The sequence below is a fragment of the Aquila chrysaetos genome, chromosome 22 (assembly GCF_900496995.4).
Source record: "Aquila chrysaetos chrysaetos chromosome 22, bAquChr1.4, whole genome shotgun sequence".
NCBI classification, from domain to species: domain Eukaryota; kingdom Metazoa; phylum Chordata; class Aves; order Accipitriformes; family Accipitridae; genus Aquila; species Aquila chrysaetos.
In genome coordinates, this window is record NC_044025.1 from 18,033,476 (window position 1) to 18,104,224 (window position 70,749).

The 70,749-nt window shown below is 46.1% G+C and overlaps 3 protein-coding genes across 3 annotated transcripts in view; 2 read left to right on the top strand and 1 right to left on the bottom strand.

Annotated features, from left to right (window-relative positions):
- Positions 1-6,532: 6,532 nt before the first annotated feature.
- On the bottom strand, positions 6,533-29,222 carry TGFBI (transforming growth factor beta induced). Its single transcript, XM_029998383.2, has 17 exons — positions 28,985-29,222; positions 24,654-24,752; positions 17,774-17,838; positions 16,729-16,886; positions 15,498-15,662; positions 14,855-15,001; positions 14,012-14,153; positions 13,200-13,412; positions 12,913-13,050; positions 12,533-12,678; positions 12,230-12,366; positions 11,574-11,704; positions 9,534-9,658; positions 8,469-8,571; positions 8,192-8,271; positions 7,779-7,803; positions 6,533-7,611 (listed from the first exon to the last, which is right to left on the bottom strand). Exons 1-17 carry the CDS (start codon positions 29,098-29,100, stop codon positions 7,556-7,558), a joined length of 2,046 nt encoding a protein of 681 aa, XP_029854243.1. The 5' UTR covers positions 29,101-29,222; the 3' UTR covers positions 6,533-7,555.
- Positions 29,223-59,171: 29,949 nt separating this feature from the next.
- Positions 59,172-62,249, top strand: LECT2 (leukocyte cell derived chemotaxin 2). The gene is made up of 4 exons (XM_029998517.2): positions 59,172-59,297; positions 60,717-60,813; positions 60,956-61,101; positions 61,630-62,249. The coding sequence occupies exons 1-4, from the start codon at positions 59,246-59,248 to the stop codon at positions 61,794-61,796; spliced, it is 462 nt and encodes a 153-aa protein (XP_029854377.1). The 5' UTR covers positions 59,172-59,245; the 3' UTR covers positions 61,797-62,249.
- Positions 62,250-68,078: 5,829 nt separating this feature from the next.
- The window catches only part of LOC115334360 (myeloid protein 1), a 4,766-nt gene continuing 2,095 nt past the window's right edge, over positions 68,079-70,749 (top strand). The window contains exons 1-4 of the mRNA XM_029998471.2: positions 68,079-68,195; positions 68,690-68,822; positions 69,712-69,863; positions 70,391-70,570. Of these exons, the coding sequence (XP_029854331.1) occupies positions 68,150-68,195; positions 68,690-68,822; positions 69,712-69,863; positions 70,391-70,570 (511 nt within the window). The 5' untranslated portion in view covers positions 68,079-68,149. The remainder of the gene's footprint in view (positions 68,196-68,689; positions 68,823-69,711; positions 69,864-70,390; positions 70,571-70,749) is intronic.

Consider the following 70,749-nt stretch of genomic DNA (forward strand, 5'->3'; position numbering starts at 1 on the left):
GCAGAAGCATGCTCCACGCCGAGCATCCCATCAGCCCATGCACCCCAGCATTTTGTGCTCTCCCTGGTACACCGAGCCTCAGTTTCCCTTGATTCTTGTTAATATGACCTAAAGCTAAGCAAGTTGGAATGAAGGGCAGGAGGAAGAGCCCAGATAAAGACAACAATTTGATTTCCCAGGCACATCTGCCCACAGCTTTCTGCAGCATTCACCTCTGCTGAACCAAAGGCAAGTTATTTCTCCCCAGGCAGCCACCACCTCACTTCAGGGTTTCCCCGGGGCCAATTTCTTCCCATCTTTTTTAAAATAGCCTCCTATATAAACTGGACTGCTGCAGTCCTTAAAAAAAAAAAAAGCCTTCAAACATGTCAGCATCTCGGACTCAGCGAGAGTTTTACACAGTTGGCACACAGCGTCCTGTGCGGACGTGCTTTCGACCCTCAGTGCCATCACCCGGCGACAGGCGGAGGAGGAAGAGGAGAACACGGCTTCCCAATGAGCCAGCTCACCCCGAGGAGTCAGGAAACCTGATAAACAATGAGGCAATGGTATTCCTCAGAAACCACTAACCTGAAACAGCAGCTGCCCTTTTTACTGTAAAGGTACTTAGCAGCGGAGAGATTACTCAGAGGAATGGCAGGTGGAGAGGACACGTGTGCCAGTGAGTTGCTTTCCCCCAAACTGTCTGGTTTTTACCTCCTTAACACTACATCTTGCCTCCTCACTGTGTAAAGCCAGGGCAGCCCCAGAACCCACTGTGCCCCAGTGACACCAGCCTCACAGCTGGGACCTCTTGGCAAGCACAGTTCCCGTGCCCAAGCCCAGGCGGTCAGGAATGGATGAGCATCTTTCCTGCCCTGTCTGCACACCCAATGGAAAGAATCTCCCAAATCTCCAGCAGGAACTCTTTGGGCACAGCACAGGACCATGTCTGAGCCCGCACAGCTCAACCAGTACTACTGCGGCTCATGGTTCAGCGCTGACCCAGGTCACAGTGTCCCATCTTTTAGGGCCTCAACTCAGAGGCCTCTGTAGCTTCACAGGCATTTCACAGCAGCTTGGAGCACAGGTCATTTTATTACTGTTTCCCTAGATTTCAGGGTAACAGCAGCAAGAATGTAAGGTAGAAGCAGCCCCAAAGAAGAAAGCCGATAAACAATTCTGCAGTCAAAAGCTTTTATGGGAAAAGCGACTTCAAGTTCCTCATTTGCTGGTTTTACGTAAAAAGAGGCAAAATATGCTGAGCAAATAAAAGGCATAATTGTAGAGCCTCACCCCCAGTCTGTTTCCGGCCGTATGCAACAGCACCATGAACTTCTTAAAGAGCAGCATTTCCTGAACCTCAAGTGCTCGCAGATGGTGTTGTCCTGGAGCACTTTCTGCTGATGTTCCTCGGTTCCCTTTGCCTTGCGTGACTACTCTGCAGCTTTGGTTTATTTATTCCACTTTTTCCTGCTCTTTAGTTACGAGCTAAGGAAGGGAACCAGCCACTTTTGCTAGTTTAATCACTTGCTGGTGCCAGTGAGTGTCCACGGGGATGATTAATGGGGTGTGTCACTACTATTCATGTGAGCAAAGATTGCAAAATCGGGTCCCTTCAGCTTGAGCGCAGGGATGGATGTACCTTTGTCAGGGATGAGTCTGTAAATCTTTGAGTGCTTTGGGTTCTGCATGATGAGAAGGGTGAGGATCTGTTAGCTGCCTAGGAGTAGGACCAGGCATAGCCAGACTTGGTAGGACACCCTGTCCAGCCAGACCCACAGCCTGAACCCTGAGGTTGCAGCTCCAAGCTGGAAGCCGCATCACCACTCGAGCCTATCCGATGTCCAAAGCCACGAACACCACTGACAGCATTGCTAGGACACACACCATGTTGGGTACAGGGATTAGGATGCCTACAGCTTACAGCAAAAGGATGTGTCTTCAGACCAGTATTATAAAATCAGCCTTAATTATAAAGCCACAAATGCTGTCACAGTTGTCATGATACTTCACCTTTCTTCAGAACCATCCTCCAGCTCTTCATGGAGGTTGGTAACTCCAGAAGTGCTGCATGTACAAAGGTAGTGTTGTAATACTTGGGGGTTATGTGGGATTTCCACCTAACGGTGGCTGAAAAAGGTCACTTATCCCAATTGTAAACTTTGAAACAAAGGCAGAGAGCTAGACAAGCTACACAGAAGTGCTGGTGGAAATCCTGAAATTCATTAAGTCATCCTCCTGCCTTCACAAAACCAGAAATTCAACAAATGCCCTCAGAATGCCTCCAGCTTCTGCACAATTCTTTTCGAAACAGGAGATCTTGGTTATTCTCCCAGAAGTAGCAGTTAAAATATAACTTTGCATTTGTGCGATGCACAAGCTGCACATGAAAAAAATGAAGGTGTGACTTCAGAAGTCAGGTGAAGTCCCACTGGAAAGATAGACTGAACAGAGAAAGAAGAGACAGGTGGCAAGTCAAAAGGCTAAAAGGCAGTCAAGCTCTCTGAAAAGCTGCAGAAAAGTCAAGGGTAATTGCACCAGGACAGAGACGTGCCTGAGCCAACTCACAACAATTCTGTAAAGAATTTTTCAGTATTGTGAATGGCGGCATCCAACAAACAGACCCTTCTTGTCACCTTCCTTTCCAGGAGGTAATAACTGATCCTTAGGAAAGTTATTCTACCTTAGCAAGAGGATGCCTTCATGCGGCACAGTGTGCTGCATGACTCACTGGACACGATACCCGTCTGCTCTCGCACCAAACGACTTCTCCTAGGAAAAGTGCTGAGCTTTTGCAAAGTATTTAATCATAAAAAAAAATTAAGAAACAGTAAGGCATCATTCATTGTTGGAAAGAAAGTCCCCCTAAATATTTTTCTTTGGGGAATTTACAGATTTCTGCAAAATCTCTCAAATGTGTCTCTGAAAAGGACTTGGAAGAAAAAAAAAAAAAATGCAAGAGTTGCCTGATCCACAGCTGGATGCCTCCAATGCAGATTGCTCCTTTGAGCCTATCTTTCACCAGCACTAATATTACCCTTAGTTTTTCTTTCTGCTCCTCCTGAGACAACAGCTAACAGGTGCAATGACTTCCAATAAATCACATGCAGAAGCAAGAATGTGTGTACAGCAGAAAAGCAGGGAGTACAATTTCTTCCAGTGATGGCACGTGGGTGGCTTCACCCCTGCCTTCGGGTTTGACTTTCAGGGGTCACCCTTCTGCAGCACATCTGGCTGCGATGCCTTGGCTTCATTCAAGCCTCTGCCTGGCCTCTGACACACACGAAGGCTTTTGCCTTTCCACTTTTCACGTAACGAGGCACAGGGAGCTGCCATCACCCACCTCGCAGCCCTCCCAGCCTGACTCCCCTCCCAAGCCCCAGCACTTGGGGCAGGTCAACTCCCAATCTCCTTCATAAGCCAAGCAAAGAGTGCTCCGAGATTTCCATGATGCTGGAAGAGCACGTGTTTTCCACTACGGCGCTGCATGTGAGATCTCTCCTGGGACAAAGCACAGCCCTGCTTTTTCTCTTGCTTTAAATATATTTGCAGAAGGCCACTGGAAAGTAAAAGAATTTTCTAGAAAAGCATCTCTGGCTCTTGTCTTAAGATGTAAATGAGAAAAACCACCACATTAAGCTTCCCAAAATGCAGTATTTCACATTTGAGATTTGCTTTTCCAGGCCTTCAGAGGTGCTGCTTTCTTTTTACTGCTCCAACCCAGGAGAGCACTGGTGCTCAGCCGGCACAGGAGCTACCCACCAGCATCAACCCAACCATGGTCACTAGGCGTCGGTGGGATTTCAGGACTTAGAGCATACACTTAGAAGCTGTATTTTTCCTAAATGGATTTCTGCATACATTTAATTATTTTGTTGAACTGCAGCCACTGCAAGTGAAGGAATCGTTATTCTAAAAGAGTAAACAAGGGCGGCTGCACATTCCTGCAAATTTTCAATAGAAAAACACTCTTGACTCCAAAGGAGGAAAAAAGCAATATTCTCCTCCAAAAGGCTTTGCTCTCAGTTTGGCTCTTTTTGCCCCAGCCCTGAAGACATTTCCTGCAGAGGACAGGAGCTCGTGGTGGCATGCACCCACACACTCTTGGTTTCAGGTGGAAATCCTCTGACAACGTGAAAAACCAAAAACCACTGGTGCAATATGGTTATGTGCTGAACACCTCGGTGGTATTTGCCACAAGAAGGCTAATCCTAAACGCTGCTTGTCCCAAGGCTGCCCCAGGTTCTCCGCAGCCGCAGCAGCCCAGACCCTCACGCAGCAGCACCTTAATCAGGTTTTGCTCCTTCCTCAACCCCAGCGTGTTGCTGTCTGGAGACTCCTGGAGCTGCGGGGTGGGATGGGATGGGTACCCAGGGGAGCCCCAGCTTCTCCATCCCACCACAGCCCTCGGCTGGGACATCCCTCAGGTTCCCACATCCAGCCGGGCTCGCGGGAGCTCTCAGCCCCTCGGCCAGCACTTCCCCACGGGAGTTATGTTTCTCCTCAGCAACAGCAACTTCCTTCTTCCTTTCACTTCCACCTTCTGTCACATAAAAAAACCCTTAAAAAATATTTCTTTAGAAAGTGACAGACAACTTTTATATTCCCATCATCTCAGCACTCCTCATTTCCCCATCTTTCAGCTGCTCTCCTCTTGCTTCCTCTGTTTGCTCCCCTTGAAAGCTGAAGCATAACATCTCGCTCCCCTCGGTGGGATGACTGCCAGCACCCACGCTCGCTCACTTCACAGGAGTAAGGTCCAGAAATGAATATCCAGGGGGGGAAAACATCCCCAAAGTGTCACTGAATCAAAGCGAGAGATGCAGTCCCTGCTGATCAACTAAAGCAGCTCAACCATTGCCGTTAATCTAAGCCATCTGGGTAACCCTCCCTGAGCACGGTATGGTGAGAAACCAACTTGGAGCAGGGAAAGGGAGGGAATTAAGTCATCTCAAGAGCTTCCACCAACATGAACTGTCATCTGGAGACACCAAAGCCCTGGGGAACTTCCAAGCAGAGAGCCCATGGGAAGGCGCTCTGGGATGGCTTCCTCGGATGTGGGATCCTGGGGAAATTAGAGAGGCAACAGAACAGGGACACCAGCCCTGCATCCGCAGCACTGCGGGGAGCTGCTGCTGGCACCCCACAGCACCTCGGAGGATGGAGCAGGCAGCAGGAGGAGCGAGGGAGGGAGCACTGCCAGAAAGCCAGGGAGGATAAGCAATGGGATAAAGCAAAAAGGGAATTGGATTGAGAGGCTAACACTCCTCTATCTGCTGGGACTCGTAAACCTGGCGTCCCCATCAAAGCAAGCCTGGCAAAGTCAGGCCATATGCAAAACGCAAAGGAGATCATCGCTGCGTCACCACCAGCACCTGCCCATAAACCACACAGTGGAAAGCCAGGCTGTATTCCCAGGGGATGAAACCGGCTCTGTCAACAGATGGGACTTCTTGTAGTTACTAAGCACATCTAAGCAAAGTTTCCCCTACTCCCATCTAAAACTGTTTCATTTTGCAAAGAAACAGTCACCTGGACAGACACCAAGAAGGTACCAGCAAGGGGCACTCACCTAGATGAGGATCAGATCTACTGTCCACCTTCCCAAGTTGTGAAGGACTTTCTATCACTTAGTCATGAAGCATCAAGGAGGACAAAAAAAAAAAAAAAAAAAGCAAAGCAAAACAAAAAAGGCAGGCCTCTGCCCTTGCAATTACATGTGCTACTACTGAGCAAGATGCAAGGGGGTTCTTCCTCTCTCTCAGGCTTTTGTAGGAGGTACTAATTAATTATTCTAATTACAAAAAGCTGAGCCCCCCCCCAGGAGCCAGTCCCCTGAGACAACTCCTCTTCCTTGGGCTGCTGGCAGTAGGTGGCTCAAAGGGCTCCCCATCACCACTCCAGCCTTAAATAACAGGACTGCATCATGCCAGAAAAATAAAAAGATGAGATGGGAGGTTGGGGAATGGAAATAAAAGAAGAGCTTGATTATTTTTCGCACATTTCTGTTATGCAGATGGCTCAGAGCATACGGGATTTCAATTTGGGCTTTCAACAGAAGAAAAACTACCAGCATATTTCTCAGCCAGAGCAACCAAAACAACTGGGGTTTTTTGTATTCTGCACTTGAGACACTTTTTTTTTTTTTTTTTGCCTCATAATTCTGGGTGCCACCAAGGTAATAACTGCCCAGGGAGTGAGTATAAAGCCCTGATGGGGTGCATAAGTGCTGTCAGCATCATGGCATGGAGCGCTGAGCTCCAGCTGTCGGCGAAGGTGGCGGAGCATCCAGCTGGAAGGATGCGCATGGCTGCCCTGTGCTCCCTGAAGTGCCTGACAGTGACTGCTCAGGAAAGCACCGCCGAAAAATTATGACAGGCCAGGCTCAGAGAGGAGAAATGCTTTGCCATTCCACTCTAGTAACTATTAGACCTCTTAATACTGATCCGGCCAAATCTGACCTCCCTCCATCCCAGTGCTCAGGTGGTTAAACTGTGCCATCAGGCAATTCAAACCAAACAAAAACCCAAACAAGCATTATCATCACTTGTCATATTTATATTTTTGATTTTATTTTTAATTTTTATTAAAAAAAACAACCATTATTAAAAATGAATCATGTACTGGAAGGCTTCAGCCAGGGAGAACTCTCATTTCAATCTCGTGAACAAAACGCAGCACAGTTAAAACCCAAAGGCATAAACAAAACCCAATAAAAAAAAAAAAAAAAAAAAGAGAACAGTTCAAACCATAGCTTATAATTATGCAGTTTCTTCAATGTCAATAGAGAGGCTTTTGTTAAAAGCCTTCAATTCAGAATTTCATGGAAGACTTTTAAAACACAGGGGAAGAAGGAAGCACATGCTTGTTTAAAAAAAAAAGCAGGAAAAACAATTGCTTGGGTGATAGTTAATTAATTCAACAAATTTACTTCCTCCAAAGTAATCGCTGTTCGCCCAGCCATACAGTTGGCCCTGGGTGATGTATTTGCTCAGAAAGCTGAACATATCCAATTCCTGCCAAGTCTTTCTGGCCAAAATTTCCCAATTCTGGCACTGGTTTTGAGGGGGTTTTCAGTGAGATCATACCTGCCTCCCTGCTTTGGGAGCCTGGAGTTTGCAGTGCCAGTAGGTACCACTGGGAGCCTGGAAAAGAGGTTTTAATTCAGCCCCTTTCAGTGTCCCCCAGTGAGACAGCACCAAGGCGAGCTCTAAGCATCTCTCTGAGCTCCTGAACCAGGGCGGAATACAGCACCTGCCCTGGTACATACGTATCAAGCCCAAAACTGGCTATGTTAAAAATTGCAAATTAGTGACTACTTTGTAAAAAAACAAAACAAACCAAAACCAAAACCTATCCTCAGCGTGGGAACTTTAAGGTCAAAACCAAATAAAAATGGTATTAAAATATATACATATATCTATGGCTTTTCCTTTTTCCTATCCATTTCATTGGAAACAAAAATAAATTTAAGGGTGATATTTGGTTTTTAAAAACAATTCTGTCCTTCTCTTTAGCTGTCAGCCGGAGCGGATGGGATGGAGGCGCTGACTGCGGTTGCTCACGATGCAGCTCAGAATCCACCCGAGTTCTCCTTCAACCTTGCTAGTAACCGGGAGTAGACGGGTGCTGCGAGGAGAAGACCGAGTTGGGTGGGACAGACACACAGCAACTCCCTGTCCCTTCCCCTCCCAGTTATGCTACATCTTGCTTGCAGCAAGACAACAGAATAAACCTCTCCTTAAGGGACAGGGACATACAATGGAAATTAGAAACAAGCTAGAGAAGTTATTTACCTAGTCGAGGATTTCTCTGAGAAACCTGCATGGAAAGAAAATATAAGGTTTGCATAAATGCAACGAATCTCCAACAGCTATGAGAACAGTTTGCATGCCAATATATTTATCCTAGTCTCCAAAAAACTATGGATGAATGACTCCTCAGTACCATATACATTATTGGAGGTTGACATATATCGTACCGTGCCAAGGGTACATTCACAGTGTGCTGCAAACTGTAGGCTTCATGTTGCAAAATCTATTACTTCTTATACAATTAAATCATGTAAGAAGAGAGGATTGGTTGTTCCATGAAACACATACACTCACTCTCTTTGGAAGTAAAAATCTGAATGTGACATTTTCTTCCAGTCATTATTACCAAAATATAATTTCAGTAGTTCTACAGCGAGAGATTTTTTGTCTTTTACCTTGGATAACGCAGATGCCTGTTTGAAGATTTCTAATGCGGGATCTGCAGGCTCGTCACCTCTTTCTTGCGGCCTTGAAGCTAAGGGTGGGACATAGATAGCATTGAAATACTCTTCAAAGCACACAGGCTGCTTCCTTCCATTATTTTGTGTAGAAAATCCCATAACAGACTAATCCTCCTCAATAAACTGAAGCAATTGCCATGTGTCACCACTCCCTCCCAAAGCAGCTCTGCTGTAATGGTGTGGCTCTAGGTATTTCTAACCACAGACCTACCCTGCGGCTGTAAGACAGAGTTCACGGCATAAATCACGCCATTCGTGGCCATGATATCGCTTTCAGCAACAGGCTCCTTGTTGACGTGTATTACGTTGTTTTTCTGTTCAGGAAAAGAAAAAAATTAAAAAAGTAGGAAATGAGAAACTTTTGTCATCAGTGGTTTCTAATTTTATTTAAAAAGCCCTCACTCTGCATTCATTCATTCATTTACTGGATGGCTGTAGGTGTTTTCATCCCTCTTGCCAATTAAGGAGAACATAAAAACAAATTATAGCCTGAGCAGTTTGTCCTGGAGCGGCTGGCAGGCTTTGGAGCACGGACTTTCTCTCTGCGCTGGCTGGGAACGCCGTCCCGCGGCAGCAGAGCACGTCCACCAGCTCGCTGGAGGCAGCGGGCGCTGCTGCTTGCGCCAAGAGGGACGGCTGCGGAGGTGGCATCAGGAGAGGGCAGGTCAGGACTGGACACGGGAAGAGTCTAGCACACAAGTTGGCCAACTCAATGCCCTTGGAAACGCTGGCCTTTCCATTTTTGTCCTGCATTTTCGTCCTTATGCACAGAGTGGGTCTTGAGTTATTTATTTTCTGAAATATATTTTTTTCATCAATAGAAGATCCTACATTTTCTTAATGTAGCGCAGAATTTTTTAAATGAAATTATACATCTAAATAAATCCTGCTGTGTTAAGGGAGCCCATGCAGAGATCATTTTCGTTACACTAAAAAAGATGTGTTAGCTGAACAAGCTATTAATTTAATTTATTTATGCTTTTTCTCCCATGACTCAGGGTTAAATTTATAACAGCTCCTGGAATTCGTTCACAATTGGTGTGGGGAGAAAGCTGAAGAAAACCACATTTCAAGACTGCCAGCTTGTTGAATTGAACACATGGCAACAGTCCCTCCGCTACAGCCCAGGAAACACTGTTTGGTGGGTCTGTGGGCACATTTAGAAGAGGTTCCCACACCATCCAAATGAGCGAAGACATCCTTTGGTCCTCGACATGGACAGCTAAACACAGCCCACGGCCCTGATGACCGCGAAACCCCATCCAAGGTGACTCACCGTGCTGACTTCCAGTTTATCTCCCTGCATGGACTTCAGCCTCACAAGGGCACTGACTGCGCCGCTCACCAGGATCTCATCAGCCACATGGAACTTGAGGATGTTGGCAAGCTCCTTGGCATTACCTGGGGGAACAAAACATTTGCATTTGCAAAACAGCAGCAGCGCTTGCTTCCCGTATTTCATGCGCTGGAATGAAATTACATGGAAAATACCATAATTTCCTGAAAGTGCAAGGAAACAATGTAAAATTGAAAAGACCCAGCAGAAGGAACTTGGTTGGAGCTGGTTAGGACATTGAGGCCATTCCTGCCCAGGCTGGTCAGGGTCCCAGCAAGTCCAGAAGGACACTCTCCCAGTGTCCCACCTTGGTACATACCAAGAAATCCCTATCTCTCGGTTTTTCAGTCCCTCATTCTCTCACTGTGCACAGCATGAACCTGCTTCTGTTGCTGCTTTCACTTCCCAAGGAAGTCTGGTGTGGGGGGGGGAAGACCTAAGTGAAATAAGGAAGCAGACAGAGCACTCCGATATCTGCAAATGTCAAAACTTTCGCCAACACCAGTGTCACTTGGCAATAATCTTCACGGCTGAAACTGCAGGATTCCTGGGCGGGAAGGGGAAAAGTGCAGGAGAAATGTCACTAATGGCTCACAGGTTGCTGGCCTGATCCCTACCCCACTGAGTCTCTACTCATCTAGCCATGCTTTGAAACAGATTTTAGGAGGGTAAGAAGTTTCCCCTTCACCATCTATTTTCCAGAAGAGGCAGTGACATGCACAGCACGGGCCAGCAGCCCCTCTCCATCTTCTCCTTTAGAGGATGCAGTGTCACTGCCAAAACCCACAGAGAACCGATGGGGAACTGCTAGTGCAAAAGATGGCCTCCATCTACAAAACCAGAGCAGCTCCTTCAGCAAGGGGGACTTTTTCTTTCAATGCTCGTATCTGAATACACTGTGAGCTTTTTTTCCATTACAGTTTTTCTAGGGTAGCCACAGTTCACACTGCATGTCCTCACCAGCATGATTCACTTCTTCATCAGGAGCGTAAGCTAAATATTTGCGTGAAAAAAGAACGTCTGAAGTGTCCGCATCTGGGATACTTCATTCCTGCAGCCGTTTACAATAGCTGCAAAACAGTTCTGAAATATTTATATATTAAGCACTAGACTGGATATGCACTCTGATATTACCAGTTCCTCATCCCTGCACTTAAAAGGATAACCAGCTACCATGGGCAGTTGCTTCCCAAATTATGATGTCAATGTTTGGTTGGACTTTAATGACGAGAAGACATTACACTCAAATACCTGACATTGTTTCCAACCACAGCCGGTTTTCGACATGAACAAAATAAAAGATCGTGCTGCTTATCCAGAAGAGCGTTATTAAACATTCCCATGCTTTTTTCCACACCCAGCCTGCACGCCTGTGCTTTTCAGGATATTGGTCTCCGACTGTGGTAGACTGGAATATTTGTCGTCTTCTCAGAATCAGGCTGGACTTCCTGCTTTGTTCATGTACACATAGATGGAGCAACAGCTCCATCCTTTTACTTCTTAAATTTCATACAGTGTAACTTGAGGCTGAATGTGGACCATGTTTTCTATTTGCAGAACTTACTTTAGACACCCTGATCCTATGTGATTGACAGCCACATTCTCATTTCTTTCATCCCTGAGAAAGGCAGAGACCTCATTGGTTTCTCTAGAAACACCTTGGAGTTATCTTGCTTACACCAGCCAGCGCAGCCAAATTAAAGCCATAGTTAAGTTTGTAGCACATACTACAAACAAGTCTTCCAAGCACAAGGAAAGTATAAAACCATGCCCACGCTTTGCGTGAGAGTTCAGCGCCACACTCTGCATCCTCAGCTTTCTGCTGGATAGGACTTAATCCAAATCAGTTGTGTAGGAAGCTTGTGCTTCCAACAGACAGGGTCAAGGAATGAGATATGGCAGAGAAACTTAGCCATTCCTTCCTGTATTATACCAATAATACACAGCAGCGGTTCATCTAAATGCTCTAAAAATGCTCACCCATTAGTTTGTTCAGTTCCCCTTGGGGCATGGCTCGGAAAGCTTCGTTTGTTGGAGCAAACACTGTGAAGGTACCTGGCCTGTTCAAGTTCTCCGTGAGACCTGCAGACTGGATTGCAGCTACCAATGTACTGCCAAACAAACATACATAAAATGCTTCATTATAAACTACTTCTGCTGGCCTTTGAGCAACTGCATGTTGCGTTCAAAAGACAGCTGTGGAGTTACAATTGCAAAATCCTGCTGGGGTCCAGCAAATCAGTTAACCAAAAAGTTGATTAGGTAGGAAATGAGCTTGTGAGGTCCAACCAGAACATCTGAGAAATGGCAAAGCAACCTGGGAATGCTGACTCCTTGGGTACCAAACAGTAGTGAGGAGAAAGAGAGGTCTGGCCACAGCAGCTCTGCTGGGCAGAGATGGCTTCAGAGCCAGCTTCTTACTATGTTAAAGGGGACCACACACTCTTGGCTCACAATTCATTGAAGGGTTTTTTGAAGTCTCACTCCCTATAATTTAGGGATGAGACCATGGTTTTGGATGCTCTTTCTATGTTAAAAAAATTATATATAGTCATGACTACAACCCATAACAAATAGAAACTGCTTTGGCAGCTCTTCTGCTCCTAACTAGCACTTAGGAAGAGCAGAAAGGTCACCTGAAGCGATGGTCTGCCTTGAGAACATCCATCACTGAGCCAGACGGTGGAGTCAACATTTTGTCCACGCTAAACAGGGTCCCAAACCTTCCTCTCTTGTCATGGGCAGCAATGCAGGCATTTTCAATGCAAAGGTTCTGCAAACAAAATTGCAGAAAAAAAGACTTTATTAGCATGTGCTTCAAAAAAGAGATTTTTATACTTTCCACAATGTTCAGTTACACTTTTTACATGATAGCCATAACATTACAGACATCGAGCATCATTCAGCCATATAGAGCACTGCACACTGCAAGAACTTACATTGCGGTACACAAAAACTCTCAGTTCCTTGTCACCCAGAGTCTGTAGTTTCTGTCCATGGTAAAGATATTTAGAGGAGAGCTGGTCTCTAACAATGTGGTTCAGAAGCAAGTTTTTCATGTTGCTGTCGACCACGGGGAGTCCATCTGCAGCAAAAAGTATGGAAAGAACCAGTGATTCACTTAAAATGACCACTGAGACACTAAAGAGTCCAAATACAGTGTTACCCACTCCGGTTTTTAATTGTAAAGCTAGATGCCACTGCCCATAGCTGAGGCATTTGGGGGAGGATACTTGTGCACTGAAACTTGGCTGAAGACTGTTTGAAGGAGATCTGTGGCCCAAACTGATGGAAGAAAGGGATTTACTCCCCAGTTTACCTTTGAAGACATCATTCACTGGGGCAAGGAGGGTCACTCGCTCACTGCCAGTTAGATGAGAACTGAGACCAGCTTGTCTGAAAAAGTCCATAGACTTGGAAACTTCAGATTCTTGTGCCAACTCAAACAGAGTCTTAGCTGAAAAGAAAAGCAACACATAGTAACCTTGCGTTAAAGGCAATCCACCCATCACCACAAAATACCTACACCCTCTAAATTCAGTATTTCCTTGGCAAAACAGACAAAAGAAAGGCAACAGAAAGAAAGATGCAGAGAGGCATCAGTACCTGAGTCTGGGATCAGCAGCTCATTAACAAAATGTACAACGCCGTTGGTCGCCAGGACATCCTTGTTGGCAATGATGGGCTTTCCGTTGAGGGTCAGCTCTTCCCCACTGCAGCCCACGTCCAGGGTGGTTCCTTCCAGAGTCTCCATCGTCAGGCCAGCGATGATGGCCTCGGCACACATGGCTGACTTCAGGATGTGGTGGTTCAGCAGGTCTGTAAGAGAGGCAAGCGTCTTAGTGAGCTGCAAAAATCAGCTACGAAATTATTGCAGCTTTTAGGGATCCTGGTCACTGGCAAGGGGCTCCTGTACTGTACTGTATGGAGCTCCGCTCTAAAAGATGCGCGGTCATTTTAAACCGTGCTGATTTTAATTCAGCAGCCTGTGAAATGAAGTGCCTAAAAAGAGTTATTTTTATACACCTTTGCCAACTTCAAAAGGTTTCGAGTGGTTATTTGACGCATTTGTCAGGGGAAGTTATATTGATTAGATACTAGTTTTCTTGCATCTTGCTGGACTGATAGAAATCACCATCACATACAGGAGTGCTAAAGGAAAACTCGGAAAAGGGACTGCTTCAGCTCCCTCCTCCATATCTGGACACCGCTGTCTCTGCCATGTCTACACGTCTACCATATCTACATCCAAAGAAGTCTGGGCTGTCCAGTTTAAAAAGCTGGAGTTTGTCAAATCTGTTTACTGCAGCTGTTGTCAGAGTGTATCAAGGAGCCATTCAGACGTCCTTGAGAAGGAATTTAGATGAACTGAAAAATACCCTTCAGTCTCTCAATGGGCTCAGTAAACAAGCACTTACCCCTCAGGGCTTCTGGATCCCCCAGGATCCTGTTCAGTGTTTCTCGTGGGATCTTCTCAAAGGCTTCGTTGGTTGGAGCCAAGAGCGTGTACTGGCCTTCGCTTTCCAGCAAGCTGTTGAGGTCAGAAGCAGCCACAGCAGCCTTCAGAGAAATGAGGAGAGAGGGTAAAACACATCCAGCCAGAATACAAAGGTCAGCAACTTTGTCCAGGCACACACTAAGGGCCAGATTTATTAAGGCTTTTATAATTTCAGAGGACTTACAAAAAATCCTGAATAGCTTCTTTCAGCACTTTGGTCCCTTTATAAATTTGACCCGGCCCGATGGTTCTCTTGTGCTCCAGAAATTTGAGTACAAGAGCCCTTTTTTGGCAAGACTGGGAGCTAGTTTGAATACCCTGATGTGCCTGGAAAGGGCCACAGTAGTTCCAGTGAATAATTCAGATCAGAACCCGCAGCTGGCTAACTGCAAAACCCCTGTGCTTTTTAAGTTATTCCTTAACTTGGCAAATACCAAGGCAAATAAATTGGTACTCATCAAATCTGAACAGTTAATATCTCCTAAGGCTAAGACTCCCACAGAAGAGCGAGGAGACAGACTCAGTCTACATCTCTTTACCGACAGCAAGAGCAGCGTGACAATTATTCTCGTAAAACCCTACTTGTGCTGATATCAAACACTTCTCTTCCTAAAGCAAAATAAGCTATATCAGTAGAAGGATTTTATCAGCAGCTTTAGAGTCACAGCACCTCGGCACTGGCAAGCTCTTCAAGACAATTCACTGGGAGTGGGATGACTGAACACCTTTAAGGAGCCCTGGAGCACACGTGGGGTGGACTCACCCGAAGCGTTTCCAGGCTTTCCTCAGTCTCAATGATGTGCTGAATGCTGTTTGTAGTGGTGGCGATGACTTTGTCGATGACATGAACCACTCCGTTGGTGGCATGGTGGTCAGCTTTCAATAGCCTGGCACAGTTCACAGTCACAATCTGCAGAGGGAAAGAGCCACGGGGCGTTACGGGCACTAAAACAAGAAGGTAAAGCAGCCTCTGCCGGTTTTCTATTTCAAACGCAGTGAGTGCTGTAATATTGAATCAGCAGGAACAGAAAAGCGGTTTCCTAAAAAAACACCCAAAGAATGAGAATGCTCTATCAAGAATGTTTGAAACATTCCATGTTTAAAGAACTTTGAAAATAATCAGTGGTTTTGTCTACCCTGCATCATCATGACTAAGAAAACACGCAAGAGCCAATACTTAGGCAAGCGTACTGTTATACAGCAATGTGGGCAACTTCTCTGCAACAGCATCAATGAAACTATCTGCTTAGAAATATTCTTTTCAAGCTCCTTCTAAATACATATCCTAAATCAATAGTTGCCAACCTAAGCATTTACGGAGTCCTGGAGGTCCAAGGACAGTGTAGGAGGTGCAAGGCAGCAGAAAAGCAAGCCCGCTGTGGGTAGGTTTAATACAAATGTCTTACCCCATTGGGATAGTGGTGAATCTGGATAGGCAGGTCCTGGTACATTGAGTTAAGTGTTGTCCCATGTTTCAGATCATCCGTGAGGACCCGTTTGTTCACCATGTGGTAGCGAAGGGCATTGAGCAGCTCAATGTTAACATTACTGACTAAGGAATCCAGAGTTTCCTGAAAATCAGAAAAATTCATTTTTCAGTGCTGAGTGCAATTAAGCCGGTTGTTAGCGAGAGGCAGGAGGTCTGGCTGCATCCAAGGTGCTTCCAAAGCGTGTGTACGTGTGTATTAAGTGATGTATTCAGCCTTAAGCCATCTGTGCAAATTAAGAGCTCTAACTTTCATAAATCTTTAGCTCTTGCCTTACAACAGCAGCTAGCAGCTCTGGCACCCCCGTCCTTGGCAGACGAAGGGACGACGGCAGCAAGCTCCAGTGTGGGATCACTGAATCGAAATGAGCAGTAAGGCAACAAAAGGCATCACTCAGGGCCAAGGACAAATACATCAGGAGACCTTCCCCAACAGCATCATCCCTGCAAGGGGCTCTGCTGGTGCAGGTTTGGGGTAGAGGCTTCATAGTGGGGATGGCCAAAAAGATGCCTCCTCCCTGCCCCAATAGTTGTTCTTACATATTTATTGACAAGTGATTTAAATGTGGGATGTAACTGGATAGGAGTTGTACTGGCGGGACTCTCCCCTCTTCACAGAGATGCTCCACGAGGATGGGAGCACCAGCAGGACAGCAGTGACAATTTCAGGAGTGGAAATGCCACAAGACACAGAGTGAGAAAATCAAAACCAATGTAAAGGAAATTTATATGTAATTGAGCATAGGAACACACTGATGCAGGAAGGCTGAAGGTTTACCGAGGCTCCAGTTGGGACTGGCTACTTGTAAAACTTACTGAGAATAACCAGAGCAGTAAAGTAATGGTCGACAAGAAAAACCGAAAGGGATGGAAAGCCTCTTGCTGTGGGTCTTAACGCAATCTCAAGTGGTAAGGGGCAGGGAAAACTGAATGAGGTGATTTCTACATCCACCTGCTGGAGAGCATCCACATCTCTCTAGTGTTGGGCTGTTTCAGAAACAAAGCTCTGGAGCTGATGGACCAGTACAGTGATTCCCATCTTGGAAATTCAGTCCTTCCTGTATCAGGACTGTGCCTATTCTGCCAGAAGAGCTGGATCTCCACTAAAGAAATCCAGAGGAAGAGGAGAAAGAAGAAGAATTATATCTTACAGCAGGCAAGGACGCCCAGGCCTCATTACTTGGGGCAAAAATTGTAAAACTTCCAGGTCCTTCGATTTCTGGCCTTAGGTTAGACCGGTCGGAGTAGAGCTGCGTGGTGGCAGACCCAACAACTCCCAGGGTTTCATAGATGTTTGAAAGTGGCAGCGCTGAAAGAAGAGACGGTTATGTTCCCAACACATCATTCATCCTTCCCGCACTGCACTGAATTAAAGGAGAGCTGCTGGTGAGAACGCTTGGGGAAATGAAGCATGTCAGGGAACTCGTAGCTGTTCATTAATTAGATAATAAATAATCATAGCCTGACAGCTCCAGCCTCAATTACAGCAGTGTAATCCAGGATCTACTGCATCTCTGCAGGTTTAAATGGAGTTACTCTGGTTTTCCATGGATCTGAATTGAGACAAGCAAAGATATTTTTTGCTTTCACCCAATCCTTGTTTGTACTCAGGCTTTTGGTGCTCGGAGCTGGCAGCTCACCGCTGCTCTTGGTCTCTGCTGACCCATCTGCACCAGCCCACATGATTAACAGGGCGGCATCAAACTTTTGTGGAAGGAAGCGTTCAGAAAGCAAAAGCAGAATATGTCTTTCTTCAATAAACCCAGTTAATTCCCTCCCAATCCCCACCAGTGGCTGAACTGTATTTTCTCCTAAATGCAATTTTGCTAACTTCATGCTTGCCAAAATAAAAATGAGCAGAGATTGGCAGAGCTGTCTGCTACTCTATCATTCCTTTGTATTGCATTTCCAATACAGCTATATTACTTGTTGGAATAAGTAGTTCCCTATGGCTCTCCCATGCTTGATTAAGTTTAATTATATCCAAGGTTTTAAGTTGTCTGGAACATTTTGCATGCTTTGGAGCTGATCTGGCGCTCTGCTGGTGCTCTGCTGAGTCCATTTTTGACTTGTTCATGGCAATATTGTGCACAAATTGCAAAAATCAAATCCACTTTGAGTAATTTTATAACATTTCCCTTTACTAGGCAGCTGTACAATTTTAAGAAGTCTAAAAAATGTCAAACATATTTTTACCAGCTGGGCAGCCTTTTTCTCCAGGAACTTTTTCATATCCAGGACAGCACTCATAACTGATTACTCTGGAATAAGAGATGGATACAGCAGATTAACTGATGGCATCTCACTGCTTTTTCTCTATTTGCTATAGCTTTGTGTCCATCCATATTTGGTGATGTTTCTAAGCAGACTCTTCATTAGAAATATAGACTTGAACAAAAGACAAACCACAATTTTTATCTCCTTCAGGGTTGCATGTTGCCAATTTCCCCACCGAACAAAAGCAGACACAATTTCTTTTCAAAACCACACTTTCCTGGAGACTTTGTACAAACAGTGGATGGAAACCGATGCCACGGTCCCAACAGATAAACCATGCAAGACACCGCAAGTGCCGGTTCATTTGGGCACATTTCCCACGGGATTTAGGGATCTCCCTGGCTGACTGCTGCTGTCACGTCTGATCACTCTTTGGGCAACACGCTGCAACTCCAGTACGGCTGCTTTGCCAAACCAGCCAAGCATTTCCCCTTCATTTCACCCCATTCTTGTCCACCACCAGAAATTATTTGCTTACCTATGGCAAAATCCACAAGACAAGACTCGGAGGAGAAGGAGCATCCCTGGTCTTGGATGCACTGGCAGAAGGGCTTGGGATAAGCCCTGCAAGGACAAAATTCACCGGTGGTGGCACATGCATCCATGGGCACCCTGGGCTGTACCGCAGCACACCCATCTTTGCCAACACCGGGTACGTCCGTGCGAGCACCCTCAGTGCAGCATATCCTTCTGGCTGGCAGCAAACTGCTGCTCTGATTAACCACTAACCCCCAGTAAAACCAAAGGGGTCAGAGACCCCAGCCTGGGGACTCGGGGCCATCCTGCAGATTTGCAGACCCTAAATAAGCAAGAGCTGCCTGAATGCTGCGTCCATCATCTGCAGCTCAAGGGGAAATAAATCCAATTCTCAGAGCTGGCCATTTGAGGGAACATGTTTTGATATTAACGGGGGGGGGGGAAAAAAATCAATCCAGAAGTTGCCCGTTTATTTTTCGCAAGGGATTCTTTCACCTATTGCTCTTATGCTTGGTGTGAAAGGAGCAAGGCCATCTGATCGATGGGCTAAGGCAGCGAGGGAATAGGTGTTCCTCCCAAAGACGACCGTTTCCTCTGTGCTCCCGGTTGGATTCGAGACAAGTCGGATGCTGTATCGCCGAGCCTCAGCACACTCACTCAAAGAGAAAGGAAAATCCTCAAGCTTCAGGTATTTGTCATCATTTTAACACTGTTAACAAACAGTGGAAATGCCTGGGGTTTAAGAGGGAATTCTTCAGGGTAATTAAGAGCCAGTAAGTGAAACAAATACCTGCTTTTCTGTGACAGAAGCAAATAAATTCTGTGTCACGGTTTCCTAAGAGAATTACAAAGCAAACCCAGACTGATTGTCTAGACATTATATATTCCATGTGGGAAAGAGTTTGCCTAAAGCAATCCCTTCCTTTGACTACTGGAGATCTTAACACCCTGCTGCTCCGCTTTCCCCAGCCCCCCCGTCTTGCGTTCATTAGAAACACACACTTTCTCGCCCCGCCGCTTCCCTCCCCTACCTCCGATTTTTCTTTTTTTCACCCTAGAAACTAAATCCAGTCTAGACATTTCCCTTGGTTCAGACCTGTAATCAAAGACGAAGAGCTGATTAAAGAGAAATCATTCCAAAGTTCAGCATAAATAATTCCTGAGTGCTGACGTAGGCCTTAAAAGGCTTATTTATAGATCGATCGGAGATTAATGAGCTGTGACGAAGGGGCAGGACGCTGATGCACACAGCCTGCAGCGCGCGGGGCTCGCCGGCTCGGGGCTGCCCCGGCACCAGGCGCCTGCCGGGAGGGGAGGGCACTGGGAAGGGATGGAGGAACCGCGCTGCCTGCTTTTCAGCGGGTTTCTGGGCATCTCCAGCACCACCCCACAAGGGAAGCCAATGGCAAGAAGCACCGAGGCCAGTAATGGGGCCAGCTCCAGCCGTGCAGGGGCTCCTTCAAGCCCCCAGTGTCACTCGCCCGCTGAAGGTGACCTACCAGCATCATCTGGTAGGCATTTTACACGCCAGCATTTTGAGTCGAGTACCAGAAAACTTCTGCAAAGGGCCAGGTGAACACAGAGCTGCTCAGCCAAGTGTTTGCACCTATAAGGAGTCAGAGATTGGGATTGTAAAAAAAAAAAAAAACAAAACTTCAGCTTCAGCCATTTGCCCTCACATGGCTGGTGGACTTGGTGGAAGCACAAGACCACCCAGCCCACCCAAAGGCACCGATCGAGGGGTCGCTGGGGCTGGGCACAGGGCATTCTCCCAGCTGGTCCTGCAGCTACCTCCGGCCCTCGGGGACAAGCAGCACGGCCGTGGCTGAAGGCTCACTTGCAGGACTCTGCATCTTGATGCTACGGTCCCCTACGCATCCATAAAAGAGGAAGGGTGCTCCTTTGACACGTCCTCCTCCAGCTGGGTGGGAGCCGCATTCTGCTGCCCGCGGAGGAGTATTTCTCTTACGCCATCAGGGGCAAACGGCTCACGGGAGAAAATATTGAACACCTCCTGGCCACCGCACCGCACGGTGGGTTCTGCACAAAAGCCTTCGGAGTTGCCAAGCCCATCCCTATTTCTGGTGTCTGCTCAGCGGCTACAGACCACTACGCTGGGACACGACGGATGCCAGCGATGTGGGTTAAATAAGCAATACCCTCATACAAAGAGCATTTGTCATCCACTCTGCAACGCTTCTGACCACAATTTCCTGACCTCCTCATTGAGTAATTTTGAGTCAAATCTATAGGTTTTCAGCCTCTGGTTTTGAAACACTCTGTTTCTTAAATGTCTATCTGCGTCCGACTGCAGAAGCAAGGTCCCTGGCTTTTATTAGTCATTGTTTCACTGCTGTTGCATTCTTAAGATCTGAAATTAAATTTTAAGTGCATTTTTCAAGGTAATAAAAATAAGCTTAGGCATATATTAGTGAATAAAGATCCATTTGTAATAATTTCCTGTAATAAAACCCATATGTTTTGTTTTTGTAAAATAAGTGCCAGAGAGTCATTTTTTTTCCTGAACTGAGGAAAGCGTATCAGACAAGAAAAGGAAAGTTAATTTAAAAGGAAAAAAAAAGGAACGTATTAAGGGGCAACTTACTGCCACTAGTTATTTCTCAAAAAATAATCAAAAACCAAATTTATATAAGTTTTCTTTTCATTCTCAAGACAAAAAGGTGTGTGGGGACACATTCAGTTGCAACCCCAATTCTGGAAGAATGAGTTCAGTGCATAAGGGAGGTAGAAAGATATGAAAAACACAGCCACAGCAATGAGAATATACTCTAAGTAAACTATTTCTTTGGCTTTGGAATAACCAACAGTGGAAAATTACCTAATTACCACAACAATCTTGTTTCAGTACTCATTAAAATCAAAGCAGTGTCAGACTGCTTGCCAACTGTCTTATCTCACTTCATCAGCAATGATAGAAAATGTACATAAATCCTCTATCTAATTTATCCCTAACTGTGTGAGCCAATACTTTAGCAAAGAGAAGAAAAACAAAGGGAAAAAAAAAAAAAAAGCAGATAGAGGTAAGAGCCCTCTTCCGATGCATGAGCGGAAACTTCCATTGTGCACATCCAGACCCAGCAGTGCACTCCACCCCCGTGGACCAGAAGATGCTGCTCAAGCAGCAAGCCTGCAAAACCTCACCATCAAGCCTCTGCCTTACAGCCGTGACTTATTTGTTTCTGGTGAGAGCTACGGAGCAACTCAGCACGGGGCCCACCGCACCCCAGCACGACTGAGAGCGCTCTCAGCCACGAGCCGGGAGCAGCGACCGAAAGGCGATGCACTTGGAGGCAAGACGAAAGACCGGGCACATCCACGTTTTTCCAGCTGGCTTTCCTTGCTGCTCCAGTCGCTCTGCGTCTCCCGATGCAGGATGTGATCATCCAAGGAGGAGTGAAGTTATGCTACAGGCTCGCAGCAACTTTTCAGCTTTTCCTCACTCGGGGCTGAATTTCTCTGCTCTGAGTCAGCTCCGCAGGAGCTCAGCTTTGCTTCGCTCCAGTGCCTAGTCTCTCACTGACCTCCCTCCCTACTACCTGCTTGAAAGAGCGCTCAGAGCAGGAGAAGAAAAGAAATCAAAGCAGTCAAAACCTTCTTCCTAAAGCCAGGTATTTACACCTGCAACACACATCTAACTTGTGGCACCACTGACCCTTTAAACAAATTAGGAGGATAACAGCCAGGTCAAACGTGAGGTAGGTGAGATGGGTCAAGCGTCTCCTATCGCAGGACTGCTCTTCTCACCGGTGGGAAAAACCTTTTAGGAGGAGGAGAGAAATCACCATGCTTATCCAGCTCCACCACCACCCCTGGGCTGATGGAGCGGATCCCCCCGCCAATGGAAGGACCAAGCACACAGCTTTGGGAGAGGACTTCTGACTACGGATCCCAAGCAGAGGCTGGATCCACCAAGTTATGCTGACGAACATGCCAAATCCTGACTCTTTCTGGGATTTAAAGTTATCTGGTATTCTCAAAACCTCTCAGGGACCAGCTCAGTCCCACGCAACGGACCAGTTCCGAGGGTTCATGCTGAGCTCTATTAACTGTGCCTACAGACTGATGCACTGAGTACAGCACAGCATCAGGCCCCTGACACTGGTTTAAGAATTTGACTGCCGCAGCATAATGCATCATGTCCTTTATGGCCCAAATGACTCCTGATTGTTTCCATACGCCAGGAACACCACGTCCAGTGGGAGCCATCACCAGCAAACGTTTGTAATCAGAGCTGTCCCAGGGTCCTCTGGAAAATGTGAGTCAAGGCACGTGTCTTTTGTTCTGCACAAGCACTGCTAAAGGGCAAAGTAGGGCCCGGGCTCAAAAATTACTAGGAAGAGAGAAGAAGACAATAACACCCATTGTGGAGATGATGCAAAGCAAAGATTAGTGAGCAAATTCCGTGTATAATGGAAACATTATCTCATAGGTTAACAAGCAGGTTAATGCTCTGTATGCTTTTCTCTCAGCGATGCATCATTGGATTAGACACTTGGGTAAAAGCAGAGAAAATGAGGTTAGAAGAGATCACCCCGTCTCCTCAAATGAAATCATGAAATACTGCCAGATGCCAGTTGTTTCACCTCTTTCTGGAGATAAGCGGACGAGTTTGTCTCTGCCAAAGACAGCTGCACACTTGGGTTACGTGAGGTTAGCTTCTCATTTGCTTCAGAGCTGAAGAAATCCGTGGCTGGATCGCTTTGCCTTTCAGTGACTATAACAGCAAAGCTATCCCACATCCACAGCTGAGTCATGTTTTCTTTGGAGACCTACTAAGCTACTCTGTTATCAGAAGAGGCAATGATGATACCATATTGCCATGCCATAATGTTGTCCATTTTACGTCAAAAAAGCCACCATTCGGCCAAGATGAGAGTCTGAACTCTAATCACCCAAATTAAGTCTTCCCAGATTTGGTGGTTTTGTGGGACTGGGGACAGGGGAGGTTGGTTGGTTGTTTTTACAATAGTGCCTCTCCATTTTTTTCTTTTTTTTTTTCTGTAAAGACAATTGGACGTAAGGGAAACCGCTATACATGCTCACTCCATGGCACATCCTGCAATATATCCTCCTGAAGTACAGAATTTTCCTCTTTTAGACGAATTCATGGGTTGCGTGATGAAAGGCCAAAAGCCGTGCACAGTGACAACTCCTGTTTTGCCTCCCTCCTCACCATACCAACCCCAGACACGTGAAATGAATCCCAATGGCCAGCCATGACAGCTAAACCAATGAAGGCAACCAAAATAAAAGCCATATAGCTTACCACAGTTCAAGATCTCAAAGTCTGCTGTTGACTACAGAAACAGAAGTTATTTATTCTGCAGTAAAGAACAGCGTGTTCCTATAGATCTAATCACAATGTAAATTGAGCCGTATCAGAAACACGGGAAAGGATTTTCTGCTCTTTGTTCTTCTTGAGCTTGCAGATCCAGGGCCAGACCTGGCCCACAGCTCTGCTCTCCACAGCCAGCACCTTTGCACTGATATGGGGTAACATGGCAGTGCGTGCTAAAGCGTGGGCCAGCAAATGTGTCTGAAAGCCCAGTTTGGCCTACACCAAGGAAAAAGATTCCCCGCTCCTGATCTACAGCCTGGCAGATAGTCAAGCATGCATACCCTTAATTATCTGCTGACTACATCTTTCAAAAGAATGTCCCGAGGCTGCTTACACAGATACTTTATGCAACAGCTACTTGAATATTATTGTTTGCAATTTTAGACGTGGAATTGGCCTGCAAGTCTAATTAACTTTCCTGGTGGAGTCATCAGAGAGTGTTGGCTAAAACTGACACTTCTTTCCCCTTATTTCTGTTCTCCCTTCCAAAGCAAACATGTGTAGATGAATTTTACGTTCTCTCCAATATCCATCAGCTCTGGATTGCCTTTTATTTCTCCTTTTTTTTTTTTTTTTTTTTTTTTTGAACTAGGCAGCATTGAGCCTAGCATGGGGCAAGACACATCTAAGTACTAGAAAACATCTGGTACACACTTCATTACAGCAGTGAGAGCTCTGTAAGTATATATAGAAATGCAATTAGAATAAACCATCAGGGTTTGTATTTACATGGTACTTGCCATTCTTAACATCTAAGTGTTTTAGGATCGTGTTTGCCAATTGAGAAAAACAAGTATTTCTTGGGGACTAAAAGGCTAAACCAATTCTCAACACATGTACACGTTAAGCCCACACCACCGGCTCTGACATCCCATGCCTGTCACACCACCCGCTTCTCCCACCCAGCACCCACCTCCACAAGGGGGTCTTCAGGGAGACCCTGGCCGGCACTCGGGTACTTACGTTGACTTCCCACAGATCTTCCTCTGGTACCACTGCTTGCAGTTGGTGAAATATTTCCTGTTCGTGCCGATCAGCTTCTGCACCGCGCACACGTTGGGGCTACAGGTAACGACAAAGCAGAAGAGGGTCCGGTAAGCCTCCCTCCTTACGGTGCTGACCCCCAACATGGAGCCAGACCCCACCTGACAGTGCCCGAAAAACCCTGCTGGAGTTGCAAAGGGAGGAAACTTTGAGAGCTGCAAGTCAATTTGCTCCATCTGAGTGGATAATGACTATCATGAAGCGGAGGAAGCAGTGAAAGAGACCTCTTTTCACTCTGCCAGGGTATCTTTTTTCTTCACTGAGTGCAAAATCTTGACTTTTTTCCACGTTCCATCTCTCACCAAAAAATAAAGGAATTAAGTTTAAAATAATACGTTGGTCAGTATTTCCATCGTGAACAGCTACTTACAATTTAGGATCCCAGCTAAAACCTGATAAAGTTATGCAATAATTCAAATCCTTTAAAAAAACCCCATTATTTTATTGCTTAGGACAAAGAAGGACAACTTGCACCAAAACCAGAACAGGTACTTTTGCTGTATGACAGACTCAGCCGATTCTGGACATGGATGCTGAGCCGCTGATGGGGAAAATGAGCAGTGGGACTGCCCGTTCCAGTGTCAACCCACCAGGAATGACAGCACAGGCTGAGAGTGGCTCTATCAGCCCATAAGGTACCGAGAGCTCCTTCTCAACCAGAAAAGCAGACGGTTCGCCTTACACGTGTGATTAACCCCACTGAGAGCGGACTGCAGCCTTTCAGCTTTCTAAGAAGTGGTATCACTGCGAGCAAAGATGTGGTCAAACCGGAGCTGGGAGTTTACTTGTTGCTGGTTTGGCCAGCACAGCATTTCCCCGCTCAGCCTGGCTCACCATCTCTGTGGTTTGTGGCCAGCAGCCCTGGCCACGGATGTGGGCAACGCACGGTCAGTGCGTGAGATATAATTTATGGATCTGGGTTGCGAGGCCACCGACTGCCTCTGGGCTTGAGCCAGAGGTGTAGCAAACGCCCAAGCAAGCTGAGGATGCTCAGCCCAAATGAGACTGGAGTCCCAACACCATGCCCCAGTTGCGGCAGCGGCATCCAAATTATGGGCAGTATTGGCTGCCAGGCAGATGGAGGGAAAACAAATAATTAAGCAAAATACATAAATCACCACTTCGGCCCATCAGAAGCGCTCCGCACTGTCCAAGGCGGAGTTTTCATTTGCGCAAATGAAACTCCGGATGGGGCCTGGAGATGCTGTTGCGAAGGTCTTGTTGATCTGTTTAGGAAAACAGACAGCAGCCTGTTTCATGCTGGGTTTGACCGAGATGCTGCCCGCTCGCCTACCAAAATTAACAAAAGCAGAGTTTGCACCCTGACCGTCACCCAGTCTTCCTGCGGCCGTGCTTGCTTTTCACCGGCGTCCCAAATTCGTCTCTCTCCAAAACGGGCCAGCCTGCCCATCATTAGCATGAATTAAATGTGAGGGTCTCCTATATGTTGGCTAACTCCAGCGCCAGTCTCAGCGGGAGCTTGGCTTGCCTTCAATGAGCCTTTGTTGATGTGGCTGCCGCAGGGCCCTGCGGAGGCAGGATCCGACCCTGCGCAGCCTTGGCACCTTCGTCCTGCCCCGAGGGGAAAGTGAGGGCCCGTGGGACCTGGGGGAATTAGGCTCACCATTTCCCTCGTCACTGCCATATCCAGTAATGGTAGTTTGTTTCTGCATGAAAGCATTTAATTCCCTTTCTATACATAAGGCAAGTGACAAGGAGAAAGAATCTACTGAAAAAAAGTTAGAAATTGCAAAGCCAAACTTTCAGCTGGTGCAAACTGGCCCAGGCTCAGTAATTTCCACGCCAAATCATCGCTTAGAGAGACGTCTGTGCTCTCTGACTCAGCCCACCTCGGCTACCCCGGCCCCGCCGCGCCGAAATATGGTTCCAATTACATCGAAATTCCAAACCTTGCCTCGATTTCAGCGTCTGGCTGACGGCAGTGGACAATCCCTCTAATATTCGTCTTGACAAGCCTGGCTACTGAAGGACTTGTTTGATCATTTTCCCCGTATCCCCGGGGAAGAGCCTGCCAAGAAAACCCTTGCGCCGTCAGGACAGCATCAAACCCAGCGCTGCCTCGCTCCCTCCTCCCGGCCCGGGACCACAGCTCCACAGGGCTGCTGCTCTCTCTGTGACTTATCGGGGAAAACTTCTTCCCAGTTTTTCCTCCGCGTGGAAAAATCCCCCCCCAGGGCCATGTTATCAATGATTCCCACAGGCAGGCTGTAGTAGCGGCTCCCTGCGGTGCGTGTTCTGGTCCTTTGCCCAGTCTGGCTTAAAATGAATTTGTCAACACTCTCCCCTCTCCTCGTTGGAGTTCATCACCTCTGCCATGCCGTTCCCAGCCAGCCGCGCTGACTCGAGGATAAAACTGCCTATTGTTCCCCTTCAGCTGAAGCCTTCCACTTGGCAGGCAGCAGCTGGGAGCTGCTGGGGCAGGGGCTGCTCTTCGGGAAGGGACAGCGAAGAGCAGGACTTACCGTACGGCCCCAGCTACCTGCCGTGACTATGTCCATGAAGCTCCCCGGCATCACGTCGTGCCCACAAAGCCGAGTGGGCTTGGGGAGAGCGCTCCTAGGGTTTCATCTTCAAATGTTAATATTCCTTATATACTTCTCAGCTCCTCTCCCAGACTTGAGCCGATTCGCTTTAAAAAAAAAAGTTAATTAAGAGGTACAAGCTTTGCTGCAGAGCCAAGTTCTGCCACCCAACTTGCTCTCGGCTCAATAGGAGCATTGACGGTGGCGGGGGGATGCTCGCAGCAGAAAGGGTGGCAATCCTGGTTGCACATCCCTCCTGAGCTCCCTCCTGCAAGCAAAACAACACACCTCACATCCAAGATCCTTTTGGCTGGTTTTGTATCTCTTTGGCACGTCATTAGTCAACGTTCAAAATTCAGTTGATGTTTAAAAATTAGCTTGATATAAATTGCTTTCTCCATCAGAAAGGGACCAGTGAGCAAAATGCTGTGGTCAGCTACCCCGGCTTTATCTCAGCGTCACTTCATCTGGAAACGTTGGCATACTAATTCCTTGTATGTTCCAAAGATCTCAGGCACCAGCATGGACCGCAATCACATCTTAACCCTGTGCCTCTATTGATTGTACAGGGACTAATGCGCTTCTCTCTGCAGAGATGAGTGCACTGATTTACACCAGGACTGCACTAACTTACCGAGTCTGAGCAAACTTCTGCCTCAGGGTTATCAGCATAACTGGATATTTGCTTAGTTTCAGATCATGTAGAGATGAAGAACAAGACTCACTGTATTTGCATGTAAATCACTGTAATTCTTTCATTATTGAGATTTTACAAATAGACAGCAGCTCAGAATTTGTCTGTTGGATTCTGTACCTGATTACACATATAAACAGCATAGCCTTTTCATAAATACTGACCTGGATCCCTGCCAGATAATGTATCAAATTGCAATATTTAAGTCTTGGGTTGTTTTAAAAGCATTTCACAACCCTGCCTTCAGCAATCCATTTAAATGGAAGCTACAGTTCAATCAGTGTCACCACCCTGAGAGACGGAAGCCAGCTGAAAGGTCTGTCATCCCTTCACCCTTCCTAATTCCCAATAAATTTTAAAAACAGTAGGAACAACTCTTAACATTGGGTTAGTTTTCTACCTATCAATCAAGACTCAAAGTACTCAGTCCATAACGTATTGTCTACCTAGCAAGAGAAGTCTGCATGCATTTTTTTTGGATGTCCCTTATCTGGGAAGGTTTATGAGTAAATAAGTGATTACTTCTGTCAAGAAAACTTTCAAGACTTACTGGGGGTTCCAGTCAAAGAGTAAGTTGGTGCTTACTCCACAGAGATGCTCCTCTGCCACTGAACCAGTTTTCTTTCTTTTGCTATAAATTCAGGAAAACAAGAATCCCTTCCACAAAATGTTTAACTGTTCGAAATCTGGGGTTTTTTTCCCTTTTTCCTTAATGGGGACAGACCGCTAAAGAATCATTGAGGGGTCTAAAAGGACATCTACAACATTAAGCATCCTGAAAGAAAAGGAAGGAAGTTATCCAAAGAAGAAAGAAAAAAAGTTACCCGAGGAAGAAAGCAAAACTCAGTTCTCCCAGGAAGAAGGCACCCACCCGGAGCCTCCCCCGAGGGCAGGACCGAGCCGCTCCCCGCGGGATTTGTGCAAAAGTAGGAAAACAAACCAAACCAAAACCAAACCCGAAAGAAACACCCGCAAACCAACGTTCCCCGGGGGCGGAGAGCCGCCGCGCTTACCCGTGCTGCCGGCCGCGGAGCCGGCTGTGCTGCAGGACCTGCTGGTACGGGGACTTGGCGGCGGCGGCGAGACCCAGCGCCAGCGCCAGCAGCAGCGGCAGCGGCGGGTGCGCCATGGCCGGGAGCCGACGGGCCGCGCCGGGATCGGACGGGCCGGGACGGGCCGGGACCGCCGGCGGGGCCCCGTTAAATGGGGCGGCGGCGCGGGGGCGGGGAGCGGCGTGCGCGGCCCCGCGGGGGGAGCGGAGCCGCCGCCCGGCCCGGCGGGAGGGGAGGGGAGGGGAGGGGAGGGGAACCGTCCGCCCACCCACCCACCCGTCCGTCCGTCCGTCCGTCCGTCCGTCGGTGCCCCGCAGCCTCCCGCGGGAGGAGGAATGGGCCAGGGACGCCCTCCAGCCTCCCTTCCAGCTCGGCGTTTCATCCACAGTTGCTTTTTCTTCTTCTTCTTCTTCTGAACTTTTTGCCGCCGTCCTCTCCCCGCTCAGGGCTCAGAGCGGGGTGGTTGGACTGACTGACACCCGCCGGGGGTCCCATCGATCTCAGCCCCTCTGTGACCCCCCCCCCCACCACCCCAGGGAGCTTTTCTGGCTGCTGCCCGGCCGGCCCAGCCCTGCCCCACAGCCTGCTTGAATGCCACCCCATGCACTCCGAGTGCCTGCGGCTATCCCCCCCCATCCCTCCCCTGGGGCCTTCCAGCACTGTCAGGGGTCACGCGTGTTGAGAGGTTTCTGGTTTCTTTTAAATCAAAGCAGGAGCAATAAGGCTGCCATCGGCATGGCTGCTTGGCCAGGTTGCTTGTGTTACCTACGGCTCCGCGGTGAAGGCCACGGGTGACTTGCAGCGAGCCACATGCCACTCTGAAGGGTCACAGACACAAGGGTGCTGGCCCGCTGTGGCCAGTGGAACAGGCCCCCAGGAGCCAGCCCTGGCATCACAGCCATCGGAACAGCTCACATGGGAAAAGCCTCCATTCCAGCTAAGGGCATTACCTTGTAAAGGTAATGGCAGCAGAGAGGTCAAACCTTCACTTGAGGCTGTCACTGTGCTCATCACCACGGGCTTCCCAGGAGAGAGCCCTTACAGAAGTCCTGAAGGGGCCAAAATGTGGGTGAAGCACCAACAACTGAGGTTCCCTGTGCAATGCCATGCACAAAGGGGCAGGGAAGACTCAAGTCACCTGGCCCCCAGTTTATCCGACCTGCCTCACCGCAGCATCCCAGTTTTTGTAACGGACTTCCTCTGGTTGGACTGACACCAAAGTTAAAGGGCTCTTTCCTCCCTAAATCCTCCTGGGGAGCAGAAGGGGTCCTTTGTGGCCACTTGCCCTTAGGGACAGACTTCTGCAAAACCCTCACGCAGCTTCGCGGGCTGGGCAGCGGCCAGAAAGGGCAGCTGCTCAGCAAAGGATGGGAATTGAAACACATCCAGTGAGCAGCCACCGAGCCAAACAGAAGAAGTCTTTAGCAATAATAAACACTTTGAATTTACAAAGATTTTTTTCCCCACAGTAAATAAATCCGATTAGTGTAAACAGCATTAACGCGTCTTGGATAAAAGACAGAAAACCATTCCTCAGTCGGGTTTCCTCTCCCCGAGGAGCACCTCATTGCTGCCTCCATCCGAGTAGGTAAATCACGAAGTCTTACCTGCAAAGGCTCATGACTCCAGCCTAAAAGACAAGAAATAGAGGTTTCAGGTCTTCCTGAGAAAAAGGTGAGGTTTTGAACCCTCCTAGGTATTGCCTAATGCAAGCCTTTCTCAGCTGCACCTCTGTAAAATGGAGGTATTTTATGAGTGCCCCCAGTGCTCTGTTTAAAAGGGAGTGACCTACGCTCTCCCCAGAAAGGGCTGACTTGGTTCCCCAGCTCTGGGAAAAGATTTAGGGCTGTGAAGCCTGATCTGATGGATGTGCATTTTTCTAGGTCAGAGTTAGACCCCTTGGCCCCAGAAGGGAACGAGCCTGAAAATTCACTCCTCCTCTACCAGCTATCGTAATTTATTGCCAGGGAAAGGCTTAAAGCTCCTAAAAAGTGAAACGAAAAGAGGAGGGAGATCACAGCAAAGGCATTGCCAACTGCTGAGTCCTCTGAAAACAGCAGCCGGTTGCAATTTCTCTGTGAAGAACAGCAGCGAAGATCCCACGTGGTGGCAGGGCCAAGCACCTGGATGTAGGCTCCCGCCTTGTCTCCCTCCGTGCTAGACTGCCGTTTTGGGAATGGCAAGGTCCCTCTCAGGTTTATAGACCTGTGAGCTTCTCTCCTGGATACCCGCAAGGAGCAGGAACCCCAGATCCTCAGAAGAACGTCGTCCCCCAGGAGCACAGGGCTGCCTGTCCTAGGATGAGCTCACCACGATCACCACGTTCCTCTTCCGACCTTCCAAAGCGAGGGTTGATGTCCTCGAGACACCAAACCCCGCACTGTAGTCACCAGAAGTTTGTTGAACCCGAAACGTTGGAAATGCACTCGGCAAAGATTTTTCCCAGTGAAGTGTTTTCCTGGAGACGAAGCAAACGGCGGGTGAGGAGGGACAAGCGGCTGCGAGGGGTCAGGGCTGAGAGCGGGGAGGGATGGGGCAGCCTCGCCGCCTTCCTGCGCCCAGCGCTGGCATGCACCCCGCGGCCCCCGGGTGACACGCTGCTTCTCCTGCCCCAAAAAGTCTGGATCGGTTGTGCCGAGATACACAGAGCACGGCAAAGGCAGGACGGGAAGGCACTCGGTGTGCAGGCAGGTGGGCAGAGCCGGTGCGTTTGCCATTTGGGGAGCAGAGAGCTCACGTGGAAAAGCATCTCCCGCAAACCCCGCTGGCAAATTCGCTGCTTTTATCTGCCACTGCTGGTTTCCTTCCTCCCCACCGCTCCCTCCCAGTCCTGCTGCCTCCTCGTTCTTCTCCAGTGCATCCTTATTCATTATTCCTCTCCAGCAGGACTCTCTGTACTGACTAAGCTTTCAATTAGCTTCTGTCAATCTGTTTGAGAGCGGTTCAACTGTTGCAAAGAAATATTCAAATATACTAGGCTATCAGACTGTGACAAACCTATTTGTGAATGACCGTTGCTTTGGTTTGCACTTGTTTTAACCTCTGCTTTCAGACGGATGTTTAGTTTGAAATGAAATCCACGGGCAGTGGACTCTCTGCACACTCATACAAATACTCTAAAATCAATCACGTAGAAAATTGCACTTACACAAATAGACACTTCTATACACATTTCAGAGTAAGCAATAAGCAGAAATAACAGCTGCTCCAACAAAAGGGAGGCATCGCAAGACATACCCTAAGCCAAAATGAAGAAATCTTCGGCAACAATAAACATCTATTATTTAAAAAGCTTTTCCTGTATAAACAAATCTGAAGGCTGAAATTACTGAATCATTAAGACCATAAATATTTTTTACTTTGTTCTGTGAGCTGCACAGAAAAGCCAGAAGAAGAGCTTGTAAAGAAAACCACCTTTCCACCTCTCTAGTAACAGTTTTAGGAGAAATGATCAACAGCATAGAATTAAAAGGGGTTTTGTATTTGCCTGCCATATTAAATTTCTACTATCCTCATAATACTATAAGCAATAATTCCCATAATAAAAAGTTAAAGTGACATTTGGTAAAACCCACATCCCTGCAACAGGCCGAATCTCCATTTCATTTCGATCTCTAGTTAATGGTGATTTCAGGTTGGATTTTTTTCCCCAGACTAGCCTCCGCTTTCATTTTCACAGACTCTGAGCAAAAGCACTGGAAATAAATCTGAGCATGTTTGTGGTGCTCTTGTTTCAAACTCAGCAGAATTTATTCAGAAGAATAAATAGATGATCCTTCATTCATTTTACTCTCGGAGCGTTTGTGAAATGCCCGGCGGGTCCATCGCTGCTGCGGCTGGAGGTGCAGCCCTGCACGGGACATGGCAGGACCTGACCGGCTCCAGCACAAAAGGGGCTCAAACAAACAAAAAATTATCCAGATAGATGGAATCAGAATATTGCAGAAAAATATTCCCTGGCGACAGCAGCACTGACAGCCAGCGGTTCGTGCCTGGCTTGGGTAGGGACTAAGGTGGAGAAACGGGTTAATTGGTGGGCAATGACCTTAACCATGAGCCTCTTAATGAATTGGTATAAAATATATCCCAACTCATCCCACACTCCCGTTTTGTTGTCTGTTTTCACTGTCGGTACTAATATCGAGGGAAAAGATTTCCCTTCTGTGTCTTTTTAGGTCTTTTTTGAACAACTTCTTGGCCCCAAATGCTCCCGCACTCGCCTTTTGGGTCTTCTTTCCATGTCCTATGTGTTAACGATGTGGCAGATGCTCCTTCACACCACGTTCTTGTTTTCACACATCAGTCTTGTAAAAAGATCTCGATAAAGATCGCATAATCCTCTTCGTTTCCCTTTGTAGACAGCTCCATTTGATGTGTCCAGAGCCTGCTGAAAAAGGAAGAGAATTAATCCCGCTTGCCTCCGCCGCACACGGTGGGGAATCCATGGGATTTATGTTCCAGCTCCACTCAAAACTGTGTCCAAAAGGACCTCTGTATGTGTAAAACGTTGTTATTATTATGTACAGTAACATCTAGGTCAGCAATTGGAATAGTGGCAGGCAGCACGAGCTGTTTTTGAAACCTCAGAAGAGCCTGTCCGGCCCTTTAGAGATGTGACATACGGTAGAAATTCAGAATAAAATAAAAATCAGGGTAGCGTCTGCGGGAGGAAGAGTGGAGAAGAACAGTACGTAGAAAAATGAAACGTGCTTTGGCTATCAAATTTAGTGCGAGGCACTTTTGTTAAAGCCTGAGAAAGTGGAAGAAGCCTCCTGCTCACGGCTCCGGTGGCACAGCCAACTCCTCCTTGTCAAAAGGGCTGAAACCTTGCCGGTTCCTGAGTTTACAGCATCCCTACGGGGCCTTCATCGTGAGCTGCAGACAATTTGGGTACCCAGCAGTTCACAGAGCACGCGTTTGCCTGGGAGGAGCCGCGATGCTCCGTGCCGAAGCGCAAGCCCAATTCTGACACATCCCCCGAAAAGCTGCTTGAAGGAAATCGGGTGTAGGTACTGTTTGGTCTCTCCTTTCTGATTAAGGGCGAAGTTATTGCTGTATGTCTTGTTAGGTCTGGCCAAATTGATCTACTCCCAGCGATGCTAAACTGCCTCCCCACAAGCATTTAAGCAGGGTAGCTGCCCTGAGTTAGCTCGCGAGATTTAAAAGGCACCCTGTCGTCCTGTCCATAGGGGCCTTGGGGAGCGCTAGCCAGAAATATTCTGCTTCCTTTTAATATATCGTTGTGATGGAAGAAATATGTGCTTTATCTTCTCTAGTATAAACAAAACAATTCTCTTACCTCATCGTATAAGCTTGTAATTATCTTCCCACATTAGATACTTTGAGATAAATCTTTTTAAGAACGCCTCTCTGTTGCTCTTTCTTTCTCGTACGCCGACAGGCACACACACAAAATAAACCCATTGAAGCTCATGAGCAGTGCTATAGGGCCAACCTGATATCCCCTCATCTGTTTTCTATTTTCCCCTCCTTCCCCCTGCACCATATTGCAGATATATGATACAGTAAAATTATAGAGCAGGAAGTCACAAGAAGTAGCAATTCAACTTTCGGAGAATAATTCAGTGTCGCTTAGTCATATTGGCTATATATGAAAAAGAAAAAAGGGAGATAGAAAACAGCTCCCACAAGACATTTCTAGCTCTCACATGTTCTCATTTTATTCCTTATCCTGCAATTTATCTTCTTGTTTTCAGCAAGCCAGCAATGAAGTAGAAAACCCCTAAGAAATCTTATTCTGACATATCTTTCTGGGGAGTATTCATTTCCACGCATAGCTGCATAAGCCATGGAAAAGTCTGTGCCATCACTGGAGAGCAAACCACTTGACGAGCAGAGTCTACAGACCTTAAAATGGATAAAAGCAAGTTTTTTCTGGCCTGCTTCAACTGATTTAAAGATCTGATAGACGCCCAATGTCAGTGTGGTAATCGGCTGAGGCTGGCTGTAGGCCATTTTGTAATGCAGGAAAAGAGCAAACGTTTGAGCATCCTGAGCCAAATTACAACAGACTGTTATTTTGGGATGCTAAGCTTTGAAATCTGAATTCATTTAGTTTATTATGATATATTGGAACTTCCTAAAAAAACCCACAAAAAACAAGATACTCATTAACTTCAGTTAAATAGAACAGGCAGAAGAAACCATTGCCTGCCAAAAAGATACACAAACTACATTATGTCAATAGACCATCTTGTAACTGGAGATGCGCAGCCAGAAAGCTGCTTCTGTTAGCCTATAGACGTCGGATGAAATTCAGCTCACTGAAAGCACGACGAAACTCTGACTTCAAGACCAACCTCAAAAAGTCCCTCTGCAGGTCAGCACAATAATTTCTTCAACTAGATTTTAATATGCTACACCCAACATGACAAGGTGGTCGTTACCTACTGATCAGAGGGCCTTTGCACAATCATCTCTCAATACATTTCACGTGGTGTTAATGAAGCAAAGGAAAAGAGACATTAGAGCATGAAAGTGCAAGCATGTTCCCTACTGTACATTTCCCAGCACACTATCCGTATTTCTGAAGTAAACCCGAGGGTTTATACAAACCCTGTGGGCTCTCGCAGTTAGGAGCATATTAAAAATATTTAGAATCACAAAGTGCTGGGAAGTCGAGAAACTGTTTGGAGAACAGCAGAGTATTTCTCGAGGCTGCAATGCCTTGTTTGAGTCACACCTGCATCAGCAGGAAGAGATGCTACATTTAAAAGAAGAAAAAGAGCCTTAAATAATAATAATAATTGAAAAATGATTGGTAGCTGTTTCACGTAGCATGTGCACATCACTGATATCCCAGTTCTGCAAAGTTATACAAGTGCTGGGTGTTTTTTTCCTGGTTACTCCGTTCTTCAGACAACGGCCTCCTCAAGCACCAACGTGAAGCAAGTAGGTAACAAAGCGCAGGACAGAAGACCAAGCGAGCAGTAATAAACTTTAGGAAAAGTAGGTCCTAATAAGGAAAGGAAGGGAGAAAAAACTTCAGTGGCACTCGAGAGACATCTCACAACGCACCCAGTCGTGCCTTGCTCGAGGCCACCACCGCGGAGGCAGAGCCCTCTCCCACCGTGCATCAGACCAAGCGTTCGGACCGAGCAACCACCCTCCTTCCGTGGGATCTGACATCGGAAAGGGTCTGTTCAGCCGGGAGGGAGGAAGCTGAGCAACCTCCCCTCCTGCTTTCAGTAACAGCTCAGACAGACGTCTGCTGGGAGGGGAAACTCGCGCCGAGCCGGCCCTGGGACGGGGAGATGGACTAGATGACCTGAGCTGTCAGCGTGGATTAGATCCACTTACACATTCCTGGACCGGTTTCTGCTGGGTAAAGTGTGACATTACGGCTGACTTGCTCCAAAAAGGATGCTCCTCCCTCTCCCACGTGCCAGCTCTTCTCCTGCCTCCGTCAGCCCAGCACGGCGGTCACAGGCAGCTCCTTTTCCCCCAGCGCAGCGGGACCACGTTGCAGGTCCAGCTTTCTGCTGGATTCGTGGGCTGAACCGGCTCCCCAGCAGTAAGGCTGTTTCCAGAGGCAGCAGGCAGGATGGGCAGGAGCAGGCACCGGGAAGGGAGTGATACCAGCAGTAGCAGGGACTTGTACGCGGGCTCTGCCTGCCCCAGCTTTCCCGCGCTGGCACCTCCACGGCCATCCCCACGGGGTTGGACTGTGGTAGGTACGAGAGCAAAACAACCCCACTCGACATGCTTTCCTGCCCGGCATCACGCCGGCAGCAGCAAAAGACCTTCTCAGGTTTTCCTTCAGCTTTGAGACTCTGCGCACTGAAGGTGATTCTATACCTCAATCAGCTCCTTCGTGTCTGGATTTTACCTTTTCCTTCTGCTTCCTCGGGGCTAGAAAACACAGAGACATCCCGTTCACCACTGTCTGCTTTGGGGGGCTGTATGCCAATCACCCGAGCCCGTGATTCCGGAGCATTTCTATCTGCGTACACACGCACAAACACACACAAAAACCATACGCACACGTACTACTCAACTAGGTATTGCGAGTTCATCATCACTGGGAGGAATTATAGGGGACATATGGCTTAATTTAGTTGCAGTGGGTTTGTAGTTACAGCTGAGTAGATAACATGACAAGGCTAGTAATCATTTCTAAGAGAGAATGATTTAGTAATATAGTCTACAGCTCTTGTAAAGGCTCCTTGATAAAGGGCCAGGGAGAGCTGGAACAGTTTGGATCCATTTCCTCACCGCTGCTGAAAACGAATGTTGCAATATGCGTTAGGCGGGTTGAATGGAAAATAATTGCCTTCGTTATGCAAGTTCAACGTACAGACATATGTTCCTGGATAAACCCCTTCTACAACTAGCCAGGTCCACGTAGCCTATTTTCCATAAAATATAAGGAGCAGCGTTTTCTACAGGTTTCAGTCAAGTATTTGAAATAGGCTTGCGCTGTTTTATCGAGGAAAGCATATGCATGTTTCTGAGGTTCACATGCATGTAGGTTTATTGCTTTTCACAAGAGGTGCAGGTGTGGGAATAGGTCTCGTAGAGGATGTCTGAACATGCAGCAGGACTTTGGCATATCCAAAGCAGAGAGAAACTGGAGACGTGGATTTTTATAGGAGGCATAGCACATTGTAAAGCAAGATATCTTGGGCCAAATCCAGTTCTTCCTGTTTAGGCAAACTGACCTCTTAATTTCAGCGGTGCTTCTCACTCAGGCAAGGTAAACAGAAACTCACCATTGGGCATTTATGGGAAGAATCAGAGAAGTGATTTCTTTAGTGTGATACAATAGGACTTTGTATTAGCGTTAGCCCCAAGTGCCTGGAAATCTGGAATTCAAATGAAGCAAAACCTCACTACAAATAAAGAGCTTCTTAAAACCGAAGTTGTTTCCACCACCACTTTTAAAAAGCAGAGTTGCCAGCTACTGAGAGAGTGAGTAAGTGATGCTCTGGCCTGGGAGGATTCCAGTAGGATTAGTCTGGCAGTTGTAGCGCAATCAAGACAGACTAATTTCTTCATTATTAGTTTTTAATTCTTCTAAGTCTGCTTTATACAATGGTTTGGCACCGTCCGCACCCATCGTTCTCTGACTCTGAAGCTGGCAAGCGGACACATTTGCTTTCTTCTTTTATTATAGCGGAGGGATGGGCCAATTTACGCCAGGAGTCCAGTGTGCCTGCGAAGCCGGGAGAAGCGGGAAGGCAACGCTCCCTCGCTCCAGCTGCTGCGGGAGGGAGGTTTCGTCCATGAGCAGGAACAAATATTTATCAGACAGGCTTTCCAGTCATATGGTCCTAATCCTCACAGCAATGTGAAACTCTCAGGATGAGGTCATGGTTGTTTAATCCCAAACTGTACTTTTTTTTCTAGAGGCCAGATCAGGTAGGTAGGAGATGGAGCACGCTTCTCCCTGCCTGGGGCTCGCCGAGAGCAAACCACAGGGTTTTAGGGACATGATGTGCAAATACACATACCCACAAACACGCACAAAGACTAGCTCCAGAGCACAACGGGGCTGCCAGGGCGCAACATTAAATTTCCAGCACCGACAGCAGGCACCCGTTGCTCTGAGTTTTCAGAACTTGTCAAAATTCAATTGTCAAACTCTCCGAAAGCTCCTTTAAACAAAACCCCTTCTCAAAAGTGAAAAATAAAAAAAGATAAAAGGGTTTTTTAAAAGTCATCAGAAGATCCTCCAAGCTGATTACTGCTGGGAATACTTTTTTAGGTGGTTGAGGTACCTTTGGTTTGCTCATTAGCCTTTCAGGGGCCTTTGGTGATTTACACTTTAAACTGAAGAACCAGGGAATTCCCTGGCCATTTTCCTCCAGGGACTGTTTGGATCAGGGATTGTCCAAATTAGGAATTGTATCTGAATCCTACCGAGGTCTGAGCTAACAAACTGGCTCATGGCTCCCGTACAGACCCTTATTATTTTAGCCCAGATGGTACTAAAAAAAGACCATCTCAAGACATGAGACATCCAATGGCATATTTTAGAGCTGCGCATTAAACACACAGACCAGCTATATTCCTTCAGTTTTCTCCTTACATAGAGAGGTGTGCCATGCATATGATAATATTCGAAATATTGCGTGATATTAAGTGAAACAACTTAAAATGTGTCACTCATCAGTACACAATATATAGCAGCACCATGTCCAGGGAAGAAGTTATCTCAAGCAGGACTGAACCAAGCAAAAGAGCACAACCAACATATTGTGTGTTACATTTTCAGCTGGAAGGTTTCCCAAACCTCAGACAAGATGAAGTTTGGGTCACTCCCAGAAGAACCTGACAGCCAAGTAATCAAGGAGGTTGGAAAGTCAGGTCACGTCTTTTATTTTGAACCAGCCTTTGGCTCTGCAATTTTATGTAAGATTGAGTAACTTCTGAGCGTGACTAACCCAGAGCAGCCCGTTTACCTGCGGCCAAGCTCTTCCTGAGAAGGGAGCTGGGCTCTCCCACAGCTCAGGTGAGCCCCAACCACCAGATTTGGCTTTGAGAAATCTCTCTTTCTCCGCACAGTTTTTTTCCAGAAGTCTTGGTTTTTACATCACACCAAAATGAAACCAACAATTAAAACCTCTGGGTTTCCGTGTCTCTCCCCGACATCTGCGTCTCCTTGGGTCATGCTGCTGAGCAGATGCACAGGGTTGCTGGGCCAAAGGCAAGGTCACAGGCTGAGCCTCCAATGTACTCACAAAATCTGGATCAGAGTTTGTACCGGGTGGTGGTTTGGGGTTTAGTTAAAGTTCTGCTCACCCCGTCCCCAGGATGAGCATTGCTGAGCCCCAAATGCTCAGTCCAAGAGGGGAGGGTGGCCGGGGAGAGTCCCTGAGCCCCCCACTACCCTGCCGAAAGCCAGACCCTGCGGGGCTGAGCACATTTTGCTTCCAGTGCGTTGTAGTCACCTCTGAGAAAGAACAGGAGAAGGGACAAGCAAGAGAAAGCAGTTGATGCTGCAGAGCTGGGTTGTTTACCCTCTTTCCTGAGCAGGTCTTTTATTTATTTCACATGTGGCAAGAACCAGCCCTTGGATCTTCAGTTTTCTTTTCTCCTTCTACCTCATTCCCTTTGAATCCATCAGCCGGGGAGATTAGCGGTGTCACAGGAACCAGACCTTTCTTCTAAATCCCTTCCAGATGTCCAGAGCCACAAACATGTCAGTCACTGACAAGAGCCTAATGACAAGTTGCTCCCTGTTTGTTAACAGTGGCTACTGTTTCCTGGCAGAAAAGCTTTTTCTTCCCAGCCCCCAAAAAGCTCTGAAAGCAGTTTTTGCAGGGAGGGTTTCTTCTTCCTTCGCCAGGAGCAGGGCTGCTATCTGACGGCTCACGAGATGCTCCCTGGCTCGACTGCCATTGAGAGCTGCTCTCAGCTGCCCCGGCGCTGCCACCAGAAAAACAGGCACAAGCCACCACATCGCAGAGATATTTTAGGATCTGCAGAGAAGAAACAAGTGCCAGACCTGGATACAGCTGGTGGGGTTTGACAAACCTCAGGCCATGAGGTTCTCCAAAAGCTTGGTGGCATTAGACAGTGCTTTTTCTGCGTTGGCATTGCCAGCCCCAAGGAGCCAGGTATGAACTCGACCAGACGCTGAGGTCAGGACGGCTTTGGAAAAAACAAGCAGGTACGAGGGCTTTCTGGCAGCAATTCAGGATAGAAGACACGGAAATCATCTGGCTATTTCTTTCTCCTAAGCAAGGAGAGCCATGTGGTGATGTTCCTGTCTTGCTGCTGGAGAAGGTCAGGAGCTGTGTGTCGAGGGGCTCTCTCAAGCACAGGATGCAATGGGATTTTGGCTCCAAGCCTGGTAGCCAGGTCCTTTGCTTTCTGCTTGCCCAAAGACATGTCATGGTTTTCTCAACCTGTTGCAATACATTAAATTTCACACCCTTCTTCAAGTGCATTTTGACCAGTCTGTGATTGCTATGTTGGATTTGTCTTACACTCCCAGCTCCTTACAAGCTCAGGAAGTACTTTTCCAAGCTAAAAGTGTCCTCAGAAAAATCAATACTATTCATTGTGGAGATTCCTGACTTTTGATTTTCCCCTCCTTTCATCTCAGTTAATGAATAGAATTTAAAAAGTGCAGCTGGCCAGGAAAGGCTGTTTCTTCCATGGAAAGTGCCAGTCTCCTCGCTGGGATGGGCAGGCGGGATGGACTGATGCAACATTCTTTGCCATGCTCCCAACCACACCACTGCAAGGAAATGATACTCAGCAGCTCGTCCCACCTTGGCACAGAGGCTGCAGTGAGATGCCAAGCCAAAACTTGCGCTGAAGTCTCTGAGAACTGCTCTTTTAATGTAGCTGCTTATTAACATGACCCTACTTAGGGAGATTTCTTCCTTTATCCTTTGAATTACAAAAACCATTTCAAAACTTGATCCCCATGAAGGTTGGGCATTGTGTCAGCTTTAAGAAGCTGAAAATAGCGATGGGTTCTTTGCAATGAGCAGAAAAACCCACTTGGAGTCTGTCATTTGGATTTATGAATGTAATGTCTGCTCTTTTGACATAATCTTCTTGATTTAAGCTTGTGGTTTCCGCACACAGTTTCCATTAAAATTAATGTAAGTCATCTGGGCAAATCTCTCCCAGGTTGACGGGATGAAAGGTTCAGCTCCTAGAGCTTTATTCCTCATTTGTGGGTTCAACACTGACCTGTGCAGGATCCAGCCCACAGCCTGGGTTGGAGCCTCCCATCCCTGCTCAGCAGGACCCTCAGTGATCGGGTACGAAGTGCCTGAGCTGGACACCCAAAGCACCAGGAAAGGTTAGCAAACGCCTCTGGAAACTGTGCTCCTGAGCACAGCCTCAGAGCATGCACCGGCTATTTGCTAGATAAACCAGAAAGTCAGAGCTCGCTCACCTCTTTATGCTGCAGAGCTGTTGCGGCTTGAGATGTTCTGCCTGGTGTGAAACCGGCTTCAGCATCAACATCGCTTCCACAGCAACGTACCGTAAATGGGTGAAGCAGAAAATAAAGCAACTCGGCAAAAACCCCAAACAAGGAGGTTGGTTTGCAAAGCAACACAAATGTGTGCTGTAAAAGAACATACAGATATCTCCTCAAAGACATTAGTGCCTCATTTTAAGTCAAACCCACCGGTTTTGCAGAGAATCGCTCACATCACACCCATTTGAAAAACAGCTGGAGGCTGAGTCCTTCCCAGATTCAGGTCATCCGTGTGAGCCCACGGGAGCATTGCCTGAGAACCAGTCCTCCAAAATTCCCCGGGTAAAACCACTAGAAGATGCAGCTCTGTTCAACAGTGAGCCCACAAGTGCTGACTCAGCTCACTGCCTCTCACACAGTTCCCAGTGATGATTTATTTCCTTTTTTCTCCACTACTATCATGTCCATGACCCTTGGAAAGGTCCAGTAGCTCTCTCCAAAACAAGACCTCTCTCTCCTTCCCAGCAGATGTTAACACACATTCACTGGGCACTCAGAAATAGGGTGCTTCATGTTTTCCCCAAGGAAATTTGGAGAAACCCATCTCCCAGAGCCCTCTTCCTCCTCTTCCCACCTGCGAGGTGGGTTCGTTTCTCCATCCCCCAGTCCCCAGCCCTGCCCCATGCTCCCTGCTCCCTTCTGCAATGCCCTGAGGGGGGATGCCTCCCATGGACATTGTTCCTTAAAGCAAGTGGACATAAAAAAAATCTCACCAAAACCCCACAAACCTGCAATATTGGGATCCCCCTGTGCTAATATAACAGCACTTTTCCTTTCCCTTGAGCCCTGTGCATCCCCAAGCCCACATCCACTCAGACCTGCCACGAAATGCCTCCCAGTCGCTCCCTCCTGTACACCTCAGGCTGCCTCCTCCTCCTCTTCCTCCTACAGCTCATCTCAGTGATGGAAAGCAAATATCTCAGAGCCTGACTACAACCCAGTTTTCTCCTGAGGTGCAGACAAGTATGGTGGAAAACACAAACGTAACCTTATTCCTCCCCATGAAGGACAAAACCACACAATTCTTTTCCAGTAAGTGATACAGTTGGTCCAGAAAACACAGCACACTCCAGGCATTGGCTCCAGTTTGGGGAGTGAGGTGAGATGGAAGGACAGAAAACCAGTGTGAAAAATGAGATAGGTGAAACCAGGGAGCAGAGCTCTCTGCAAATGTTTTGCTTTGACGCTTCTAACAGTGGTTATTCATTTTCCAGTAACTTTATACTGCTCTTAACCAAAACAGTCAGTGCAAAAAAATGGCATTACGAGCACTTGAGGATTTACGTGAAGTGTTTATATCAGAGCACCCACGTGTGGGGAGAGTCCTGTGGCGGCTGGGATTGCTCCACGGCCTGGGGACAACCTGCAAACAGGGACCCCTCGTCACCAGGAGCAGCAGCCCTGGGGGAGGTCCTGACCACGGCCCCCCCCAGATTTGTACCATGCCTCAGCACGTGCCCAGCACCGAAAACAGGTCTAATAACCTCCACCAAGTAAATGTTTTGGATTCCTCGGTCATAGCAGCAAGAGCCTGATGTGCCCCTATATTCTGATTAATGAACAATACCATTAATAATTGCCAGTCATTATTTTTTAAGAATGATTAATTAAATAAGAATAATTCCCCCCCCTCCAAACATTGGAAGGCTCTAAGTAGCCTAAAGGAAGAAAGGGGGATGTGTGGCAATACTGATTCTACTAGGAGGATAAGTCCAATACCCTTTAAGTGACTGAATTTAAACTAAAAATTAGAAAAGGAAGCCGGGTGCATACATACCGTGGGCTATTTATTTCTTGTTGCTCTGGCTTCCCCGCTATCCTTCAGCTCTCTTGCCTTTTACATAGCAAACACTGCACTATTGTCTCATAAAAGCCTTAGTTCAGCAAATGAGAAACATATTGCGGAGTCTGACATAATTGCGGGCCATGATTCACCCGCACCCCGGTACCCTCAGCAGACTCCGTGCTGCTGTCGAGGGCTGCTGCTCGTTCCCAGCCGCCGGCGGAGACGTGGAGGGGACCCGGGGCTGCGGCTCTGGGTATTACGTGTGGGAGGATGAAATCATCACGGCTAGCACGAACGGTGAAAGAGGAGGGAAAATATCACAACTGCTTTTTGCCACGCAATATCTGGAATTAGCCTATTACATCAAATTGTCACCTGCAAGCATAGGGCCAAGCCTGTGCTCTCCACTACGAGCTGGTTCGCCAGACTATAAATCCCAGCGTAATACCAACACTAATGAACCAGCAGCACCATGAAATGGATATGTCTCGCTGGTGCTCACCAATTCATAGGCGCTGTTGGTAGCTGAGTACCTGGCCTAAGTGCTGCCTGAGACCCTTGGGCATCTTCATTGAGGATTTTTTCATTTTTTACAGTTAGAGTTTGACTTTCCCATTTTATCTGCCCACTGGGAAATTCTGGCACTGCCTCTTGTTCTGCTTAGACTGTAAAAAGCAGAAAAGGAAGAAGAAAAAATCTTTCCTACTTAAAGGAAAAAAAGAAAAGAAAGCTAGAGTGAGAAGTAAACTCAAAAGCATAGAAATTGTGAAATCTAGTCTGTAAGACACTCATCAAGAAAATTTCCTGCTAAGTCATAGCTCAGATTTCTCTTTATCTAGAAAAAACATTTCCCTTTCTTCCAAGGGCTAGCACATTTTTCAGGATAAAAAGCAAATGAAGAGCCTAATGTGAGGAATTTGAGATAATATTGTAAACCCTGTAAGCTTTTAAATAATTAGAGGCCTTCATTGGTATTACAAGAAGATAAATGATTCCATATAGTCCAAAGCTGATCTGTGCTCCTGCTACGTACTTTAGCCTTGGGTAACTGTAGGAATAAAGAAATATTGCATATAAATCTCTCCATGATCTTTTAATGTAGAAAAATAAAGTGCAGTTGGTTTTGAAGAAGATCAATGGAATTGCTGTTTTCTTCTTATTTTATTATGCAAGTATGCCATGTAGGAATTTGGACAACAAGTAGTTTATGAAATGTAAAAAAATACATTCGTTGGCATTAGAGTAATAAGAGGATTTTTGATCAGTGCTAATGTATTATTCTTTCATGTATATATATACACACACGCACACATATATGTTTGCAACGTTACCATAAATCATGTGAAAACGTAGAGCAGATGTTCTGTAGTAGCTGGGATTATTGTGCCTTGGTTGTGCTTTCATGGGAACTGACCCACAGCGGGCTCAGCAGAACATGCTTTATGTATATAGTAATGGGGCTACTTGAAAAGAATATTTATACATGGGGCTAACCTAGTTTTTTTTAGACATGAGAGGTGACTTGTCTTCTTAGTCTGCTTTTAGATGAGTCAGACTGTATACAGACGGTTTCATTAGAAGAATATTTTCCAGTAATTGGTCATTTGTAATTGTCTACACATCCAGAGGACAGGTTTTCTTAGCCATTTCCCCAGCCCACGCATACGGATGCCACGAGTTGAACCTCAGCTGCATTTGAAAGCCTGCTGGACCCAAAAGATAAAAAGCCAGAACAGACCCAGTTAAAAATGACTGGTCGGAACAAGGTTTACAAAAACTCCTGAGGTTTACACCTTTGTTTCTGGTGGGGAACTGCACATCAGGCGGAAACTGGTCCTATTTATCCCCACTGTGCCCAAGCCAAGGGATTTGTGTATCTGTGTCCCCAAAAGGCAGCCCGAGGGAAGATCAAAATAACTTGTTCTTTGGAATAAACTTCTTAAATTATGCTTGGTTGGCTGCCCATATTTCTAAGGACAATGCAGCGACTGCTGCAGAGCTGTATCGCCAGCAGTGTTTCTCTACAGCAGAGGTTAGAAGGACTAAGATCATAATACAGTATATAAATATATGGCAATTTATAAGAAACTAAGGATTATTGCAGCAAAATCCTCAGCAGCACCAAATAAAAAGCAGAAACAAATGCACCTTTAAGCAGCATCAGAGAGAATATACCACACAACAACTTCAGCTAAATCAACGAAAGCAGTAACTGGCCCTTGGCAGTATTCCCAGCAACTTTTTCCCCGTATTTGGGGATCTGCCCTCAGAGCACGTGAATTTGGGGCTGCCAAGAGCACATTTCTGCCGGACGGAGGGGGCAGAGGGACACCCCACCACGCAGCACCCACGGTGCAAGGAGAGGCCATCTCGGCGAGGCAAGGCAGGACCGCAAACGAAACGTGGGAGACATTGCAACGCCTCTGCAAATATTTTCCACATCTCAGAGCAGACAGCAATGAATGAAAAATTAGAAATTTCACATGCATACATGCTTTTAAAAAAAAAAAAAAAAAGAAAGAAAAAAAAAAAAGAAAAAACCCACTAGTTTCTATGCCGTGCTTGCCAAGGGGCAGCTCTAATTCATCCCCTTGGCCATCTCTGTTGAATTTTCCTCTCTACAATTTGCTAAACAGCCGGATTTCCATGGTTACCAGGGCTTGCTACTGATATGCCTCAAACATACTGTACATTTTTGCTGGGGAGACGCAGACACCAAGTCATTCCTGCACGACTGCCCGGAGCAGCGGGCTGCAGCCGAGCCCTGCGCCGGTCCCTGCCGAGGGCACAAAGGTGACGGCAGGGACTAACCCAGGTGAGGGGCGATGGGAGAGATGGTGCTTCATCCTTGCTTCTCCTTGCTCTGGGGAAGAGACGTCACGTAGCCACCACGCACAGCTTTAAAATTTTGGCACAGGCCACAGGATTGTGCCATGGGAACCCCTGGATCCTCTCTTCTGGCCTTACCCCTTGTACACGCACCAGCATCTTCAGCTAAGGAATCCACATGGCTTTGTGTGGCCAACTCCCAACATCCAAACCTTTTTCCCATTTTGTTTTTGGCACACATGTGCCTGAACGCACACACACGTATTGCATCGGTGGTGGGTTCATAGGAGGGAATTACTATGTTAAAAATCAGACTTTTTTTTTTTTTTAAAAAAACCAATGCAATTATTAATTTCCACCAAGAGATCATAATATTTTCCTACTTTTGATGTCTAATAAGCTAATTTCAATCAAGAGGTTGTATAATTTCCTGCTTTTGAAGTCTAATGAGTAAATTGCATGGAAACCTCCATAAAGCACAGAACTCATTAATAAATGTATAGTCTCTTTGTCCAAGAGTTCCAACATTAAATCAAATGCACAACAACCAGATGTTTTTCACATTACTGCATTTCAAGATTTTACTGGAAGTGATCTCATCATACATACTTAATGTAGGTGTCCAACTGTGCATGTTATTCGTATCACGAATCAGACCTTGCAGCTTTAGGACACTGTGTGGCAAACACAACTATTGTTTAAAGTGGATAAAATTTATGCTAAGCTTGCCACAGGGATATGAAGGAGACCAAATTGGATACAATACACTGATTTTGATGAGTGTCAGAAGTGAGGAAATTATATCATTCAAACATTTGAACTTATTGTTAGGAAACACTGAGCCACTGTTTCTGGGAAAGATATTGAATTTAGCCAATCTAGTAAATCAAAGACTTTTCTGTCTGTCTTTGAAGTAGGAAATTAACTGCAAATGCAAAAGATTGAGATCAGTACAGAGAGAGAGCTGAAACGAGATGTGTGTTTTTCAAAGAAAACGAAAACGAAGGCTCGCTTGCAGGGAGGGGTGGAATAACATTTCAGTAGGAAAACATTGCTTCATCATTTTTGAAGAAAATGTATACAGTTAAGTTAGGATTTGAACTTTTTGCTAGGAAGCATGGCGAGCCGGTGGAACGAGGCTTCCTTCCCTGAAGGGATGGAGAGCGCAGGATGCAGCTCAGTCGGTGTGCTTGCACGCCACGGTTTCAGCTTGCCTTGGTCATTAAAGAAATACCCGCTATGGACTTCAACTTACGAGTACTAATTAGTCTATTAATTACCAGCAAGAGTTGGCTGAAGGTTATTCAGGACTCTTTATCATCAGAGCTGAGCGGTGGGCAGCCTTTTGCCCGAGGCAAGCTCGCACCTCCAGTTCATTGCAGAAGAGCCCTGGTAATTCCCCTCTTCTTCCCCCCATGTCTGAGTAAGATTTTGAGTTTCCTCAAGACTGTAAGAAATCTCAGAGGAAGGTTTCTCAGGGGCCTTCATAACCTTTTTGGTTCCTTCTCCCATTGGAAACACCATCAGAGCTCAAATCATGCGGAGCATCCCGCGGGGCATTTGCTGAAACAGAGTTGCTGAGGCACTTGCACACCCCAGCTCCACTCTGAACCAAGGGGTGGGAGGCAAGGAAGAAGGAAAACGAGTGTTTCATTTGAGAAATGGGTGAAATTATCTCATCTTGCCCTCCCCATCAATTCATCCCGACCTGCTTTGATGCCATCTTCCTACAGAGATGAGGTTCCTCCGTACTGCTCTGCCACAGCTTTCTGGGATATTCTCAACAGCAAAGGGAGGGCTCACAGCCTTTCTACAGAGAAATGACCATCAAAAATTAAAATACTGCCACTTCTTATGGGCTCAGCTTTGACTCACAGCACAAGTAATGGGGAAGCAGGAATACTGACCAGCATCTGCCTGGTTTCCTCTTTCAGAGATGTGGGAAGTCCACCCAATTTCTCAGCCCATTCATTGGGAAGGAAAAGAGGAAGCAGAAATGAGTCATTTTCTCTTTCTATCACAAGAAGAGTGTCAAGGAGCTGTTGAATTTGTGCCTCTTACTTGCAGCCGGATCATCTGAGCCCAACACATCTGAGCAGGTCCAGTGGAAGCTGTCCAAGTCCTGGTGTAACAACATGGATCATGTTGGCACATAGAAACACAAAGAAGTATCACATTTAAATGAGGCAATTGTCTCCTTTTAGAGAAATAATAGGTTTTTCACATACGTTAGCAAGCCCTTTAAAGATGTCTAGAGACAGCTCAAAATAAATAGATATATCAAACAGCCCTGAGCAGGAGAGCACATGGTCCCAGGCTGTACCCACACCTGAGCTGATGTTGTTGGCATGGCCCTAAGATGTCAGTGGGAGCAGCAGGTCTGAATATGGGAGCTGAATTGCTCGGTGCAGTTCCTGCAGGAATTAGATCACTTTTTGGCCTTCATTAGATTAATGCACATGGCTGTTAGAGCAGCTAAGGCGATGAAGGGTGCTCTGCCTGTGTGCAGCCAGCACACAGCATTGCCGAGGTCTTGGCTCTCTCTTCCTTTGCAAGAGGAATAAATTTGGCACATTGCTCATAACACACTCACCGATATCCCGTCAATAATCTTTGTAATATCTGTAGCTCATTATGAAGAGAATATAGACTTGAATTAGAAGGCTGAATCCAATTAGGCTGAGCTGAATTGCAATGCTCCAGGTCTTAAAGAGACCACGAAAGCCTGATCCCGTTTGAGATGTCCCGTTTACATGCTGGATGCTTGCAAAGAGCGGATTTTGCAAACCCTCAGATCATTTTTGCAGCAGTCCTCATTATCCCCATGCCAATTTCTGTCAATCAAAACTGGCACTATAAAATAAATAAATCCCCATACCGCTACCAAGGGGTTGGGAACCTTCTGGAGACTTGGCACTCGTGTCGCACTGCTTGCCAGTGGGTGAACTCAGCACAAAAGCCCACTGCTATGAGAATAACAAGGCCTTGATCAACTCAGCCTTCAGCATCAAGCGCCGGTCTAATCTAGTGAAATTATCCTCTGTCACTTCCCACCGGGCGCCGGCGTACAAAGGCAGCAGCGTGCCTGGGCAAGCACATAGCGAGGCTGCCCAACTCACACCAGCGCTGCACCTGCCCAAGAAGGGGCAAAACACCCACTGGCTTTTCGTAGGACCAATGTTTGGGTTTGTTGTTTGGTTTTTTTGGTTGTTTGGGTTTGGTTTTTTTTTTAAAAATAAAAAAAGGTGTCAAAACAGACTTTGCTGGCCAAAGCAACTGCTTGATCCCTGGCAATTCTCCGGTGCTGTCTGGCTGACCCTTGGTGGCAGAGAAATTATTCACAACTGGTTGATATAAGGATCATAACCAAGCGACTTCTGAACCCCGTCCTACACAGGAGGGCTTCATAACTGCAGTATTGAGTTCCTCCTGCCCAACTGTGCGTATTGTGTGGACAGTTTTTAAAGCTTGTTATTCCAGGGGAAAAAGCTCATGTCAGTCTATACAGACACTGGAAGGAGCAGCCGTTGAGCACAGGGAGAGGTTTCGTAGCTGATTTAAAGGAGACCTAATTTTGCACAGTATGTGCATTTTGAAAGCAAGAGTCTAAAGATTCAAATGATCCACGAGGTAATGCTGTGATACCAAGAACTTGTAACATGGGGAAAGCAATATCCTGTCCTTGCTACAAACACTGGGAACAGTACACCCCAAAAAGCATTACAAAATTTTAACAACCCCGACACAATTTGATACGTAAAGTCTTCACAAAAGCATATAAAATTAAATGTAAAAGGACACTTATACACCTCCCGTCCGTTGCCTATTTGCAAATGTTTCACATAGTTGGATATCAGCATGTTTTCTGAATGAACTATAATACTGCTATACTTTTCTCTAAAATTATGTAGTAATTGTTTTTGATATGGGCATTAAATAACTTCAGTTTTCAGGCAGGACAAGACCCCTTCAATCCCTTTCTCCCTTTAAAAAAAAAACCAAATAAACAGAAGTGAGGAACACCTCCTTTCCCTGAAAACCAGCTGTGCAGACATGCAAAGCCACTGCACCCTCTGCCGGGCACTGCCGAGAGGAGACCTTTACGCAAGCTAGACGAGCTGCGTACGTTACATGTTGTCCTGTACAAGAGAAATTCATTTTTCCTGAAGATATCTTTCCAATTGCCCAGCACAGATGAAACCACAACATGCCTCAAAGCAGCTCTCATCCCAGTTAGAGATGCCCAGTGGTGCAAATTGTGCTCTGGGTACCAGGAATGATAAATCCAGCAACAGCCATGACTAGAGTGAATGGGCAGCTGACAATTTTGCTCCCAGCAATAATTAAAATGAAACATCTTTTAGCCTAGCTATCCAAAGCAGCTCAGGGGACAGCCTTGCAGCAGCATGCAGGAGCAAACAGGGGAGATGCATCCAACACTCCTGGGCTGGGCATGTCTGGGTCAGAAACGCCAGAGAGGGGCCAAGCACCCCTCACTGCCCAAGGAGCACCCACCAGCCAGCCAAAACAGCCCAGGGCATCCTCCTCCCTGCACCACGTTTTAGGGATCCACAGCCCTGCATGAGCTCGACTCACCCCACAGCTCTTGGTGGGACATGGTCTACTTCTGAGGGGTGACGGGGCAAAACTGAGAGGCATCATCCAGCTCCTGAGCTGGATTAGCGTGGCCTGAGATAAAGCTTTCTGGGTTTTCCATGACAAACCGTTCATCCATGAGGCTTTCCAGAGTCACAGGTCTCCTCCATTTCACAATGCAACCAGCTAAACCAAAGCCACGTGTCCAAGAAGGACCTTGCAAACAAGTAGGAATTTCTTATCAGAGCTGCAGGAGCATGCAGACTACCTGCAGACACTAGATTGTTTCTTAAAAGGAAAAAAAAAAAAGCTTCCCTAGCCTTCATTGCATCAAAGCAAGAAATCCTAGGGAGGTTTTAATTAAACCTCATGCACCAACGGAAGGAAACACTTAGCAGGAAAGACTGTTTTCCGAGAGAAGCCATACAGGAAAGTTATCAGCAACCCAAGCAATAAAATACAGGGGCAGGGAATGAACTGTGGATTTAATGGCAGAAGTAGGAGTTATTTACAAACCCTCTCTTAATGGTGAAGTGTAGCTATCAAACCTGAAGCCCGCATTCAGCAGTGAGGGGCTGATGCCACTGGAAGTGGCATTTAAGGTATCGCAAAGCAGCTGCGACACCTCAAAGGCATCAAGGGGGACCCTGGACTTGCTCATATCCTGAACTCTGAGGTTAGTCGCCCAGAAGCAAGAGTTGCTGCTGGATACTCATTGACAGTTTTTAAACTAAATGGGATTGTTTTTCTAGTTCAAACTAGAATTAATTTGGATGACTTCAATAGTCCACTCCAGCTTCACTGTTTGTGGCTCTAACGTAGGATGTGTTCTCACTCAGAGGAGCCTGGGCTCATTTTCTGGCTTGTCAGCATGACCACATCACTCCTCTCTCCGTCGTTCCCCCTCTGTTATGTCAAACATGTCGATTCATCCCCATCTCAAGGCTCGTCACAGCTCATCCGTACACTGGCCATCTCCCACGTGCTGTCAAGCCATCAGCGCCCACCTCCAATCTGCCAGCATCGCTCACCTTTGCTGCCAACAGCAAACTCCCCAGCTGTCCTCTCCCCTGCTTGGCTGCGTGCAGAAGAGCTCTTCTCCATCACCCAACGACCCTCCTCAGATGTCCCCTGGATGCTTGCTCCTCCATGACCCTATGAAAAAGCAGGCTAAGCCCTTCACCCGTGGTGCTGGCCAACGTGGTCTCCCTGCTGCTTTCACCCTCCTGTGGGCCAGCCCGCCAGCCCACTCACCCTGTGCGCAGATGTCCTTCGGTGGGCTTTCACACAGCCCTGAGCACGAGGGACCAGGGTGACATGAGGGAAACCATCAGCCATGACCACGGAGCAATAAATCACCAAACACACAAACGGGATAACAAACACCGCACAAACTTCCAATTTCTGGCTTTTTTCTTTGCCGGGTGAGTGACAGTTTAATGATGTCTTCCCATCGTTACCAACAGACTTGTGTTAAAAACAAACAAATCAAAGCTCTGGAGCCAGCTCTGCCCCACAGCTGGATTCATGAGCCAGGAACAGCCTCGGCCAAGGCACTGCCTAGGGAAGCAGCTCCTCCGCGGCTTGCCTCCACTCTGGCAAAAGCAGGTATGTGCAATGGAAGTAGGTAAGAGAAATTCTATTTAGACAGATACCTACGTTTCAGCAGTAGCAGGCTTTTCTACTTTGAACGTTAATGCAAGCCGGTCTTCATTCTCCGTGCCTGTACTCCAGGCCCAATCCTCTTCCATGGAAAGGCTTGGGCAGACGAAGGGAGAGAGGCTTCATCATAACAAACATTTAAGCAAATGGTTAATTTTCCCGAATCAGGACCGTAGACTTTAGGAGGCATTACTTGACCTAGAGTCAGCAACTTTTTCCACCAACACTAAAAATACCCTTGAATGAGCCGTGGAAATACGATAGCTTAAACACTTAGCAGCACTTTAGGCTAGACAGTGGTTTATAATTATATGGTTTCCGTTCAGAGACCTGCCAAGGGGCCATTCCCACACAGTCTTTATTTTAGTGAGGGCAGGGCTCTGCCAGCCCAAAGGTGAGGACGGTAGGTGGTATCTGCCTTTGCCTATCAGCAAAACCAGTCTCAACTCCTGCACCGCATTTTCAGTCTGCAGCTTTTTAAAAACCAACAACAGCTCCTCTTCAAGTGTAAAAGAAAATCTGCTGACCACAAAAGCGTAACAATCACCACAACAGCTGTATCACTTATTTTTATAGTCATCTTTGTGTGCTTTCATATTTAAATATCCAGTATATTGCAGTTCTCCATGCTGCTAATGCCAAAGTACTGAGAAGTTGTTTGTGGGCTGATCCCAGCGGCTGGGGTACCTGGACAGGGGAGATTTGGGAACCTGGGCAGCACAAGACCTCTTTTTGGAATTTTGAATTAAACTATTTGAGGCGAGATAAATGTCTCCCTTCCTTCTTCCAAATGAAAGCAAAGGTGCTGGAGCACAACCTTGGATGGCAGGAGGTGCAGGGACAAGGAGATGTTGCAATGAAGGAAAAACAAAGCAACTTTTCCATTTCTGCCCACGAACCTCCGCTAATAGCAGCCACCAGGTCAGCATTTCATGTCAGATGAAGAGCATGTCCCCAGAGGAGGTAAGGGACTCATTCTGCACTACACACTCCTTCCTCAGCACATGGGCATGGGAGGGATTGTGCATGCAAAGCAGAAAAAGAAAGAAAAAAGGGCAGGCAGCAGCTGCACACACCAGTTCATCCCAGTCCCAGTGGGCAGATGCTGATGAGCATCTCCATAAATGCCAGCAATGGGGCTGGGCTTCCCTTGATCAGACAAGGAGCAGTACAGGTGGCAAATATATATATACACACAGAGAGAGACATTTTATCTCTATCTATAAACACAGATATAAAGATCCAAGGAGATAAGGACGGGCTGCTCGGCAGGACTGCAGTCGCCTGCTTTCCATCAGAGGGCAGTGGCAGCTCAGGCATTTTCATCGTCCCCTGCGCAGTCCCGTTCATCTCACAAACACCTTTATGTTCTGGAGGATGAGGGCTGCCCTTCCCTGTTTCTCAGGGTGTCCAAAGCCAAGACCTGGCTGTGATCAGGTTTCCACAGGCTTCTCCTGCATAAAGCCACCGATGCCAAGAGGAGCTCTTGCTCAATAGGTTTTTTGGAAGAAAAGAAAAAAACCCCATCCTAAAATACTCCCAAACCCAGCAACAGGACACGAGCAGAGACAAGGCCACTGATGGAGAATACACAGAGCGCGACCATTTCCCTGGGACACGAGGGACATCTTAGGGCCGATGCACCTCATCCCATTGCACCCTGCCACGCTGACGGGGACCCGGGACCCCAAAGAAATTTCTTTCCGCGAGAGCCAACGGGAAGCTCTGCACAGTAAAACTGCAGGGTTTAAAGCTAACAACGGACTGAATTAAAGACCGGGTGCCGAGGGTCACAAATGGCACCTTGCCTGGGCTGGGAGGGACATCTCGCGGGACAGCCCGGAGGCAGCTCTGCGTCAGCTAGGGAAGCGCTGGAGACACAAGGGCGTTCTCATCCATGCACGCAGCATCTTCCGTTGCTCACATTAACTAATAAAAAACCGACTGTGTGTTTCTACAGCAAGGCTTTTTGAGGAACCACAAACCCCTTCTTTTCCACAGGCTCAATGTTTCTAAACTATATTTCCCACAAAACTCTGCAATAAAGTCTCTCTCTAATTATACTCATTAGTTAAATTGGGTTTCATTACCATCCTTTCCCTCAGTGCCCACTACACCAGCTGGATGCTGCATTTCAGGAACCCATTACATGCTAACAACAAAAATGTTTCCTCTTACAAAAATAAGAAATACTAATTAAAAAAAAGACTTTTCAGTGAGAAACTAGTTCCTATTTCTTTAAAGGTCCAAGATGTTATCAGAGAAGGGGAGGCAGACGAAGCAGCTGCTTTTGGACACCAGAGTGTTCTCTAGAATGCCCTGTTCTTCCAACTTTTTTTTTTTTAATAAGCAAAATTAACAGAAGCAGTAAGTTGTTATCCGCATAGAGAGCTTTCTGATTAATTCAGGCTCTCTTTTATGGACTCGGCAGTCTCTGGGAAACATGGGCAACACAACCCAGCCCAGCAAGAGGGAAAGTGTGCTGGCACATAGGATTACAGCTCATCACCTCCTTGAATGGCTTATGTGTGGTGTTTGCCACCATCAAAAAAAAGAGAAGAAAAATAAGACGTTGATAATAGACATCTGCAGTACCATGCCTCGGGGCTTACTTCCCTTAATTTCATGTTAGAAATTGAACTAGAATCTTGCAAAACCTGGATATTTCCAAAACCTGACATTTAGGTAACCAAACTGCCCTCTCTTCTTCACTGCAATCTACCCATACCCAGGGATTTCACTCTATTTGAATCTGAAGGTCTTTTAAGCATATTGAGGTGTTTCAGGTTGTACTAACTGGTGAATAGAAGAAAATGAGAAGGCTCCTGACTGTTGGGTTTATATGCTGGGTAATTGTGGTAAAGCAAAAACCAGAGCAGGCTGTGAGCTTTGGCGTATCTTTGTTATCAAAAGCTCAGAACTGAAGGGGTAGGAGCAAAGAGCATTTTTAGCATAAGTTAGTTGGGAATTCACAGCCTTTACAGCATTGCCAACAAACTCAGTCATGCCTTGATACTTGGTAAAACAGAAAGGAAACTATTACAGCTATTTGCATCCCTTCCATAACAGGGGAAAAAAACCCTTCATATTGCTAAGTGACAGGCTGAGTCAAACACTTCCTCTTTAATGAAAACTTTATTAGATCCCAGCATGGTTACAATTTTGGAAATTGCTTTTAGTGAGTTTGATGAGCTTTGGAGCTAGGATTTAAAGTCATTATCTTTTAAATTTAATCTTATTCGAATTACATTTAATTTGATTGCACTGTGGTGCTTACTTGCATACCAGTAGTTTACCATTTTGCTACTTATTCACCCCTTTGCAAGCAAGACACCCACCTCCCCTGGGTGTTACCCCCAAACACAGCACAGTGGGTATTCATAAACCACAGGGTGTCCTGCAAAGCCTGCAAAGCTGCAGTGTTTGGGGTTTTGGGGTTTGGTTTTTTTTCCCCTCCAGACATACGTGCTATCTAGGCTTTGCAGCTACTGTTAAAGAGGATTGCTTATCCCATACGCACATTTCACTTCTATTTCTCCATGGCTCCAGGCACCACGTGAGATGAGGAAAAGCTCTGTCCTGCCTCACTTACCTCCCACACAGTTTTCACCATCTCCTCCCCAACGAATAAGTCCTAATTGCAAAAGCTCTGCCCTTGGTTTTGCTCCCCCTCTCCTGCTTTAAGTCTTCCACACACCTGCCACCAGTGCAAAGTTAAGTAACTGCCAATCGCTTCCACCTTTCTGCAACTGGTTTTTCTGCAAAGAAAAAAAACCCAACTTTGGCTACAGCTAGCAATAAGCAAAATGGGAAGGAATTGGTAGGTTGCATGCGTTGCTTCAGTCCTTGGAATGGTGTTCAGACACAGAATAAGGCTGTAACCCCTGTGAAATGCAGCGTGGTGGGCACAGAGAAGGCGAGCAAAGCATCCACTTCCCTTGCACAGTTCACACAAAATCTACATTAATCAGTCTTTACTTCCCTGATCGTTATCTCAGAGTAGAATGTAATATGTCAGCAAATAATTTAGTCTTTACCATGTTTAATTCACACAATTAGCTCTGTAACAACTTTTCAACTCAGTTAGCAAAATCAAAACAGAGCCAAAAAATGTCACGGAGGGGTACAGGGAGCCATGCCTTGCAGATCTTAACAGTCTTCCCATCCTCCACGCACCAGAGGCGGCAAGGCAGTAGTTTATCAAAAGACCCTGGAGAAACCAATATCCAACCTGGGAATCCAGATTTCCAAAAAGCTCTTAACCCAAATTTCCCAGGGTGACCCAAGGGCAGATGCACATTTTCTATAGTCTACGTGGCCAAGTGTATTGGTGACACTGCTAATTTAGGACATGAACAGAAGTTAGCTGTTGTGGCTGCTCCCATGAGTCAGGGGAATATCAGAGATGGCATGGGCCGACGGCCAAGAGACCTTACTGTTGTGTTTGAAGAATGCCCCTGAAGCTGGTGGGTTTTCCTGTTGCGTCTCACCATGGTACGTTTGCCTCTGCTGCACTAAACTGAGCCTGCAACTTGAAACCGGATGGGCTGTGAAAGTATCTGGCCTTCAGGGTATTTATTAGTAACAGATTAGGAAAAAACCTCATTTTCTGAGCTTCTGAGGAAATGCACAGAATTACTTCACTCCTTTTCTCCTGTTTGATCTTGATTGGTAGGTCTCTAACAAAATCAGTAGTTAACAAAATTAATTTAAGAAATGCAATTTTATCTGGATTGGTTTAGCTGAGCCCTGGGCATGAGAAGCATTGCACAGAACGCTAGGCACTGTCATATTTTTTCCTACATACTCTGTCTAAACATATCATTTCAAAATGTTACTGTCAAATAGATTTTTCCCCTCTCTACACAAAACATCCGATGGGCAGGAAAACAGTAAACCAGGAGTCTTTCTTCTGGTGAAAGAACTCACGCAGGGATTCACATGGGAGCGTGGGGCGTAGGAAGGTGGCAGCAGGTTTAAAACCTCTCGTGTAGCAGGACTGGCACGACTCTCCTCCTCATCTTGCTCATTTGAAGTGGGCTGTCTGGAGCTGAAACATCTCACGGGGTCTCCACCAGGCGATGAAGCCCACTCCAGCCAGGCTTCAGCTGGATTCAGGTGTTGGCTTTGTCCAAGCCAAGCTGTTACCCTGTCACTGTTATTATATGACAGACAAAAGTGACATAGTTGGATGACACGTCACTGGGAGAAGGGGAAAGGAGAAGGCAGCACATGTGTCTCGAAGACACCCTGATGGGATCACTTTCTTCTCCAGTGAAATACAACTTCTGTTCAGTGGCATCCACCGGCTGCTGATGTTTCCATCTCCGGCAAAGATGGGTTTGAATCCTACGCAGCAGAACTGCTCTTGGTTCTGTTTTGGGATGCAAGGCCGGTCTTCACCCATTTGGTGCCACGAAAGACAGACAGCAAGGGCACAGCATTCCAGCTGAGAGCCCCAACCCAAAGCCATATCTAACCTGGGCTCTCAGTTTTTATTGCACGGGGAAGCAAAACGGTCAGTGGCTCCCAGTGGCACAGGCCGGGTGGCCAAAGAGCCGAGAAAACAAACAACTTCCAGCTCCTGGCTGTAAACCAGGGCATCGCATTCCCTCCCTTCCCAGAAGCAACACTCGAGGTAGCCTTGTTCGTGCTCCAGTGTTCTCTTCTTCTTCAATTTCCTGTAATTTTGCTCAGCCACAATATTATAGGGTTCCTAACATTTTCCGTTCAGGCACAGGGAAGATTGTAAACATCTGTCTCTCCCACTGTTAACGTTGAAGGTTCATCAGCAGCAACATGGCAATATCTGGGATGCATTAATGAAGCTAGCAAATAAAATCAGGGTGCAAGGGTCTCATTTCACAGATCGCCTAATCAGATTTTTCCAGAGTGATGCTGGGTGTGATGCGTGGCACAGAGCTGTGTCCACCTGGCTGAACTTCTTTCCATGAAGCAACAGCCGTGGTGGGAGGGCAAGGTACCCATGTGCCCAGATATTTTTGTCAGTTCATTTGAACTCTTTTCCCCTTCTCCACCCAAGTTATCTTGCTAAACATCAGGATTGTGCAACAGGCAGGAATAGTTACAAATTGTCCTTAAAATTTGGGTTTAATATTCACAGTTTTGTTGTAAACAAAAACACGTAGCTGCTATTGCTAAATAAGTTGGAGCCTCTCCACTGCCAATTAGCCAGGCTGGTGGTACACCTCAAGGGCTGCTCTCAGTTCTTGCTGTTGGCCTGAATCTGCAAGCAAATAACTAAGGCCACATCAATTTTCTGATTGGCTGGAAAAATTTGGATACAGCCTCTGTTGGGATGTATAAATAGAAGGCAAAGTATTTTAGACCTTTTACTTTGAAAGCAGAGCTCTCAAGGCACATGAAAATGCGCAGAGTCACAGCAGTCATACTCGTGATTGCGATCTCCAGTGGTGAGTTAGCTGAATTTTAGTAAACATTGCTCATTGTAGCTTGCCTTCTTTTTCTTTCTCTGTTTTGTTTTTTTTTGTTTGTTTTTGGTTGGGGTTTTTTTTGTCTTTTTTTAATGAAGTGTTTCTGTAAGGATTTAGGAACTGATTTGTTCTCTGCCATTTTTTACTTTTGGAAATAGAATAGTTTCATTGCAGAGAAACCTCCACAGAAAAATCCCTTTTAGATATGATAGAGTGGCAAAATTTTGTTGGAGTAATAATGTTGACTGAATAAGAAAGAATCAGCTGAGGCATATCAATTACTAACAGCATGCATGTTTTCTTGAAAGCCTTTTACTTAAAGATCAGCCCGCTGAGCATAGAGCGTTCCCAGAGATGTTTCTGTGTTTAATGTCATCACCTTTGATTTCACAAAGAATACACAATTCACTAAAAGAAATGAAGACTACCTAGAACAAAGGGCTGTTTTGCTTGAGGAAGGCATTAGAGATTTCCTGCACCCTTTTAGCACCAGACCTTCGGTGCCAGCACATCATTTCCCCTGTTTGTGTATAATCCCAGAGCCCAACCGGGATGGTGCCTGCCGAGCTGCTCACACACGCGAATAAACCTCAATTTGTTGCTTCTTACTAGACCAGCCCCATTCTTGCTAAAGCATCCTATGGGAAACCCTAGTAGTTTTTTGGGGGGGAGCAGGGCTGTTAGAGGCTTGCAGAAGGTACCAAGTCAGGAGTTGCCTTTCCCCCCTTCTCCCCTATCCGTGGGGCCATAGGATCTGCACGGGGTTGACTGTGGGTGATGATAGCTGGAGTCTGGAATAAAAAATAGGAGGATGTTACCTTACCGGCTGCTACTTTGAAACAGTAATATAGAAACACTGGGAGATACAAAATGCAATTAGTTAAAGGTAGATGACAGCTTGTATTTTTGACTGGATCCCACATTAGGGAATAGGAATGGACTCGGTGAGTCTCTCTCAGCATTATTTTTTACAGTTACAGTTCAGTACCCCAAGCTCCTGGGTGGCTCAGGTCACCTTCCAGGCAGAGATCCCGTAGCTCCAGCCCCACGCCTGCCATGTGAACGCAGCACAACACGTCTGCCCCGGGCAATGGCAGAGGAGTGGGTCACTCCGTGATGTCCCCTCCAGATCTATTCTGCATTTTTGGTTTGACGTCACTGCTTTAAGTACTCTCAAACACCACTGGACAAAGCATAAAACAAAAAAATGCTGTTTCATTGCATCCCTAAAATTAACTTGCATTGAAAGATCAACAACTTTCTAGTTCCCTGAAGCCTGATCCCTGGTTACAGAAAAGTCCAAAGGGACCTTGCTATTGATTAAACTACAGGGGCTGGGAAATTCCCTTTCTAGCTTGTGGGTTTCATCTTCTGTTCTTCTCTTTTCTTCTTTTCTAGCTGCTGCAGCACAATGGGCGAAAATCTGCTCAAGTCAACCTGCAAACAAAATCAGAGGCTGCGACTCCCAGGGCTGTGGTGGATACAACGACCCCAGGTCCTGGGCTGGGATGACGGGAGATGGCTGTGCTTGAAACTTTCTTAAAATAGGAATAAGCGTGAAAAAATGGGCGAGAGGAGGGTTTCTAGCTGGCAAAGTGCTCTGCCGCGGGCTAACCTGCCTTGCTCTTCTTCTTCAGAGGAGGGAGGAAGCACAGAGGAGTGGACGTGGTGTGTGAGGACGGCTCGGAGGTGTACGCACCCTTCTCGGGGAAGATTGACAAACGAGCCAGGCCCTACGGAAACGGCAACGCCATCGACGACGGAGTCCAGCTTTCAGGATCAGGTACCCGAGCTGAAAGGCATGCGTCTTGCAAAGCCTGATTGCGAAACGCTCTGATTCGTTTATAGAGCGTTAAAGTGAGCCAAAAATCATGAACCCAACCCAAACTGAAGTGTGCTTGCCTGTGAATCCAAGTGAAAACTGTAACTTTGAAATCCAGGTTCTGTTAATGCAGGAAAATTGATTGAAAGGATTACAGCATTTCACCTCTATTAAAAAAGGTCAAAGGATGAAACTGGCCCCTTTGCACATTTTAGATAATTAAAGGAACAGCCTCAGACTTGCTCATCCAGTTTTACCCACCTTAATCCCCTTCCCCACCCTCCTCCATGTTAATTTATTTCTTTTCCTATTCTCTCTTCTTGATGCTATAGGAGCATCACAGCATTTTCTGTAAGTTTTTTTTCTGCTGAATCTCTTGTCAATTTATTGTTGTTTGTATTTTGCTACTGAACATCATGACTTTGCCAGACTTTTAAACCATTTCATAGGAGCAACGGTTTCCCCCTCTTCTCTCTCCCCTGTTAACAGGATTCTGCATTAAGATGTTTTATATCAAACCTGTCAAGTACAGCGGCCCCATCAAGATGGGAGAGAAAATCGGTGTCCTGCTGCCCATGCAAAGGGTCTACCGAGGAATTACGTCCCATGTCCATATCCAGAACTGCGACTTAACAGATCCTACTCCCAACCTGTAAAGGGGCAGCTGCACATCAGGGGCGAAGCCTTCAGCCCCCCACTTGTGTATTCATTAAGTTGCTTGGGCATAGGTAGTCACTGTAGTAAAGTGGAAGCCACTAGCCTCAGGCAGTTGTTCCACCTAAAAAGTATCCATGAACAAAATGCCGGTGGTTATCTGAATATAAACAGCCTCGGAGTAAGGTATAACACACGCGTTAAAGCTGCTATCGTACCCCACACATCACTATGCTCGTAGATGAAGGCTGAAGCAGTGGGGAACGGACGAGTGGCTGGGACGTGGTGGAATCTCGACGCTCAGCAGCACCGCAGGGAGCCGTGCTGCAGCTCACTCGTCTTGGACTTCTCTGCTCTCTTTGCAGCCAAACATGAAGATTTCTTCAAGAAGCCAGAAATTTCACTTGTGCTTGCATATGGAAAATCACGTTATTAAAGGGCTGCTTCACTACAAATTGCTTTGAATTTCTTTGGTGCTGTCACAGAGTTTGGGCTGGGTTCTGCTTTTCTAATGCAGCTGGGGAAAAAAAACCTGTATAAAGCTGAAATCCAAATCTTTTCTGGGGCCCATGACCAAAAACATAAAACAACATTAATGAAGTAACTCATTCCTTTTCCCCAGACTCCTGCTTTAGGATTGCCTTGGCACACCCAGGTTTCTTTTTGTCCAAGTGAGGCATTTCTTTCCATTAGTAAATCAGCTGAAAACTTTCCCGGGACAACAAGTTCTTGTTAACAGGACAGGGCTTTTCAGGCCAAGGCTACCAACATGCTACTGGGAGTCTCAAGGGCTAAAGTGCTCTACAAGTGCAGCAGGCTCACGTATTTATTAATGCAACTGCAGCCGCGGATAAGCAGGGAAGCTGCTTCAGTGGGAGCTGTGTAAGTCCTGAGAGCAGATTTGTTTTTTCTAAGAAACCACAGAGAGGTATTTGCTACATCTCCGAAAAGTGCTTAACTTGCAGAGAGATATTTGCTACATCTCTGAAAAGTGCTTAACTTGCTGTGTTCCATTCACCTTCCCCAGGAACCACTTTAATTTTGCTATGAATGAAAAATCAGCACGTCCACATAAATATAGAGTCAAAACCTGCAGGGGCAGATAGCAACCAGACATTGAAGGCGAGTCAATACAATTGAGTTTGCTGTGAAAATAAACTTTTCATTCTGAAAGCAGAAACATTTCAGCAAAAGTCCCCAGTGTTCTCCAGTTTTGACCAATTTTTTAAATTTTCATCATGAAGTTGGTTGCCCGAAGAAAAGAAAGACTCCCACCTAAGTTTCACTTGGTTAAAATCCCAGGTTTAACCCAGTCGTCAACTTCCCACATTTGAAAAGGGAAGCTCCCAATCAAGCCCCACTTTTCCATGCAAATCCTAATGAAAGACTGAGCTGACCTTGCTGACTGAGCAGGACTCAGCCTCCAGCCAACACACCAGCCTTGCTCCTCTACAAATAACATTTTCCTCTGTACATTAATGACAACAGCTCAGCACTTTCCTGGTGTGTCCCCACAGACTGGTTTCACAAACCTCTTCAGGGAGCTATTATTTAATCCGAGTTTTTCCAGCAGCACAAGGTGCAGTGCTTTAGTGCAGGGATGCAGGATGCTCCTGCAGGTGCCCGAGAGAGGTACGGGGCAAATGCTAACACTTTCAGTTTTAGCTGGGGCTTGTCACCCAGCAGCAGAGAAGAAAAAGTAAATACCACTTTCTGGTTTAAGTTACAGAGCAGTTGGGACAAACAGTGTAAGTAAATCCAGCTTTATCTTTTCAGTCTAGTAAAAAAAATAACTGGCTGTAGAGGAAGGGAAAGTACAATTTGTAGCTGGCTCTGGGAAGGAAATAAAGGGCTAGTAAAATACACAGTTCTAGAAATATTCAGGGTGAGGGGAAAGGGTGCTGGGGGAAGTAACAGGGCTACTAGGCTTTTCAGGAAAGAGTTAGCAAACTCGGGCCATGCAGAATTGCTTTGTTTCTGCACCAGTTCTGCAGGGATCCTTTTCCTTGCTATCCCTTTTATTTCATAAGTTTGTACCACAAGGTCCCAGACTAACTGCCTAAGGCTACAACCCAAATCTACACTATACTCATCTATTTCCCCAAGCATTAGAGGACTTTTAGAGGATTCAGCCAGAGCTTTGTCCTCCCCACGAGATAGGACATAGGTAGCAAAAAAGATTTTGTGTTCCTCAATCCTCCTCATTAAAACCTGCCTAACTCAGGCTTAGCAAGTATGTTAATAAAGGCAAAATAAATTCGAGATGGAGTCTTCAATCAGAATTGTGCACTAGCACAACTTCAGCTTCACCTTCAGCTCATACTTAGCAAAAAAGAAAGCCAACACACTCAGATCTCCTACAGCCTGCTTTCTACTTAAAATTACCTGCCCAACCATGCCTCTTGGCTGATGAGCTAGCGCAACCTGCTGATTTTCCAGCGATACTACAATATAAGCCGTGTACACAAAGCTTAGTTAATCGTTGAGGCAAAATTCCTCTTATTTCAGCCTTGTCAGTGATCAGAAGGCTGAATAAAGAGCGAGTACAATTTGGTTTACGTTGTGCCAGCTTGATTTCCACCGTGAAAGCCTGTGCTGCTAATTGCACAAGTTCTTCTACAGTTAATTTTTAAAACATATTTTGTTTTATGATTAGCACAAAGAGTATTATTCATTTTTCAGAGAAAAGCTTTTAAGGTTCTTTAATAACATATTGTACGCAGGTCAGCTGGGAGGTGAGTGCTCAGCGTTGACATGTTCCCACACTGAACATGCCAGGCTAGCCAAGAAGGACAAAGCCACTTGTTCTATAAGATATATCTAGGAAGAGGATTTACCTTTTCAATTGCCTGCTAAAAGCCTGGCAAACCTACAGTCACGATACTGTGTCTTTACCAAGAAATAAGATGTGCAGCTCTCATTTATCCAATTCACTGGGGCTGCAGCCACACAGAGGTTGCAAAGAGGAAGGGCTTTATGGACAAAATCGTCAGGTTTTGGACATTGGTTGAATCCCACCGAGCTGAAATGCGTGTAAAGGAAAAGACAGAGAAACCAGCCCTCACTTGTGGGCAGCCGAAGGAGGATGGCGGTACAGCTGGAGGGAAACCGCAGGCCTTGGCTGGGGGGTTGGATGTGCTCTGGCTCAGGGTTTGGCCCTGGCTTTTGCTGATGTTTCTGCTCAAAGGGTCCACTACCATTGCCAAGGTGTGTCTCAGTTTTCTGGCTTTTTTCCTCCAAAAACCTTATTCCATCATTTTACCATCTGACTTTTGTCATTAAGGGATAATGTTATGATAATTAATATGCTGAGAGGGACTAGTCCAATGTTTGCAAGATTTATGGACACATGCATGGCAGGTACCATCTGTCCAAAAGCCGAGGTAACAGAGTCACAGTATCTTTGGAAAGGCTGAAGAGCAAAGTAGGGATTTCTCCTGGACAGCATCAGGCTTAACTCATTCCCTGCCTGTTAATATCAGCCCAAACACTCGCACTTGCCTGCCGCACTCCTCCTCAGTCCGTAAGATGACCTCGAAGGGACTTAACACAGCCAGGGAAGTTACTACTGACATAAAAGTGGCAAACGAGGGAACTTGCACCATTCATGCAAGAGAAAGAAGTCAGCATTTCCCAAGCCAGCCCACTTGCTCTCGGTGTGCTCCTCGCAGCGCTGCACGCTGGCTCCTCTCCATCTCCTTGCCCGCTCCCCACCGCAGGGAAGGAAATGGTGCAACTGCATCTCCCAGGGGCTGTGCAACGCCAGCCGGTTGTTCCATATCCTTCTGTTAGTGTGTGCTAAGCGGCCGATTCGCGCCTTTCTCAACCGCACCTACCAACTGTTACATCAACATCTCCGTTGCCCAACACGGGAATCCCACCAGCTTCGGTTCAGAGCTTCCTCATGCCCAAGGTGAGAGGTCTGCACCTTCCAGCTCGCCCAGGAAAGGTGGGGAACGCACCGAGAAATCCCAACTGCAATATCATATACTTGAAAACTGGTTTACTAAGAATACTTTACCAGAAGTGCATTAGATATATTATTGTAGCAAATGACATTTTGACACGTTTTAGAAAGAACAGAGCAAGATACAATGCTGTTAAGATCTGTTATGGAGAAAATATAAACAACATACACAGCTATGAGCAATTTGGAGTCAGCTCTGAGATGGAAAAAAATCGCAAGGAACAGGTACCTTAGAGCCATTTTACAAAGTACCAGACTGCAAAACAGGACTCACAGAAAAGTTTCTTCAGTGTCTGTGCACCTATAACACAGTTGTACTTCTCTCCTCGTGCCTACTAGCTCGGCTGGCTTTACACCCAGCCTTTTCTTCGCAAGGCTTTTTAGAGTCGACTGAGATGCTGCAATTCCTTCCTTGGTAAAATTAGGAGCATATGATTTCACAAAAGTCTGTAAAAACTGTTAGCTTTTCAAGGCAGGTCTGCCCCAGGTAAAATTTATATAATGACATACTTCAAACTCCACTAGTGCAAACTGGCAGTCAGGAATAAATAAGAAATAAAATCTGGTTGAGAGAGAGAGATCATTATTGCAGGAACCCCACTGGATACCCCTCAACTGGGAATGGCCAGGCACCACCCAAATAAAGTCTTTATTTTTAAACAGTTTTGTTTCCAGTAGCAAAAAAAGCTTACAGCAGCTAGTATCAAGCTAGCCAAGCTCAGAAATACTTTACTACCCCTGTGCTATGAAATCTTCATTGAAAGATGCCACCCATACCACCTCCCTTGCTGATTCTCTCTGTGAAGGAGAGCTGAGGGGCTTTTGCAGAGAGCTAGTGCCAAATGAAGGCGAGTAAGCCTGGAAAGCTGGAAAGAATATTACACGAGCTCTCCCAGCTTACAGCGACGAAGGCTGTTTCTGGCAAGGGTCACACAAACCCACCGTCTTTCGGTCCAGGAGTAAGCAGCATCACTAAATCCTGAATACCCAGTGAGAGCTCTTACCAGCACCTTGTATCATTTGTAAGCCTAGACTCTATTATATCGAGCAAATTTCAACCAAAAGCCCCATCAAAGCTAGATTGAGGGGACATAACATTTATATAAATATTTGTTTGGTGGCTACGAGTATGAAAAACAGCAGTTCTTTCTGGCAGGATGGGGGAGAAAGCAGCAGGGGTAAAATCAGCAAAGCCGCTTGTAATAACCCCAGGGAGGGCTAAAAGATCGTTTGGGGGTTAAGCATTGGCTGTAAAAAAAGCTTGGAACCACAAGTGAAAAATTTGTCTCCAGCTGCTTGTTCCGTGGAGATTTTCAGAAAACAGAATGTACAGATGCTCTTTGCAAACTAGAAGTGGGGCAGAGACACATGCGTTTCTCCTCTGAATAAAACCTGCAGGACTTCCAGAGGTTTCTGCAACTTGGAATATCAGATAGTTCACGTGAAAGGGCCATGACTCACTTAAATTTCATATTAACTAAGACACGTCTGTAAAGAAAATCTAATGTTTTTCTGTAAGCAGTGCAGAAAAATCAAACCGAAGGATTAAAAGAGACACTAAGGAGCCTGCTTAATAGTACAATAGCTGAAGTCAAGCACATACTAAATGAATAATTTTAAAGTGTAGAATCTTTTAACTCCATGTCAGTTATGCCATGCAACTTCAGTATGCAACTGTTTTGTTTCAGAACTTGAAGATATTTTAGTAAGAATTTAGTTGTCAAAAACTAGGGTTTCAGTGAAAAGACTTCATGGAATAAGTCCAGGCTAGGTGATAATTTCAGCCAAACAGGAAAAAAAGACATGTTTCCATGCAAAAGGACCTGTATTTCTTAGCCTAACTGAATACTCATGCTATACCAACCATTACACCTTCATGTGTTCTCTGTCACTCCGTTGGAAAGCTTTGATGGGCACATACACCTGGGGAGGAGGTACTGGAATGAGCAGCAAAGGACAAAGTGGTTACATCTACCATGGAGTTTTGCCCATCTTTTCCTTCCAACTCAATCCTCTGGACTGTATTCTTGGTTCCTACCATTTTTGGCCTAAGTGCGCCTTTGCTTCAGGAGGGGGAAGAAAAGGTGTTAAGAAACGGTTCAACCAGAACTTCCTGAAATGTGGGATCGTTCGTTTCCATCTGTTACTGTGTGCTAAGAGACCAATTATTTTATCCGTCTTTCCCAACCAGCTCTAACAACTGTTAGAGTTTGTAGACATCCTCAGTGCCTAATATGGCAACACCATCTGTCCAGAGCTGTAATACTTTGCTCAAGACTGATTGGCCAAGGCAACAGACTTGGACTTTCAAAAACACATAAATACCCCAGGCAGCTACTGCTCAACGTCTTTGATTCGATCAAAGATCACCGGTGGAACAGCCACAAAATGCCAGCACTCAGTCTGGTCGCTCTGGTCAGCTTGGTGTCCACTGGTGAGTTGAGATTGCTATATTGCAGTTGGTCTTGACCGGTTTTAGGTAGACACTAACAAATTATTGAAATTTGCTCAAACATAAATAATGCTAAGTTTTTTTAATCTAGTTTTATAATGAATTAGAGTAACATGCACAGTTATGACTATTATAAAATAGGGAATTAGGTGGAATTTAGAGCCATATATTGAAGTGTTTAGAGGTTTCATGAAGAAAGTAGTTTAACTTATTTCACAAACTAATATTAAAAATATTTATCTATAGCTTTACTTTGCTTTTAGCATATGTACCTTAAAATAAGACCTCAAGAAGGAGGGCTCAAATCTATATAGCCGGTTGTACAATGTTCTTTTACCTACAGTTTCTGAAATTATAAACTCCCATGAGCTCATGTCTTCCACTTTAAACACCCTATTTAGCACCTTAACACTTTCTGTTGTACTGTACTAAGGACATGGTTGAATTTTCCCCATTTTCTTCTTTTGCATGTGAAGTTTTCGCCAAGCAGTTGGACACACATCCGCCCCAACAACAACACAGACACTGGGCACAAATCTGCAGCGGGAATCCCTTCAACAAAATCCGGGGCTGCGACAGATACGGCTGTGGCCATTTTGGTGCCGACAGGTAACGCGGCAGGGCATCGGGAGTCTGGAGCAGTGGGGTTCGCTGTTGCTTTCTAAATGAAATGTTCACACGGGATAAAGAGTTTAACTAGAGCTGGGACTTAGAATGAGAGAAGACTGTTGTCTGCAGGACCTCTTACTCATTTTTGGGATGTTACTTGCCAATCTCGCAGAAGTGCAGTAATACCACTACTACTGATGCATGGGGGAAGAAGCAAGACCATTACATGAATTAGCAGCCAGAGTAAAGGAAATGGAAAGTATTTCAAGGATTTGTGTCATTTATTCTTGTTGCTTATAGACCAGATATTTAACTTGCATTCAGCAACAGCTTACAGGAAGCCAAGTAGATTAATTTACACAAGCTAAAGGTCTGCCAGCATCATTGTCTTTAAGTAGGCACCTCATAACAGAACAGGTTATATTTCCCTGAAAAATGCTTTTATATGTAGAATGACTCCTGCCTTCCCTGCATTTTCCTGTCGTCTCCTCTCCCCAGGCACTGTAAGAAGTGTCCACCCTCATCATGCAACTTCCAGATTTCTAAATGAGAAAATGTAAAATAGAATCTTGTGTTTGACACCAGCACAGATGTATTTTGGGGTAGAACAAGGGTACTTTTCCATAGCAGCTAGAAACACCCCATGAACTTGGGGAAAATTAAAAGTATGTTTAATATTTAAAATCTCATTCCCCTTTAAAGAAGGTCAGAGTAATACAAACATTTTACAATAAAAAAAGACGGATCAAAGCCACTATTTCTTTCCAATTTCATTGCAGATGCAAAAATTTTGTTAGACAAACTTCAGATACTATACTGTGTTAACTGATCTATCTATACATAATGTTAAGCCTGGCAGACTTCTCTAATTTCATATTTATGTTTTCAGGCACAATGGTAAAGGAAAGCATGGGGGCGTGGATGTCATCTGTGCTGATGGAGCGATGGTGTATGCTCCTTTTAGCGGCCAGCTCTCCGGACCCATTCGATTCTTTCATAATGGAAATGCCATCGATGATGGAGTCCAAATCAGGGGATCAGGCAAGTAATAACAGCAGATATGTTGTGAGGCACGCACAACTAATCATTTTATTTACCTGAGTAAGGTTTTTGTGACTCTTCAATTCAAGCAAAGTGTTGATTAGTCTTACACCCTCTCTAGTTTCTACAGCACAACTAGACTGCTGCTAAGAAATACCAGAAATCAGCAGCAGCAGGAGGTAGTCCTTTTCCCAATGCTTTTCTTGGAGAGGACCGAAGAAGGGAGTTGAAAAACAGGTAGCAGAAAAACAACCACCCCAAATAAAAAAAAAGAAATAAAGTATCAGAAATATGCCCTCAATCGTGCTGAGACGATGTATTCCTGACGCTATTTTCCAACGCCCTCTTTTCTTCTTTTCCGCAACAATCCAAATAATTTTGATTTCAGGATTGTCAGTACCTTGACTACATTTCTGCTTCATCGTTACAGTCTTCAATAAGAGGCTAGCACGGAAGGTTTCTTGCTCACCCCAAGAACAGATGCATCTGATGTTTCCTGACCTCGCTTCCTCTCCTGTCTCTTCCAGGTTACTGTGTAAAGCTCGTCTGTATTCACCCCATCCGGTACCACGGCCAAATCCAGAGAGGGCAACACCTCGGGAGAATGCTGCCAATGCAAAAAGTATTTCCTGGCATTATCTCTCACATCCACGTTGAGAACTGCGACCACTCCGATCCTACTCATTTACTTACACCTAATACACCTGGTAAAAAAAAAAATCCCCACAACCCCCCTTCCCAGAATAAGTAGTATAATGAATGAAAATTAAGTTGTTAATTAATTTCAAATAAGGTAAACAATATCAAATAGCAATAGTCCCCCCTGTCTTAGGTTCTCCCTGACAGCAACATCCAAAAGAAAATACGCATTATAAATACAGCGTTA

What these genes read in the sequence shown, in the direction of transcription:
- TGFBI (XM_029998383.2), bottom strand. Translation starts at nt 29,100, where the DNA reads ATGGCGCACCCGCCGCTGCCGCTGCTGCTGGCGCTGGCGCTGGGTCTC. An exon ending in AGTGAATGATGTCTTCAAAG is followed by an intron (nt 12,679 to 12,912) that starts GTAAACTGGGGA and finishes TTTTTGCTGCAG; the next exon opens with ATGGACTCCCCGTGGTCGAC. An exon ending in CTCTGTCTTACAGCCGCAGG is followed by an intron (nt 8,272 to 8,468) that starts GTAGGTCTGTGG and finishes TCCCACCCTTAG; the next exon opens with CTTCAAGGCCGCAAGAAAGA.
- LECT2 (XM_029998517.2), top strand. Translation starts at nt 59,246, where the DNA reads ATGAAAATGCGCAGAGTCACAGCAGTCATACTCGTGATTGCGATCTCC. An exon ending in CGTGATTGCGATCTCCAGTG is followed by an intron (nt 59,298 to 60,716) that starts GTGAGTTAGCTG and finishes CTTCTTTTCTAG; the next exon opens with CTGCTGCAGCACAATGGGCG. An exon ending in GGTGGATACAACGACCCCAG is followed by an intron (nt 60,814 to 60,955) that starts GTCCTGGGCTGG and finishes CTTCTTCTTCAG; the next exon opens with AGGAGGGAGGAAGCACAGAG.